At 45.0% G+C, this 72,089-nt stretch overlaps 1 protein-coding gene and 2 long non-coding RNA genes across 4 annotated transcripts; all 3 read left to right on the forward strand.

Moving 5' to 3' along the window:
• Nucleotides 1-10,342: 10,342 nt before the first annotated feature.
• On the forward strand, nucleotides 10,343-13,650 carry LOC141414889 (uncharacterized). 2 transcript variants are annotated; one of them, XR_012439852.1, is made up of 4 exons: nucleotides 10,343-10,526; nucleotides 11,244-11,717; nucleotides 11,813-11,852; nucleotides 12,354-13,650. It is a non-coding gene; the product is annotated as an uncharacterized lncRNA (long non-coding RNA). The 2 variants fall into 2 exon arrangements; XR_012439851.1 differs by lacking the exon at nucleotides 10,343-10,526 and having other exon boundaries at nucleotides 11,578-11,717; nucleotides 12,354-12,983; nucleotides 13,189-13,650.
• Nucleotides 13,651-21,383: 7,733 nt separating this feature from the next.
• On the forward strand, nucleotides 21,384-22,225 carry LOC141415068 (uncharacterized). Its single transcript, XR_012440092.1, has 2 exons — nucleotides 21,384-21,994; nucleotides 22,136-22,225. It is a non-coding gene; the product is annotated as an uncharacterized lncRNA (long non-coding RNA).
• Nucleotides 22,226-22,954: 729 nt separating this feature from the next.
• Pou3f3 (POU class 3 homeobox 3) lies at nucleotides 22,955-26,004 on the forward strand. The gene has a single exon (XM_020153217.2). The coding sequence runs from the start codon at nucleotides 23,000-23,002 to the stop codon at nucleotides 24,494-24,496; it is 1,497 nt and encodes a 498-aa protein (XP_020008806.2). The 5' UTR covers nucleotides 22,955-22,999; the 3' UTR covers nucleotides 24,497-26,004.
• The last annotated feature ends 46,085 nt before the right edge of the window (nucleotides 26,005-72,089 follow it).

A 72,089-nucleotide genomic window follows, 5' to 3' on the forward strand; every position in this document is an offset into this window, starting at 1 on the left:
AAAGAACCTTTTGGAATTTATCGTACACCTGGCATCTGTGTGTAGCATAGAGCCTCTGAATTCAAAACAGGACTGTTTCCTGGCTCAGAACTCCAGCTCCAAATTCCTTAGGCTCAGAACTGATGGGAAACCAGATCTCCAGCATTCTTCTGATTTAGAAATCATTCAAACTGACAACAGATAAGAAATTGACAAGGAGATACCAAATCCTTAATTTACATAGCTGTCTCCTTTTTCCTTCTACATAGTAGAGAACAGAATGTTCTTAACCTTGATTTTCTCACTTTTCTCAGTTAAAAGCACAGCCCATAACATTAATTAAAGTGTGTGTGAGCTGAAGGAGAGACATTCTATTTCATATGCTGTGCCACATGGCTTTCTAGAATTGCTGTACAATTTTTAGGTGTGCTTTTCTCCCACTGTGCAGCCAAACCTCATGTATGCTCCACCCAGGACCTCTTCAGTAACAAGCTAAAACTGAATACAGTCTCACAGATCAAAAGTGAAGGACATTTGGTGGCTCAAGGATTTAGGTGAATGGAGGTAAATTTCTGACTCAGAACTCCAGCATGTATCTGAGATTATCAGTAGTTCCCTTTTATTTTTTGAATGAGGCCTACACGAGGTCAGTGACTTACCTACTCCAAGGTAAGTTCATGTTTTTCCACTACACCAGGGTCATGAACTTTTCAAGATACTGTTGTGGGTGAGGTCTTTTCCAGAAAAGAATAAATATATATAAATGCACAAATGCTTGCATACCGACTCAGGCTTTCTCAGAACTCCGAACCTCATCTCTGAATGCTTAACAGATCCATGACCCCCAGGTTAAGAAGTTCTAGACCTGAGTAAGCAGCTTTTCTGTGCATTCAGTGCTACTTTTAGTCTCTTTCAAAACTTATCACCTCTAGAATATACACCAGCTTTAATGATGTAATCTATAAAATTCTGGGGGAAAGCAATTCCAACAACTCAAAGAGATGATTTAATCCCTAATCAATATTTCCATATTTTGAACATGTGTCAAGGAAAAGAAAATGTGCAGGAGAAATTTAAACCTCCATGTATTTTACTACCAATTTCACATATGGACATGGAATATCTTTTCTCCTAATATGGAGATGGCTCAGCAGTATTTAAATGATTCCTTATTCCAAGTCATACAAATATGCACCAGATGTATCTTTTGTAAATGTTATGTTTTTCAACTTCTCAGCATTTGCAAGTAGTAGAAAGCTATGTCAAGCACGCTTTAATGGGGCATAAAAGTGTATTGTATTCACAGAGGTGACATAGCTCTGTAATAGGTGAAAATACAAATGTTGTCAATGGATACATTCTCACTTTATTGATTTACACGGCATAACAGAATGCCCTACATTCTTCTTTACATGCAAATTCTCCATCAATTGAAATATAACTATATATTAAAAAATCATGCTAACATTAATGGATTCTTTAGATGACAGAAAACTTAAAACACAGAATTATATAGCTAAAAGGTAACTTAACAATCAACTAAATCCCACATGCTCCCTTAACAGATGAGAAAAAGTGAAACCAAAAGGGTGACCTGAGGCAACCAAGTCACTAAGCCAGTTGTGGTGGAGGATGCATGAATTTATACACCCTTAAATAAAAGGAACTTTACTGCACTCTTTATATTATCTGACTCTTGACTACCTAAACAAACAAAAAAAATAGAAGAAGCAGTAAAACATATATCATTTATTGATTTCCTGGGATTTACTTGCAAGCAGCAGAATGCCATCTATACTTTGCAAACTGTCAAAGTATCTTATGGGAAGTAAGCATAGGAAGTAAAATGCCAATTGCTAGCAGTGAGCTTGTCAAAGATGACCGTAATGCCCTTTCTCTGATATAAAATTCCAGCAGAGCTCAGATTAGCTTTTTATTGTGAATACAAAAGATATCGTAGTAAATTTCCCTCTGAACATTTTTCTTTGAGGTTAAATGTATCAAAGATGTTTAAGAAATATTTTCAAGTCACATGGAATTGATAGTGTACCTTGAAAACAGTATCATTTTCCTTTTTATAAATAACAGTTAACAAGATTGATAGCTTATTGTAAAACCTTTTTTCTTTTCTTTTTTCCTTTTCTTTTTTCCTATGGAAAAAGCAAAGCCTTGTCCCCTGCCATTTTATGTGACTTTCTAATGTCTCTAAGCAGAGTAGAGTCTGTATCATTTATATTTGTGTATGCTAACTTTGACCGGGTTTATTTTTCTCACCTTAGTTTCTTTCCACCCATACATTTTTATAAACTACTTCAAATTCGTTCTTGGAATGAGACAGATTATTAATTAATGAATTAATTAGGTGAAAGAGTCATTTTCTGAAAGCCAGTAATCTTTTCACTTTGACCTTTACAAATCACATTTTGCCCTCTGGGAGCTGGTGGCAGCTATGAAGAGTTCATCTAAAATGAAACCATTACTGAAGTTTTTTCAAACTTTACTACCACGTTGCTGTGAGTGGAGTACTCCTGCTTTCCAAAGATCCATACTTTCTCCTAGGCCCCAGCGAAGGCACAGATTTTTTTTCTCTAACTAGAAACCAGCTTTTGTACACTTTGCTGCCAGGTCAGGGCCTGGAGCCACAGGACCCAGAGTCCTCCAGGAAGGAAGAGAGGAAAAGGCTGGCCTAGAGCCCAGCCTCTCCTGAGGCTGGGTATGCTGAAACAACATCTCTGTTTCAAACAATGCCAAGACTTGGGATGTTTGGATAGTGGTCTAACTGTGTGCAGTAAGGCGCCCTTGGTGTGGGCATGAGCTAAACTCAACAACAAGCAAAGTACCCAAACTAGTACTGTGGGTACATCCATCAGGGTCTGGATATCTGCACAGCAGGGTAACCCAGCCTTGAGTCCACCGTTAATGGCATGGTTAAGGATGTCGCTTGTCATCAATAGGTTATTTTCCTCCCCACAGCACTCTAATATCGAGACACGTCTCCCTCTACATATTAAGCACAGAAAGCTTGCAGATACTTGCATGTGCGCTTGCTGAGACCCTTACTGGAACCTGCCATGCTTCCTTGTTCCTGTAGCATCCAAGTCCAATCGAGAAGTGCCTCAGGTTAATATGGTGAATTCCATCTGTTATCATCATGAAAGACTATGCGTGTGGCAAAAGTGCAGCTAAGGTGCTTAAAGAGGCCCTAGGATCCTTTGCACCATTTTTTTTTAGGCAAATGGGGGTGAGAGGAGGAGGCAAGGGCTACACTCACCAAATGTCACAGAACTCCTTTGCAAGCTAACAACAGAAGTGGCTCCAAAGGGACAATGTCTGGCAGAAAGCAACAGTGCCCCACAGAATGTGGAAAGCTGTAAAGCATTGCTATTAAAAGCATGTCATATTTGACAGACAAAATGCAAGTTCAAAACCTCATGCTGCTATCACGTGACCTTGACTGATGACTTAGCCTCACATCCCTCCACAGATGCATCTATCGAACTTGGATAGAAACTTTCCTTTAGAGAGTTTGTAGAGGCCCAAGTAGGGCAATGCACAGGAGGTGAGTCTTTCCATGTCTAGTACATGGTAAGTCTTTAGTAATGTTTATTATCATTATTATTATTACCACCATCATTGTGATTTTCATTATGTTATGAAAATTCTTTGAGTCATGTGGTTGGGAAGAGAAAGACTTGTTTGGAAGAGCTCAATTTTTTTAACCTCCCCTAACCCAAAGACTGAGCATGCGATACTGAATTCTGAATTCATGTAGAGGAGCTCAAAACTGAAGAGAGAGAAGAGGGCGCACCCAGGGCCAGACTGTGATGCAACTGTTTTCACAATGGCTTTGGCATCCAGGAACCTACAGTCATGAGAATGGCTACCTCATTTCTCTGAAAAAGTCCAGCCTGAGGGTGGCAAGAGGGTTTTCAGAAGGAGCCAAAATGAAAATCTATATGCCCTCTGGCTCCCATCTCTGTTTTACAGACAATAGATTCACTTTGGTTTTAATTCCCTGAAGGCAAGGAGAAATCCCGTCAAACTTCAGTGATGCTGAATAGGCTTCTGTTGGGGGAAAGGAGTCCTGCTCCCTCCAGTGCTTTAAAGCATTCGGCTATAATTGAAGGCCTACACCAGTGGTTGGCAAACATGTTCTTCAAACCATCACCTACACCACCACACCCTCCTTGTCTTCTCTGAGTTATTCCAATGCCAATGCCTTTGGAAAACCAATTCAATGCCTTCTCACCCCCTACTATACAGAACTAGAACACCTTTAAAGCATAAGGCTTGGCACAGGGAATTTAAAAACAGAAAACAAATCTATACTCAACACTTAAATCCCTTAGGATTAAATGCACTGATCCCTTAGGAAAAATGTATACAAAACTCTTATTTTTTTTTTCCTCCCTTTCCACAAAAAGCACTTTGGCTGCTACCTAAGACACTGAACTGCAAGCGAAAAGACCTGGAGCGCAGAGCAAGGGTATGGTCCCTGTGCTGAGTTTTCTAGGAGACTGGGGAACTTTAACTTAAACTGCAAGTGTGCCCACCCCTCCACACAGGTGTTGGAGGTGGCGCTGATGGGCAGGTGGACTTTGACAGAGAAAGGAGCTCTGTGTGGCCTGGGGAAGGAAAAAAGACAGAGTCCTGCTCACTGCCCTGCTCTTCAGAGGGATTTCCAGGTTGTTGCAACTTATTTCTTGTGTCCATTGATTTTACAATGAGGGTGCCTCATCACATGGGGCCTAAGAACCTCACAAATGAGACTTTTGCTTCCAAATAACACAATGAATGCTGATGTCTCCAATCATCAATGTCAGTATTGAAAAACAGCATTATTTTCAAAATGCCTTTATATTTATAATAAAGGGAGTTTCTAAAAATCACAGCATTTTTTAATATTTTACTTTTTGTTTTATTTTGTTTTGTTTTGTTTTTTTTTCTTCTTCTTTTTCTTTAGTTAAGGGCCCTGAGTCTAGGGGTAAGGGTGTTTAATAGTAGCCAGTCTTGACTGGCCAACATCTGTTTCTTTATAGGAACCTTACTTGCCAAGTAGCTGGACAGCAATACCCATTTGGTATTCATGGGAAGTACTTGCTGAACAATAATGACAATAATTGCCTCTGATTCTTGTGTTTACAACACTGCCAAAGTATCATTAGGGCCTTATTTATAGATAATAATGCTTATTAATCACAAGTATTTGAATTTTGGAATGTATTAGATTAATATTCTTTTGTACCTCAGTTCTGTACTAATGCTGTGAAAGACATTTACTGAATGCAACTCATTGGGAATGCTTATTTTGAGCTGTAAAATAATGTGGGTAATTTGCAGGTGAAAGATAAAGAAATTACATGGCTACCTCTCAATAGCCTCCATGGAAATCAGTGGCCTACATGGGGAGTTAGGCTGTACCTCAAAAATGAGAGGGAAAAGAAAGCAAAATAAATATCCCTATAGGTATTATTTTTTAGAAAATCTTGTAAATACTTAGTCTGAGAGAAATTCGTGGTAATAAGTCTATTATTTTGTTTTGCCTTAAATCTTGCATGGCTGGCATCACTCTATTGAAAAGGGTCTGAGGTGAAGAATAAGTAGTGATTCTGTAACAATTTCACAGTGTATAAGTTTTTGAAGGCTCAATGAAAAAAAAAGGCATAGGATGACTTATAGTTGGAGCCAGCAAAAACACAATCTTAGGTCTAAATGCCTAGTTGTTAAACATTCTTTGTGCATTTATTTACCAATCATTATATTTAATTCCTATGCAAGTAGACATTAAATCTGTATAGTATTTATTTTTATGTATACCTAGAAATAGGAATCATTAAAAATTTCAAAAGACTATCACATTTTTTTCAAGTGTGATACAATTTCTGTTAGCATAATAAAACAATTTTCTGAATACATATAAAGTATTACTAGTCCATACTTTCACTTAAGCCTTTTCTCCTGAAATTATAGCAAAAATAATATCAGCAGTATTTTCTTCTTCTGTATTTTTATTTATTCCTAGAGTATCCATACTGTTTTATGTATAAAAACAATACTTCAGCCTATTTAATGAGATGAATGCAAAGTGAAGTGACATAACTTCCAGAAAATTTTGAGAAAATAATCAAAGTTTATTATTACAAAGTCTAGGTGTTCTTTTTCAAAACAATATTTGCCACTAAATATCTTTTTTTTAACTTTCTGTAATTAATTTTTACTAATGTTCTTTAGACTAAACCCAAATTACATTTGCTCGTATCCTGCTCTACCAAACACTACTTTAAAATAGTCCACAGGCCAAATTACCACCTACGAACTCTACTGAAACTCTACTGAAAGTAAAGGGAATGTATGTTTCAATCCATCAAATTACAGTAAGATAACTGTCCTCCCTAAAAGCCCTTGGTTTGTTCAGCAACTGTTTCCAAGTCAGATCATATAAGGAGACTAAGCTCCTAATTCATTAAATGTAAAATGCTAACATTTTAATTCATTGCTAAATGTAAATAACTTTAGTGATCCCATTTGGACTAGTTAATATTAATTCAACATATTTTATCACATGTGCCTGTGTCTTATCTCATGAGGCAAAGAAGGAAGGTGAGCAATTATCTAATAACTTCAATCAAAGTACTTAGTAAAACCTGGCAAATCAGGCCCCTTAACTATCTTTATTTAAATCTTGAGTAAATGCCTTAACCCTTACAATGACCTCAACTGGAGGTTTCTTCAGAGGTGTGTCCATCTCTTTGACAGTGATAGCCAGAAGAGTCAAGCAAAACCTTATAGAATTAGTCCATATCTTATCAATGTAATTATGATAGTCAATCTAGATTTCTTTATTTGTTTTAGTAGCTAGGAGGATGGGAGGGCAGCAATACCCAAACTATTCAAATAATTAATTCAATCCTCCAATTTATTTTGCCTTTGGTAGACATTGCCTGGTTCTCGCTTAAAAAAAAAAAATCCACTGGTACGTGGATGAGGGAGAAAAAAGATACACTTTGAAAAAGCACAGATAAATTTTAATATACCTAATGTGTGTTGTTGAACCAGAGGTCTTACCTCCCTCTAGAATGTCTTTCCTGAGCCTTACTGAATAGTCTCCTTAACTGCCTAGGGGGGCAGGGGGATAGAAAAGAAAGAAAAAAGGAAGGAAAAGAAAAAAATGATAAAAGAAATAAGGAAGGAAGAGTGAGGAGGAGAAGCTGAGTTTAAACTTGAGGATATTGAAAAGATAATTCCCTATGAAAATTACTTGACAGAATAACTTGAACTCCACCAATACTCCAGAAGCATTTTAAAAGCCCAGTTGGATATGAAGCTTGAGATCTGTCAACATTTTATAGTTACCCTGATTTAATAAGCATTTTTCCTTCTTTTCTTTAACTGCCAAATTTTTTAATGAAATCGAGTCTTGGATGCCTACATTCTGGGGAGTTTTATTTGCTATATTATAGTTCTGTCTGCTTATAGGCCACAGAATGCCAAAGTATTTATTCTTACAAATCTTTCTACATATGTAATTTGAGCCTGCTAAACTAGTCCTTTTCCCACTTCATTAATTAAGTCAACAGAAAAGATTATTTTATAATTTTGTAATGAATGACTCTTCAAACGAATTTTTGAATGAACATTGTGCAATTTTAAGCCATGCATTCCTTCAGCTAGAAAACTTTCTAAAATAAGAAAATAACATTTTTATAGTTAATCCTAAACCCCTAATAAGACAAAAATGTTTTTCTAAGCTATAGGGTTTTTTATAAATTTAATTTTGATTTGTAGTATGTCCATCATTTTAAGTTTTTTAAGAGATTATGAAACAAACCTCAAAACCTGTTGGCTTAACTTGATTTTTGTTTTCACTCATCACTAAAATGATGAGTCATGAGTCTTTGAAAGGCTCTCTGAAATAAATAACAATCAATTATACCAGAGAATCAATATCCTCATAAACATATGTTTTTCAGGAAAGAAATATAATTTTTCATAAACATGAAAATTCAAATAAAGTATTTTATTCTATCAGTATAAAGAACTTGTGACATCAGAATTCCTTATGATAGCCTTAAGAAAACTACAAAACATTATAGTTTTTATTCCTAAGACAAGTAGCTTTCAAAGATCAAATTCAGGTTTCTTTACATTTGTTCTACACAAATGAGTGTGTGGACTCTAGCCAATGAATGTCAATAAATTCATTTTAACTATAATCTTTCTTTTAACTAAAAAAAAAAAAAAAAGCTTCTGAAAATCCAAACATTCAAAAAACCATTTAAAAGGAGCAAATAAGAAACGTCATCCCCTATTAATACAAATCATTCAGGTGTTGATTCACGCTTCAAATTTACTCTTATGTTTTGAATTATCACTAAACTAATAAATATCTTTTAATACATAGAGGTCCATAAAAAATAACCAGCTAAAAATGTTTTCTTTACAGTAGAGTGGAAAATAACACTGCTACTCTTTTCATCGTATCCTGAATTTAATTTGTGTCCTGAGACACAGGATTTAATGCATAAAAATGACAAAAGTACCTGACTTTAGAAGGAATGTTTATTTTTTAAATATGCACTTAAAAATATGCTGCCCTTTTATTTTACATAAAACACTTCACATAAATTCATAGTACTTTTAAATGGGATGTGCTTAAAACAGTACTAGGAATCTATTCTTCTGATTTCTACAAAGAGCACAACTCACATTTGAGAAGAACTATTGAATTTTTTTCAATATGAATAAGATTGAACTTATTTTAAGACTGTTATAGAATGTATTGTTAATCGTAGACGTTTGGTATATTGTACATGGTATGTTCTATGCAAATGTATTCAGTTGGGGTATGTATATATTTTGTTATGTTATGTACATAAACATCTACCCTTGTGCATATGTATATTTACATCATGTGTAAATATGTGTAGTATATTACCAAACTGTACTATACTTAAGGAGGAGGAGGAGCTTCCAGAGGAATGCCAGGCAATATTTTAGTTAACTGGTAACTGAGTGCTATTTTCTATGAAAGTAATTAAGTTGCATTTTGATTTTTGCTTTTTCAGTCCCAAAGGTGGGTGTTGACAGACACAATTATCTGCTGTTTTTCCAAAAGGCCAGTTTTATAATATTATGTTAACATATGGTTTAAATCATTAAAAGTAGAACACTTTACCTTAGCCCTCTCTTAGGAAGGCCTATGGACAAACAACCTGATAAATAATTCAGAGAAGAGCTAAAGTTTAATTCTAAAAGCAAAAGCTCATCTATTGAAACACTAACATTTTACCATTAACATGTTTTGTTAAAATGTAGCTGCCTCTAAATTATCTTGAGAAAAGGAGTGATTGAAATTGTGTCAAGATCCTGGCTATTGAGGACCTCTTGGGGTGGCTAGTGAGTGTGCTCTTGTTATTTAGAGCCTTTCTCCAGGACAGGAGATCTTACAAAGAATTATGGCTACTGGTTATATCATCTAATATTAATAGATCCAAGAAACAAATATATACCGAAGGTATTTCCAAATTACTGAAAAGTCTCAGCTGCAAACATTATATAGCAAAGAGAGGACAACTATAATCACTATGAAGTTTCTTTGTAGAACCCCCAGAATCTCGGGTTATCAAAAATACAGTCTGGCAATTGGGTGCACTGCCTCAGTGAAGGAAAGAACCCAAACCGGCTAGCCTTTTCCGAATCTCTCTGTCCTGTTTCCCTTTGAAAGTTGACCAAACTGACTGAGTGGGACCCTGGAAATGGGGAGTCACTGGCTAATGTTTTAAAGGGAATTTATTGTGACCCAAATTTTCTTCTCCTAATCTGCCTTTCTCTTTTCTCATGAAGAGATAATTGACAACCCCTGTTTTGTATGAAATTACGAAGGAAAAGGGGAGTCATTATTTCAGAACTGTAAAAGGTGTGTCTTTTACTTCCCCTACATCTTCCCAACACTGGTAAAGAGCAAGGAAGTTGGAAAAGCACGCAACAGGACCACACTCGATCAGCTAACAACCACTTCCTACCTCCCTATTCTCCAAAACTAAAAACAACCTCCATGCGGCAATTCTTGAGGCCGAAGCAGAGAGAAAGCAGAGCGCAGGTCTCTAAAACGCGGCTTCCTGGTGCGTGAAAAGCAGTCTAAAGAGCAAGATGAAATGCTCTCAACAGTGGCATTTCCAACTAGCATTGTCCCCCTCTGCTATACCCTGACTCGCGTGGGGCTGAACGTCGCCAGCCCACAAGGGACATCTCTTTAGGAACCAGATGGGAAGAATTAGGAAAGAGGGAGAGGCACAAGTAGAGAACAGGGGGCGGGTGAGGGGTGTGAATAATAAGCTCTCTACTGCTGTAGATTTACATCTCAAGGCTGAAGACGATATGCTTGCACAAGAGCTTCCTGTAGCGCCTCCTGCCCTGCCCTGCCCTGCCCTGCGCGCGCACCGCACTCACGCGCACACGCCCTCGCACACGCCCTCGCACACGCACACTGCTCCTCTCGCCAGACCGCAGGGGAACCGGACTCTCTTTTTGAGTGGCAATCGTGGGAGGTGAGGCGATCGGGCCCCGCCTGGCGCCGCCCCAGCGAGATGATAGCGAGGCCTTTCGGGCTACGGAAGAACGAGGTGCGCGGCCACCGTCAGTAGCGGGGAATGCCCCGCGCGGACCGGAGAAGGGGCAACAGTGGAACGGCCGGCAGGGGACAGCAAAGGGACTGAGGAGGGAGTGATGCCTCCCTCCGTGTCTCGGTCCCTCCTTCCACTCCGCCCTGCCAGTGCACTGCCCACAGCCGCGGGGAACTCGCGTTGGACCCGCACTGAGGGCCCGCGGGTGCCGCGAACCAGGCGCCGCAGCGGCGTGTGAGCGCGCCCGGGGGCGGGGGGTTGCTTGGACGCGGGCATCTGCGGGACCCCGCGGGGCCGAAGCACGAGCGCGGGCCCTGCCAGCGCCCGCCTGCAGAGGGCGCGGCGCCTTCCCGCCCCGCGGAGCCTCGCCGCCTGCCTCCCGACTCTGAGTAGGGGTCGGGCGGAGAACCAAAACCCCCACCTCTTCCCTCCGCGCCTCCCAGAAGGGTCGGGGGGAGCCCTGAGGCTGGTGCTCACCGGAAGGGTCGGGATGGTGTTGTCACACTTGTCACCGCCGAGGGCCGCTTGGCGTCGCAGTCCGTTTTCTCATCTCTGCCGCTGGAAGAGGCCCGGGGTGGCAGGGGAGACTGTCTTCTGGTTGAGTGGCTTTGCTTGACTCCACCATTACTGTGGGGTTGGGAGGGGGGAGCTTTTCTTTTTCTCTCCTCGCAGAGCCATGCAAGACGTCGGAAACTTTCCTACCACTTGGGGGACATGGGAGGATGAGGTGTCTCGCCTCCTGGCTGGGATGGCCCCAGAGCACCAGAAGTCTTGCCAGCGAGCTGCGCCCTTGGCTTCTCCGCCTATCATCCCAAACGCTCACTCCTTCAACGCTCAGCCCAGGAGACCCACCCGAAGTCACCAAGGACATGGGGCCCCGAGGACGTAGTGGGCCCTGGGCGGGGGACGGGGAGGGGGTAACCGCCCGCCCTAGCACTCATTGAGAGTTTGCGTCCCCATTCAACAGGGGTGCTGCCCACCTGCAACCTAGACCAAACAGGAAATTGGGGGTCATGTTCCCAGAAGAACAGAGTTCAAGGCCTGGAGGGGGCACGCATGGCGACTTGATTCGGCCCAGGGGTTCTGCGAGTAGAATTCCCCTTTCAGGGGAGTAAGGTCTGAAAGTGCTTTCTGAGTAAACCCGAGACCTGATTTTGTGAAACTCGAACCCCGAGATGGCCATGTCCCTTTCTTTTCCCTTCTTGCTGCAGTTCAAGTGACCCGGACCTAGCACCCAAGCCAAGGCCAGAGGTGTGAAGATTTTTTTAAAGACACATCTTATAAATATGAGATTGTGATCAAGCAGCGCAGATTACTTAAAGCGTTCCATTTCTCCGCGATCCAATTTTATTAGGATTTATTCTCATTTGTGCTCGTCTTCTCTGGGGAAATAATGCTTTGATTAATGTAATCCTGGCCCGGGATCTGCCACATGCCCCTCGACCCTCTCCCAAGAGAAGGGGCCTGTTTGACAAACAATAACAGAGCAGCAACTCTTGCAGGCTGCCCACACCTTTGGGGGGTGGCTGGGGAGAGGGTGACACCCGTTCACACACCATTAGCTAAATGCGATGGTGAGAGGATGGAAAGGGTTCTTCTGTACCACGCGAACTTTCCAGACTCCGAGCCCTATCTCCGATGTGCTGGCTCAAAAGGAGGGGCCCGGGCGGGGTGCGCGCGTGGTACGTGGGTGCACGTGCGCGCTTGTCCTCTGCTTGCTCGGAGTGTCTACCTCTTTGTCCCCCGCTGCAGGCCTCTGCCGTGGAGATCTGTGCGCTACTGGTGGGCAGCCCCTCGACCCAGAGCACGTCCAGAGCACCCACGCGTAACCCCAAAGCACCTGGAGAGCAGGACTTACAGGTTACCGAGCCACATCGACCTGAGACGCCCTGCCAAAACCTGGGCCAGAAGCCTAGATCACGGGACGCAATTTCCCGGTTTCCCTCATCCATCCATTCTTGCATGTGTACATGCGTACAATAAGAATCCGTGGACAGAGGCACGGAGAGTTGTTCCTCGCCCAGGCTACGGGCTGACAACGCCCCCTCCCAACCAGCTCTCCCCCCTCCGGCTCAGCCCGGGCCCCCTCCCGGAGGGGAGAACAACTCAATTACGAAAAGGAGCAGAGGAACGAAATCCCAGGCTCAGAGGCGCCCGCTGATGCTCCTCTGGTCCCCGTCCCCTTCACGCAGTCCCCACCCCCACCCGTCCCTAGCTCGGGGAGGGCGGTGACGCGGCGGTGCGAGGGGTCTTGCCCTGCTCCGCCAGAACAAAGCCCGCCGCAGGAGCCCGCGGCCGCGCACCGAGCTGGTGACAAAGGCAAGCGGGCGGCGCCGAGCTATAAGCCTGCTCCTGTGGCCGGGCGGGAAGGAAGCCCAGAAGGTGGGTGCAATTTGCTCCCGGTTTTTCTGGGCTGCAGCATCTCGCTGCTGTGTACCCAGTGACCTGCTAGAGTGACTCAGCGTTTATCTCTTCTTTCCCTCACCCTCTTTCTTGTTTTTTTTCTGTCCCCGGGGTCTTTTGCCCTTTTTAATCTGTTTCACTTTTTCTTTTCCACAGTAAAGCAATACTAATTCGACTTTTGTAGGCCTCTCCACAGTCAAACAACGTTCTGAAAGACCTACTGGGCGGTGCTCAGGGAGAAAGAGGAGTAAAAGGATCCTTCTAATTTTATCATGCAAACTGTGCCCTAAATAAAATAAAATGCCATTAGAATATGATCTAAGGAAGCCAAGCTCAGCCCTGAGGCCCACACATTGTCGCTGATTCGCGAAGAGTTACCTTTGGTGCCTACAAACATAGAAATGACGGAGTGGGGGGTCAAAGAAAGACCCTGACACTATGCAATGGGAACCTGAAGTACTGGGCAAAGTCCTAGACTGACAGTCTAATCCTAGAATGGAATCATTGGCAAGACCCTTCCGATAAAATCTTAGTATTTTCCTATTTAAGATACTTTAGTAGTGTTATTCCAAATGAAGTTTTATATGGTCATTTTTGTAATGTGAATTAATAATAAAGGAATACAGTCCATGCCGTTTGAACAATATGTCTTGACTTTTGAAGGTTTTTTGCACCAATTTGATATTAAATTAACATTTAACGTCTATCAAGAGTCACCCTAAGCTTGGGATCCTCCCCTTGGGCTTTATTAACCTGGCTCCCTACAGAAAATCTGGGGGGAGCATTCAAAGCAATACTGGACACATAACTTTTAACTTGGGACTAAGAAATCTGAGCTGCAAGAAGCGCCCATGAACAAGGGCACTTAATTCCGCCACCAAAATCTCCACCAGGTATTTTAGTGCTTGAAATTATAGTGCTGCAAACCATGGATATTTGAAACATCAAGTATCAATGAATGCACTTGCTACTACATCTTAAGTGTATAACAATAGCCACACATTCTTTAAATATCCCAGAGACTGATGGTCCAAGGTGGGCACTTGGGTAGGGTAGGGCCCCAGGAAGGAACAGAGTGGTGAAGTGGAAGCTACTGCAATCAGAAGCAAAGATCCCCGCAGAAGCACCATTTGGTAGAAATGTTGAGAACAGCCTTCAGGCTGACAGGCTGCACTCAGCTTTTCAGACAATAGCTAAGTTCAAATGTCAAAAAAAAAAAAAGTCTAATGAAAAAAAGAGAGAGGCACCAAAGTGCAAGAATTGCTTTTCAGTGTGCCACAATGACTCTCTTCTCCACCTCAGGACTTCCTGGTTCTGACCAGAAAGAAGATTTGGTAAAATGTGTAAAATGTATGGTGACATTTGGGGTAGAGAGTATCTTCAAGGGAGAGAGCGGTTCAATTCTGTTAGGACCACCACAAGCTCCAAAACTCCTACTACCCCTCTGATGAAGCTGAGTTAATATATCTGGACTTCGTTTTTAACACACACACACACACACACACAGAAAACCACCAAATTGACCTTGAAATATTCTTCTAGCTAGGATATGCCCACATTTTTTTGTTGTTTGTTAATGAATCATCATTATCACCTTCATCTCTGGTCAGTCAGCCAGGCTCTAAGTTACTTATCCCACTGTGAATTTAAATTTGAAGAAGACCATTTTGTTGGATGGGCAGAGTGTGCGGAACAGCAGAAACAGTCCATCAGCTTCTGCTTCCCCAGCGATGGGTAGCATTCATTACCAGACTTGTCAGGTGCATAGACACAGCTAGAGTGGGCAAACAGTTGGAAATGGGTTGTTTCAAAATCTTACATTTGATTACCAACTTGCTTGCTCTCTTGCTCTGCCTTCTTCATTTATTTTCCACAATCTGAAATGCCCTGTAGTTTAAAGCTATCCTGTAAGTATCAGAAAAGAGATTCCTCTTTGAGTGAACAATGATGGTGCCTTTGAATTTATAACTACCCCATCTTAAAAAAAAAAAAAAGTGCTTTCAACTCCATCTTTAAAAACAAAATGCTTTCTCAACTTTCCTCCAAACCAGATAAATCAGTTATCAAAGTGACACACAAAGAACTTGGGGTGGAGGGGAGACCTCTGCCTACATTTCAAAAAACTTAGCAAGTCCAAGAAGCAACTTATTCTCTCACCACACACGACAAATTGTCTTCTACAACCGAAGGCTACCTTTGCTTTGCAGAGCGCTCCCCTTTGTGTGGGATGCACGGGTGAATGGTGAGTACGCTCAACATTTTAGTTTGTGAATGCTAAGTGGAACCTGTGCTTCCACACTGCAGCGGTATTGGAGCACCTTATCGTTCTCAAATGGAAGCAAATGAGTAAATACCCACTTTGTGTTTTGTACCTTTGACCCAGGTAATGTTCTTCTTTTTATCATTTGGCAAAAGCTATTTCACCATCCCCAATAATTAAAAGTCTGTAGCTTTGCCCAGCACTAGTGGATCTTAATTCATACCCAGCTTGATCATTCCCACCCCCAAATCATTACAGAGTGTTCAACCGGTCTCTGTGTTGAGACCGGTTGTCAACTCTTATCAAATGTGTCAGCTCTTATCAAATTAACTTGTTGCTTTACCCAGAATTCTTATTCTCTGGATTGTTTTTCTGCACGTTACCTAAGGATGTAGACGTAAAAGGGCCAGGTATTTTGCCTTCTCTGTTCTTTTCAAGTACATTTGCTCTGCATCTGTCCTGAAGATTACTCCACCAGTTTTTCTGCAAAATGTCTACATGAAAAGAAAAGTTTCTTTCCTCTCTAGTATTTTTTAAAATGCATTAAGCAACCCTGGGCACAAAGTAAGCTAGAGCATTGAGACATTTGTCCAGTCATATGGTTTCCCCCAAAAGGCTTTTGTCTGAATGTTCAGAGAGCTGAGGAAAAAGCAATGTTTGGGCTCAAATTACAGTTTCCTCAACTCTCCACTTTGTTTTATTAGCACAAACCTGACAGTACATTTCCTGACTCCAAATGTGAGAGCTTGAGGGCAAAAATCAGGGAATTAAAGTTTGTTTGAGAGTGTCTCCTTTGCTTAAATTATTCTGATAATCTTTCAGCCCTCAAAGAAGAGCTGCCGCTTCAATCCAAGCCCTCACTTTCTAAAATTAGTTTCAAAGAAAAACTTCTCAAGCTGGAACCTGGCTGGCTTACAGTGACTTCCCCCTCTAGCAGAGGAATAGCAGAGATATCAGTAATGTGCCCTTTCCTAACAGGCTCGGTGACACATTTGCAGGTGCGTCAGCTACCCAACGGATCATGCCAGCTTCACACTTGCATTCAGTCAAGGCTTCTCTTTCTTAGTCACGCTCTCTAAATCTCCTTGGGAAAATGGTTAGAGACAAACTGACTAATTCCTCAGAACCAACCAGGATCTGCCCATCACTATTTTAGGAAGTTTTTCACATATCTTTTTCATCCTTTACCACAATAAACTTCAGTCTTCATTGGCAGCACCTAAAAATCTTTGAGGTGGAAACTTTGTGCTCTATTAAAATGCTTCCTCAACTAATAATAATAAGTAGTGACATTATACTAAAAAGTTTCAAGCCCACACATACCTCTGACCCATGCCTCGTTTGGGTTTTTTCTTTTATGCCAAGTCTTTCAAGAGTAAATCCCAAATCTTTCTTAAACCATCAAGAATGAAAGTAGCTACTCAGTATCAAATGGAGTGAAAGAGATCCAGGGCACTTGCGACATCCTCACGACCCTGAGTTTTATTTAGAAGGCAAAGCATGTATCAGGTTAAAGAAAGTCCATTATTTAACAGATAATACCTTAAATGCACTTTGTTTTCTTGACGGTCCCCCCGCCAAAAAATACAACCCGAAAGATGGCTTATTAAGTAGCCTATTGTGTAACTGTAATAATAATTTTTTCAAGTGTTTTTGCTTTCACAGCCATTTCTATAGAGTCCTCTAGATGCTTTCCCAGAGAGGAATGCAGGAAGAGTTTTTGCACTGTGTGTCCTTCCTGGGCCATTTCACTGACGCGGGCGGGTGGGGGATGGGGAAGTCATTGTCTTCATATTTTGAAACCTTGTGTTATGCAATGAATTCACTCCTCGTCGTGAATATGCATAGAAAGGTAGGGGTGCTTGTTCCTTTGGCAAGTTTGGAAGAGCAGATTTGCTTTTGAACCGGCTACATTTTTCTCAGCTCCAGCTACAACGAGTCAGTGCGCCCCCTGCTGACTAGTCAATAATGCTACTCCTGAGCAAAGTTTATTTTGTTCAGTAAACCGTGTCATATAAAATTAACAACAACCAATAAAATTAGCTTATATGTTTCAACTGTAAAAGTCCAAAACAAAATAAAGCTAGTTTTAGTGGCACTAGAAATCTCTAGTTTGGCTTCTTCTCTTTGGCTGAATCAAGGTCCTTTTATCTAAAGCCCAGTGCACAAACATATAGCTTAATGTGACTAGTGTTCTTCCTTTTATTTCTTTCTCTATGGCAACCAATATGCTCTGCTCAGAAATGTTCCCCATCAAGGAAACAAATGATCTTCAGGGAGCAGCTCTATATGGCATCTGGTCCAATGGAGCACACACAGTTAACCCCAGTCAAATGCAACGCCGCCAAGCACATAAACAAGGAGTGGAAAACTGGAGAAGCTCAGCCCCCTCCCCACCTGAAACTTCTTCCTCTCTTGCTGCGAACCATTTCATTGATTTGGCATCAACTGTTTCTAAAGAAATTACCAATGCTAAATCGCAAGGTGCTCTATGCACAAAAGAGCAATAAAATTTCAACCATTTGATTCTCTCCTCCCTCCTCATCATCCCAGATGCGGTTTCCTTTTAAAAGAACAAAACCAAAAAGCTTTTTAAAATCCTCTCCCGCCTATTTCACTAGGCTAAGACGCTCACACCAGCCTGGACCTGGCCTAGCTAAATCCTTCCGCCATATTTATCTAATTACTGTCCTAAGTAAGTAAGTGCACACTCAATTTTTACAAAACCCGGGGACAATGACAAGGAGGAGGCAAGTTGAGCTGTCAGAAATGGGAAACACAGTAAAATCTGTTTTCATGCTGAAGCTCCAGGCTCCCTTGGGAGTAAAGGGCAGGGATGTCCTGGTTAGTCTTGATTGATCACCTTCTTCCTGATGGGCTTTCACTACCGAGCCGGGAAGCTGCAACTCACCTTCTGCTCCCCAGACACAGCATTAACCAGGGGTGCATTGACTTCCTGCCTTTTCTCCCTCATTGCTTCCTCCTTCTGCAGCTCTGGGCCCTCCCTTTGCCAGGTCCCCCTCCTCCCTCCATCCCCCAGCTCCCAGCATGATCCCCCCCACACTCCAATCCTACAGGCTTGCACAGTTCAACACATCTCCACTGGCTACAGAAGGGGCTTCTTCCCCTCTAGTCCTGACTCTGGGGAAAGAGAAAACAAACCAACAAGAAGTATTTCTATACTACAGGCTTAATAATCATCGTCTCTTCTAGGGCCTTCCCCCCTCCGCCATGGTCAAGAATTAAAATTAATAGCACTCTTCTCCTGCCCTCCCCCCAATGAGTAAAGTCCCTTGTTGTGTGAGTCTTTGGAATATGTCCATCTTTTCATGTAATATTTTAGCAAGGTTTGACTTTTTTACAACCCCCCCCAACACACTCTCCCTTCCTTCTTTCAGACAGTTGCTCTATGAACCCTCTCTTGTCCCATGCAAAGAAAATAAGCTCCTGGACCTACAAGAACATAAATAAATACACCAGAAAGGAAGGGGAGGAAAAGGGAAAGCAGGAGAGAAAAAATGAAAAACACTTACCGAGCAAACTTCCAAGTTAGATTTTTAAACAAAAGAAGATTTTTTTTTATTAAAAAAAAAAAAAAAGAAAGAAAGAAAGGTGCCTGGAGGGGGGTGGTGGGAAAGGCATGTTCTCAACTCTCCAGAACCGATGCATCCTTAGCCTTCCCTTTACACTGACTCCTCTAAGCCCAGCTCTCACTAGTCTATTATTTTCACCAAAATGTATGAAAATGTATGCAAATGAAAATCAGCACTAACTGTTCTCCCCTTGTTATATACTTTGGATTTTTTTTTCCAGACAAAACAATCACACTCCGCAAAGGGAGGGGGCGGATGGGGTGGAGCGGGATGGGGGAGGCTGGGGAGCGATTCGAGAACTAAGTACGTGGAAAGGGGGCTGGAAGAAGGGCCAGACCTCCGAACACAAGTACATTTCTGTTATGGAGGAGCACAGCGTTTTGAGGGGCTTCCCATAAGCACACACACCCTCCTTGCAAAGAAAGAAAGAAAGTGGATCTGTTTGCAGAGGCGCTATCATGTTTCATCAGGCCACCTGAGACTGCTTTTGAAAGCGTGTACTGTGAAATTCATAGCAGTAATTTAGACAAAATCCTCACTGTATATTAATGAAAGGCGGCCCCATGGCTCTGTTCCTATCCTCCCCATTCAGTGTAAACAAAACCACGAGACTCTCGGTTTTTGAGCCGGATCCAAGCAAAATCGGCAGGAAAGGAAAACACGGGGTGCTGGCACCGACTATTCAAACGTCTGCACCTGGAGATCTCAGATTTATTCAATGAAATCTGTGTTCCATCTTTTATATATACATATACGCATACATAAATATAAAAAGGAGCCTTTGGGGGACGCGGAGGGAAGAAATCCATTCTGTTTGGGGATTGGTTGCCGCTGCCTTTTAGATCTATTCCTTGGCAATAATGGCTTTGCTACAACCTACCTACGGTGGTATCTTTCACCCGGCAAGCAGGCGCTGGACGAGATCCTACATAAATTCTATGCTACTAGTGTTAATCTTGAGATCACGCACAGGCTGTAGAGCTGCCGCTGGGCTGGAAAGCTCCGGCTGTGACTGATTTCACCTAACTGCGGTGGGCAGAGGAATTATGCACCGGGAGAGAAAAGCAGGCCCGTTCACGTTATAATCGGAGTACACCGGCCGCTCCACAGCCACGTCCAGAGCCACCGCTCCGGCTCAGGACTGCAGACTGCAGGGCTGGCGCATCCGCAGCTGGGGACGCGGGGTGCATGCACACGCACACTCATTAGGAACCATGTATTTATTGAATGTCCGAATTGGGTTAGTTCATTGGAAATCCCCGAGGAAGGTTCAATTTGCCCTTGTTTTCGTTGCCACTTTCTCTTTTTTCTTGGTTCGCTGAGGTTCCTCTGTGCAGCGTTTCCGCTTGGCCGCGTCCCCCCACTCCACCCCACCCCACCCCCGCTTCTCCGCCTACCCGGCTCACTCCCCCTCCCGGCCCCCTTAACTCTTTCAGCGGGTCTGGGGCTGAGAAAGCATTTGTAGCAGCCAGCGTCAGTCACCACGCAAACCCATCAGAAACAGAAAAGAAAGAAAAAAAATCACACACGCCCGTGCCCAAGAATAGCGATCGAGCAAAGCACCAACACCAATAACAATCCCCCTGAAAACCACACACACACACACACACACACACACACACACACACGGTAAGCGGCGAGCGACGGAGGGCGCGACTACTGGATCCCGGTTCTGTGGGCCAGGTCCTGCTGCCACGGGAATTTTTAAGGCATTGGGATCGAATACACTTACGATGAGTCTATGGGGGAAGGTCGGACTGATTGCTTTTCAAATACATCGCGTCGCTCCGCTGGCCGGCACCCTCCAAACTCACAAGGGCACGCACGCCACTTGCCAGAATCCCAGAGGAGGGTGGGAAGAAGGAAGGGAGGGAGAAGGAGAGAGGAGAGGGGGTGGGGGAGAGCGGGCGGCGGCAGCCAGCGGTCCGTCTCGCACGCGCGGGCACCGCGCTGGTCCAGGACTGCAGGTTTCCCAGATGATGGCATCCGAGAACTTAAACAAAGAGGGCCGCCGCCGGCGCGCAGCGGCTGCAGAAAGTTGCGGTGGCGGATTTCCAAGGAGCGTGGCCACCCGAGTTCTCCACGAGGCGAGCCCCCCTTTCGCCCCCGCCGAGACAGAGATGGGGGCCTGCGCGTGAAGGGAAGAGGAAACTTTGAAACCACTGGGGACACAGCTGTCTATAGGTATTAGCTTGAAGGGTAGATCCGTGACGCGCGCCTTACAAATCTCTGGCGTGGGGGTGGGGGTCCAAAACAACGCAGTCCTTGGATGGGGTGGGCAGACTGCTATTTTTCATGATTTTCCCTCTACGTTTTCCTTCGGACGCACCCTCCCCGCAACACACCCCCGCGTCGTCCTTCCCTCCTTTTCTCTCCCCTTTCTTCCCCCCTCCCAGACCTATCCCGAGCGCCCACAGCCGCCCAGGGAACGACCAGGTTTGGGCCGGACACCAAGAGTTAAGATGTGGCGGAGGGGGCGGAGGGGATAGCGGGGGAAGGGTGGGGAGGGGAAAGTGGCGAGGGGGAGGGAGGTTGGGGGACGACAGATTTCCAGCTTCTACGACGCTCTGCCTAAATTAAAAAGCAACCAATCGGAACGGCCGGAAGGGGGGCCGCGCGTCCTAAGCCAGTCATTCTGGGCCTGCCAATCACCCAGCGGGTAGCCAATCAGCAGGGGCCCTGGAGCTCTACTTCCTTGTATTTGGGAAAGTGTGGTGGTGGGTGCGCGCTCGCGGCGGAGGGTAAACATTCGACAGTCCCTGCTCTGAGAGGGAGGGACAGAGAGCGAACTGTCAGATCCAAGCGAGAGCGGGCGCGCCAGAGAGAGAGAGGGAGAGGGAGAGAGGGAGAAGGACAGGGAGGGAGGGAGAAGGAAAGTGAGAAAGGGAGAGAGAGCGCGAACCAGGGCGCAGAGAGAGCTCCCGCTGCAACTCAGCTCCGGCTCGGCCAGCGCCAGCGCCTGCCGTCGGTGCACTCTTCGAGCAGTGCAACGTGCCCACTGGAGTTGGTTGTGTATCAAGGATCCCCTATATGCACACACACACCTCCACCTCCACCAATGCACTCTTCTTCCTCCTCCTTCTCCAGACAACTGCTGGGAAAAAAATAAAACACCAGCCCCAACCGTCAGCAACAAGGTAACAACAATTCGACAACATTTTTTCCTGTTCAATTTTTTTTTCCTTGTTGTATTTGTTTCCTAATTTCTGCCCAAAAGGAAAGATGTCGCATCAGACTGTGCATGTTGCAAGGAAAATGAAAAAGGACTCTTGTTTCAGAGACAACCAAGAGCTCCGGCACTAGCAACTTCAGAGAAATGCACCATCGCCAAGAAGTTTTCCTAGGACAGAACAAAACTTGAAACCAGAGGACCAGAGGAGGAGAGCAAGAGCCAGCCTCCCCTCTCCGCATCACCACGCCTTCGAGGACGAAAAAAGTTTTACTACTCTAAGGGAAAACCAGTGAAATGTGTTCCTGAGGAGGAGAGGAGAGCGGACAAGGGAAGGAGCGGACCGGTTGCTGGCCATCCGTAATTTGGCTAAGGAAGAAAGGAACAGCTTCTTTCTTTGTTGTCTCCCGTGAAACCTTCACTTAGCAGGTGGACTGAGCCCCGCGCCGGGGCAGAGTCCGCGCTCGCCCGAGGACAGGAGGAGGAGCGGGAGCCCGCGCGCCCCGGGAGAGGGCCCCAAGTGCAAGTCCCCGCCCCGCCCGGCAAGCCCCGCTGGAGGGAGCCGAGCGCGCTGGGGCTGGGGGGCGGCCACGACCCCCCCTGAAAGGGCTGGCCACGGAGCACGCCCCGAGAAGCGAGCCCCCCTCCCCAGAGCGCCGTTCCTGCTGCTGCTGCTGCTGCTGCTGCTGCTGCTGACCAAGGCCGGCCGGCGACCCCCGCGCCCTGCCGAGCGGCCTTGCAGCTGCAGCCGGGGGCCGCGGCGGCGGCGGCGGCGGCGGAGGCGGGGGCGGAGGCGGCGGAGGAGGAGGAGGCGGCGAAGGCGGCGGGGGCCCCGGGCGGGGGAGGAGGAGGGGGGAGAGGAGGCGGAAGGCGGGGGGGCGCGGCGGCAGCGGCGGCGGCGGCGGCCGCGGCTGCGGCTGCTGCGGCGGCGGCGGCGGTGGTGGCGGCGGTGGGGTGGCGGGAGCGGAGCGGCATGGCCACGGCGGCTTCTAACCCCTACCTGCCGGGGAACAGCCTGCTCGCGGCCGGCTCCATTGTGCACTCGGACGCGGCAGGGGCCGGTGGCGGCGGCGGTGGTGGCGGCGGCGGCGGCGGCGGCGGCGCGGGGGGCGGCGGCGGCGGCATGCAGCCCGGTAGCGCCGCCGTCACCTCCGGCGCCTACCGGGGGGACCCTTCCTCCGTCAAGATGGTCCAGAGCGACTTCATGCAGGGGGCCATGGCCGCCAGCAACGGCGGCCATATGCTGAGCCACGCGCACCAGTGGGTCACGGCCCTGCCCCACGCCGCCGCTGCCGCCGCCGCTGCCGCCGCCGCCGCCGTAGAGGCGAGCTCGCCGTGGTCGGGCAGCGCGGTGGGCATGGCCGGCAGCCCCCAGCAGCCGCCGCAGCCGCCGCCGCCGCCGCCGCAGGGCCCCGACGTGAAGGGTGGAGCTGGGCGCGAAGACCTGCATGCCGGTACAGCGCTGCACCACCGCGGGCCGCCGCACCTCGGGCCGCCGCCGCCGCCGCCCCCGCACCAGGGCCACCCTGGGGGTTGGGGGGCCGCCGCTGCCGCTGCCGCCGCCGCAGCAGCCGCCGCCGCCGCCGCGCACCTCCCGTCCATGGCCGGGGGCCAGCAGCCGCCGCCGCAAAGTCTGCTCTACTCGCAGCCCGGGGGCTTCACGGTGAACGGCATGCTGAGTGCGCCCCCGGGGCCGGGTGGCGGTGGCGGCGGCGCGAGCGGAGGAGCCCAGAGCCTGGTGCACCCAGGGCTGGTGCGCGGGGATACACCCGAGCTCGCCGATCACCACCACCATCACCATCACCACGGGCACCCGCATCCGCCACACCCGCACCACGCGCAGGGACCCCCGCACCATGGTGGCGGCGCGGGGCCGGGACTGAACAACCACGACCCTCACTCGGATGAGGACACGCCGACGTCGGACGACCTGGAGCAGTTCGCCAAGCAATTCAAGCAGCGGCGCATCAAGCTAGGCTTCACGCAGGCCGACGTGGGGCTGGCGCTGGGCACGCTGTATGGCAATGTGTTCTCGCAGACCACCATCTGCCGCTTCGAGGCCCTGCAACTGAGCTTCAAGAACATGTGCAAGCTCAAGCCGCTGCTGAACAAGTGGCTGGAGGAGGCGGACTCGAGCACTGGCAGCCCCACCAGCATCGACAAGATTGCGGCGCAGGGCCGCAAGCGCAAGAAGCGGACCTCTATCGAGGTGAGCGTCAAGGGCGCGTTGGAGAGCCACTTCCTCAAGTGCCCCAAGCCCTCCGCGCAGGAGATCACCAACCTGGCCGACAGCCTACAACTCGAGAAAGAGGTTGTGCGGGTCTGGTTCTGCAACCGGCGCCAAAAGGAGAAGCGCATGACGCCGCCCGGAATCCAACAGCAGACGCCCGACGACGTCTACTCGCAGGTGGGCACCGTGAGCGCCGACACGCCGCCTCCACACCACGGGCTGCAGACTAGCGTGCAGTGAAGGCCAGGGGCGCGCGAAGAGGGCCGCCGCCGTCGCCTCCGCAGCCGCCTTCAGCACCGCCGCCGCCCCTGCCGCCGCCGCCGCCGCCGCCGCCGCTGCCGCAGCTCAGACAGCCACCTGGGCCGCGGATTCACCGCCTCCCCTCCGCCCAAAGACAGGCATGCCCGCCCTTGGAGGAAAATACCATCGAGACACGAACCGAGGAGACTTTTTGAAGCATAGGAAGGAGGGACAAAAAAAAAATTGAAAGCATAATAAATACCCAGACTGTTTTATATACGTATATAACAAAACAAAACCGGAAAAGCAAAAGGGGGCAACCGTGAGATCTCGTTTATACTGTGGTGGTGTTTTGTCTTTGTTTTTAAAGAAGGGTGAAGATGCCTAATGCACCAAAACTGCACTCGTCAGGTGGGTCCTACCCTGAGATGTCCTACATGGTAGTGATGGACAGCACCTGCCTTGTCCCCCTCCTCTCCAAAAGAGAGAAAGGAGAGAGAGAGAGACCCCCTTTCTTCCACCTCCTCCAAAAGGGCTGCCTAAGAGATCCAGGGAAACTTTCTTTCCTGGGAGCAACCCGAAGAAAAGCAGAGGCACGGGATTTCATCAGGGTCTGACTGTGTGCTCCGAGACCCTGTTTATCTTGGCCATATTAAAGTCGTTTGGGAACAAATAAATCAACTATGAAATGGGGGAAAGGGGGAAAAAGTCTCCAGGAAAAAAAAAATTCACAGCTTCTGAAATTAACAGACTGAATAGCAAAGCCAAAAGAAAGCATCAAAGTAACTCTGGAAATGAGGTAGCAGAGGAGAGGAGAGGAGGGCGTCCGACCGGGAGTGGCGAGAGGCCCGGCCAGCCGAGTTGGGTGCCGCTAGGCTGCCAGGGAGCAAAAGAGGGCCCAGTCTTCCGAGGCTGCCCAGCGAGGCCATCATCCCCTGCTTTGCTGGCTGCCGTTCCGGGCGGACTATGCCTAAAGATTCCACCGCTAATATTTTTTTTATTAATATTTTTTATTTTTTATTTCTGGACTGACTCTCAGATAAAGGAATTTAGAACGACTGAGCACCAGCCGCTGCACTTCTCTTGACTTCTGTCCTCAATCCGTTGCCAACTCTGATTGAATGGGTGCTGTGGGCGTGATTATATAATACTGCCATTTCCAAGCAGTGTTTTTGGTAGGTTTTAATAAACAGACTTTTCAAAAGACGGCAATATAGAATTGTTAGATCCGTTGTTGATCTAAAAATATTTGCTTTATATTTTCATTAAATGACTTCTTTTAATATTTTATTCAGAATACTTATGAACTGCTGCAAAACGGTAATTTATTTTTCCCCAGATCTTGTATTACGTGTTTTTTTCAGACGAGCACAAATCAAAATGAAATGAAAATATGGACAGTTGTTAGGTAATAAGGGTATCTTTTGATGTGATCATTTGATTGTAATTTAATTTGAGTAGTGATTCCGTAAGAAGCTGATCGAGAAAATAAATTTGTTAGAATGAAATAGCCTGTGTCTGATGCGTAAACACTGTGTGGGAAGAAAAGAGTTTTCTAGAAAGTTTTTTTTTTTCCACTAACGCAAATCTTTAAGTAACAGCGTTAAGGAAGTAGAGCCGCTCCACTTACGGTATATTTGAAAATCTTAACAGGATAGGGATTACTGAAACAGCTGGCGCTGTAATATACTGGTCAATCCTTGTTAATCCATAAATTTCATGATATTTTCCTCTCCCTTAACTTTAGTAGGTGTCTTTTTAGTGGTTTTAGGTGAGGATGTCTATAAATACTAGCCCTTTTCTTGAAGATACCTGTGTTCTTTATTGGATGATTGAACTACATCAGCAGTAAGCATGTGACAACTGGTGCGGAATGGTTAATGTGCCCCCCCCAAGTTCAGCCTCTTTTTTTCTTCTTGTTCTTCAACCCCTGCATATCCCTATGTCGCCTTTCTTTTTTCCTAAAGACTAATCATTGTGAAGAATGCCTTATAAATCTATAAGATATTTTGATATCAACTACTTCCCATTAGTACTTACATGTCATTAAATTTAAATTATTAAGCTTTTGTTGTTTTTTGTTTTGTTTTGTTTTCCTGTATAGTTCAAAAATCCTGCTTTTGGTCCCTACTGCCTGCCACCATTGTGCTTACCAGCTCAAACTTCAGGCTGGCTGCTTTTGTTATTCTGTCTTTTCCCAGTCTAATTCTTTTTATCTTCTTTACTGATGCTGGGAGTTTTACCTTTTTAGGTCACTTTTTAGGTAAGCTCTCCAGAGTGGCTACATTTATCAAGTTAATGTATCAATATTTACAATGTGGGAAATGAAAGTGTAATGGTTCAGGTTGTAAGAATTAAAGACCCAAAGGCTCTCCTTGCTTGAGTCTCTACATATTTATTGTATGGATTAAAAAATAAAAAGTACTTAAGGGTGAGAAAGCAATGATTTTAGAGATGAATTTTCTTCCAGTCTCACTCAGCTGTCACTCACATTTTGCCTACTTCTCTCATCTTCATTCCCACTCCCTGTAATAGGGATGCCCGGTTAAAAAAATCCAGGAAAACTATGAGAGCAACAAGGAACAGTTATTTCTCCTAGACAGGTCCTGTGTCACTTTCATAAATCAAGCCCAGCCAGATGGCTGTGTATTGGGTTGCATTATTTTAAACACCAAATCATACTAAAAATCACAATCATTTTGATTTGTGAAATCTGAAAAAGGCTATATTTATTAAATAAAGAGAAGCAAAAAATGAAGACAAGAAACCACAATTTACTTTTTCCCCACCTTCTTGTTTTCTGTTTCTCTTGCTATTGTAATCTCTCTGCCCAGAGAATTTACAACCTGGAGTGGGGGTGGGGTGAAGGTCATTTTTTGAGGGTCTTTGGGGCAGGCAAAGGAGGTCTCCCTGGGATGCTAAGAATCGGGTAGGTTGTTTGTGTGTGGCATGTAAGATGGAGCCCTGTTTTTTTGTTTTTTTCTGCTGAAATAGTGTGCTTGATTAGACTGGGAGTGGGTCTATTTAAAATTTTAGGAGGTATCTGCTTACTTGATTCAACTGACAACAAAAGAGCTAACATTAGATTTCACACTGTTTTCTATTAAAAAAGCAACCTTTGCTGATTACTTTGGAAGAAGCCCTGATTTGGGGCAGCAGAGTAACTTCTAATTGGAGAAGCTGGGCAAGCAAACCCACTTCATTTCATTATTTTGTAATTCCTAAAGTGAGCTAATGCTTGGACTCCGGTGGTTTTTTTTTTTTTTAATCAACCCTTTGAATGTATTTACAAAATGAAATTCATGGTTGAAACACAAAAGAGAGGAGATATAACTGAGAGGTTTTGTGCTAAGGCTCATATTGTTACACATGTAAATAATGAAAATATTGTTATATATCACCAGATCTTTTTAATGAATTTGGTCATTGTGTTCCTTTGCAGCGCAAGAGTCTTGTGCTTCGTAAAGTACCCATTTGTTTCCTCCATTTCAGTCCACCCCCCTCCTCCCCTTCCAACCCAAAGGAAAGTGACAAAGTTCTGTTCCATCAGTCTGGCTCATCCCAAGCTAGGCCCATTTTTACTTGGTAGTCGCTGTGGCTCTTGATCAGTTGTCCAAGCCTTGGTCACCTCATTCACCCAGCCATCATCCCCTGCAAGTCTGTACAATAAATCACCCGAGGTGTATTTAAAATACTCACTTTGCTGTGCTTGCTCTACTTTTCCATTTTCTTTATACTCAGCCAAGGACTACTTCTTTGTTTCAAAATAGAACTGTCCATAATTGATCTTCCAGACTCCTTCTGCTTCCCTGTAGCCTCCTCTGTTTGCTCACTACCATGCTCATGATCTATTTTGTATGAATGGTTTTCAACAGAGAATAATTGGTTCTAATATTAAATGCAGTATATACTATTGATAGTTTTATCGATACGTGTAATATTTTAAATAATTTTAACAATTAAATTTGTTTTTTAAATTATATATATTTGTAAAGTATTTATCCTGTTGGAAGCAACAATATATTGTTGTATTTATTCGTTTATTTTTGTAATAAATGATCAACCTCTTCAAGCTAAATCAAAAATGACACTTTTATATACCTATAAAAATGCATTTTAAGAGATGGGCATATCTGCACCAATTTGTATGTAAATAGAGTAAGATCCATCAATAACTTGTAGCTTTCAGATCTAAATTGAAGGAAAAAACATTCTCTCCACATGGAGTGTAGTTTGCCCAAGTTCCAGGGTAATTAATCAACTCTAAAATGGATGCAACAAGTATTGGCACTGAATGAAGACCTGAAATTAGTTATTTAGGAGGTGGACCTGGTTTAGTTTTGTTTTAAGGCAGAAAGATAGAAACTAAAGAATTCTCTTCTTTCTTGAAATGCATGTGGCCAGCTGTAAGGATTACAGCGGTTACTATGTTTCCGTGATAAAACCCAATACCTACCTGCGCTCAGGTCTCTATCCTGAGGAAGAGAGTTGAAAAACAGTTGAGAGTTTGAGGCTATCAGTGACCCAGAGCAAGTGATGTAGGGAACAGTGGTGTTAGGTTTAAAAAAAAAAAAAAGATTCTCTTAAAATGGCTTTGAGTGGAGAACCCTTTTCTCCTGGTCCTGCTACTGACAGCACAACGTAAGAAATTGGTACAGGTGTTAGTGTTGTTCCTAGTAGTGATGCACGAAAGAAGTGTGGGGGCCATCTCTCTGGCTCTCCCAGTTCTGCAGGTCGCATGATCATCTCAGTTCCTCAAGGCCGCTGGTCTCAGGGCCTGAAGGTCACTCACGTGACCTCCTGGTGCGAGAGCCCCATGGTAGGCTTGATCTTGATTTCAATAAGGAAATCATAGTGCTCTGTGTTTACCTCCTGAACTTTCCAGCCTAGGAAAGGAAATAACGAGGAGTCTGGAAGAGCTGGGGGTGGGTGGGGGCAGCGGAGATAGCAAGAGGGGTACTTGTGTAATCAGATTCTTTGATTTTGTTAGCCTGGCTCATGGCCTATTAATTAGATTACTCTCTCTTTCATTCTTGATTTCACATCCGTGTTTGTTCCTGTATCCTAAAATGTGGGCGCGAGTTTGGCGAGCAGGAGCCTATGATGTCACTGCCGGCCAGCAGCGGCCGCCTGGCCTTCTGGTGGGCTGTGGGTTGCGTTCTTGATGAGTCCGCTCTTCCTCGAGGAAGAGTCGGCTCTGGAAGTGACCTCAGAGAGGTCTGGGAAGAGGGCAACAGGCATTCTCGCGGCCGCACAATGTGTGCGAGTGTGTGCGCGCCGCGTACTTGTGGGTGCGCGCGAGGCGAGGTGGACGTGGAAATTCGCAGTCTTGACTGAGAAGCCTTGGGGACTCTGGCGACTTGGTCAGGTGTACTGCCTGCCTCCAGTGCAAACCCGAGATCACAGGAGGCGAGCGGGAGGGGCCAGGCAGCCGGGCGTCACCAGCCGGCTGCTCTCAGAGAGGGAGGGCAGCTTTGCGCGCGGAGGTGGGGCAGTGGCGGTCGCCTTGGGGCGGCCGGGTCCCAGCTCGGCCCGGCACGGCCCCGCAGTCCGACGGTGGCAGCTGCTGCGGGTCCCACAAGTTGTTTTCCTCGTGGCGACCATTCAGCAAAACGCAAGATCCTTTCTCAAAGATTTAAATTTCGCGGATGAATTACCATACACTGGTTGCTTAGCAACTAAATTCAAGCAGGGCTAAGAATATGCAAGCTTTTTGTATTCTCATTAATAAAAATGCCACTCTGACACAGCAACCCGACTTTGGATCACTGCAACTTCTGTAAAAGCCGTAGGAGAATACAAACCGATCCTGCCATTTAATTACAGATCAAAATGGCTTGAAACGCGGTGTTTTGTTCATCTATCTTCCTAAAAGCTATGCAAAAAATAATAATAATAACGGCTTTCAAGAACAGTAGTAAATTTCCTTCTTTTTTTTTAAATGAAGTTGTCTATCGGGGTTACTGATACTTCTCGTGTGAAACCTTTGGAACAAGTTAAAATATCCTTTTTCGTCAACATTGTATTCTTCCCCCTAGTTCTCGCATCCTCTGATCGAGTTTCCCTTCGCCAGCCTAATAATAACTTTTATTGTTGTTATTGTTGCTGAAATATTCGAGTCATGTTAGCCCTAGAGACTAAAGGAGAGTTCCTAGAGTAATCGACAAACCTAGTGGCTGGAGAAAGCCCGAGGAAGGGAGGTACGAGCCAGGAAAAGTTCTCAAAGTTTCTTTGGAAGGCTGGGGTCCCTCACTTCCAGAGGTTGTGGCCGTAACTTTTTGAAAGGCGTGTAGGAAGTAAGGATAGATGTGACTGTCCCTTCCAGGACTGCGGATTTTCCGTCCTGGGGTCTTGCCTCTTCTGGGGGAATTTGGTTGCGGCCTCCCGCTCGGCAGGTCCTGCAGTTCCGAGGAGCTGACTCGGGTTTCTAAGAAATTCTCCTCTCTGCTGTTCTGGAGCCCTAGAGTCCTGGGGCCAGGGACAAAGTAAAGACAGAGCTGATCTCCTGACCCCCAGGGTCCTCAAAGAAGGTGGCCCAGCCGGGAGACCAGAGCTAAGATTTACTTGTACGGGGTGCGGAGCGGGGGAGGGGGGAAAACTTTGCGCCTCTTCCCAAAGGATGCCGCTCCTGGAGGGCGATGCTGGCTCAGAAAAGGGTTCCAACCGACTCCCTGTTGCAACAATCCGAATGGGGAGGAGAAAAAGAGGTCAGGGCAGAAGGGCCTAGTGCGCCAGCAGGTCTTAAGGAAGTCTAGGCAGCTGGGACTGCGGAGCGGGGAAGCAGGGGACGATGGCGGCTTTGTAGAACTTTTGGCCGCCGGACCCTGAGCGCCCTGCTCGGCGGTGGAGTTCTTGGATAGTCCCGGGCTCTTGGCCCGGGTCTCGGCTTCATGCGGGTGGGAAACTCAAGCCCCAAGCGGACGCCAAGGTGGGCTGCCTGTTGCCCACTCTGTCACAGGCGCCCCTGAGCCTCATCCAGTCCCAGGGACTGTGGGCCCCAAGCCTGCAGGGCGATATGGAGAAGGCCTTGTGTGGCTGAAGTAGCTTGGCAGTGCAAGGATACCCGCTCTGCTTCCAAGGCTGCCAAATGAGGCCGTGGTTAGCTTTAGAAAGATCCAAGGGCAAACGCGAAACCCCCAGGTTGCTTCCCATAACATTCTTAGGGGCCCTGCCCCAGGTCCCCAGAACTTTTGCAAATGCCGAAACTTTAGAAGTGATATGTCCCCCAGATGATCCTGACACTTCACAACTGACTCAATTTAAATGGACTTTTTTCTAGTGAGGACAAAAATAATAATGATGGAACTCAAAAAAGCTGTAAGTTGAACTATTTGGTATCTTACAACGTGCTCAGAGGCACTGAGAGTCCCCTTTCTCAGTAAAACATACATAATAAACAGGAAGCCATTTATTTACAAACACAATTGCTCTAGACAAGCCACATTCCATGTATGCAATTCATTAATGGAATTCGTTCCCTTTCCTCCCTTTGGAAACAGAATTTTAGCTTTTAAAAAAATAGCTGGAGCTTGTGGGAGGGCAAGGATAATAGTTTACCTGTTCCTTGAAAAAAGAGCAAGAATACCTGTCCAATTCCTGTCTGTGAAGATGTTAAGTTCTATAAAATAGCCTTCTGAAATGTATGGAAAGGTTTTTGTTTTCTTTTTGACTCTTCCCAAGTTTATTGACTGTGGTTGCTGTCACTGGCATTGCCCGGTGGAAATGTGCTGGTGATGTAACCCCAGGTGGTGCGTCCATACATGTGAACAAAACTAAAATTCAAGTAACTGGAGCTGGCCAAAAGTATATGAAAAGTATATGTAAAATGTCTTCAGTTGCCATAGTTTTGAAATGTCTGTGGAATGTGCCCATCGTATGGCCTCTTTCCTGAGACACGCTGTATCCAGGTAGAATGCTAGACATCACTTCCTAGTTACCAGGAGAGGCACGATCACTCACCTAAAGCCCTTTTTTAATCTGGGAAGTTTTCTCTAAATGAATCCCCTTGCCTGTAAGTTGACAGAGGGATGTTGATTGGGGGAGAGCAGTACTACTGAAGGAAGACCAAATGTGACTTCTCCTCCTCCATGTGACCTGGCAAGCAGTGAGTAAATGTGAAAAGTGCAGAACAGACCTGAGCAGTATCTGGAGCTTTGTAAGCTCCCACTACCAGAAATGGATACAAAGGAGGAAAAGAGTGACCACCATTGCTCATGTTTCATTATTGTAGCTACAAAATAATGGAGCATACACTGAGAAGGAAGCAGAAACATTTTTTTAATAAAACATTTTTTTTTAAAGAAGGACAAGAGGTGTTTTGATGAAGAGCTTCCCAGGGCAAACACACCTGAGTTGTGTCCTCCAGGATGGCCTCTCAGCAGAAGGTAAGCCCATTTAGCCGACTGGAACTTTACACACTGAAATAGAATAGATATTCATTTCAAAGGGTTCTCCTATGCAAGCACCTAAATGAAAGGTCCAAACCTGCCACCTCACCCTACCAGATCACATACTGCAATGTGAAGATGTGAGCAGGGCCCAGGCAGTTTGGTTCCAACTTACTCCTATACAGATCACACAGCAAAGGAGTTGATATTGCATTTATATCTCCAAGTTGAAAACTCACCTGCAGAGTTAAAGACAAATTCAGTAGATCCAATCAAAGTATAATATCACCCCCAAAACTAACAAAATGAAAATAGTATTCTTGGTTTGAGAATCTTTGGGTTATAATAATGGAAAAGTCATCAGGAAACAAAATAACATCTCCAAACTATTTTTAATGGGCAGTTTGAAAGATAAATCTTTCAAATTTCAAAATTGCAGGTCTTCCAGGACCTATTGAAGAGTTGCCTTGAATTTTTTTTTTTTTCCTTCAGTGCTAGGGATTGAGCCCAAGGCCTTGCACACATGCTGGGCAAGAGCTCTACCACTGAGCTACATTCCCAGCCCTGTCTTTACTGCTTTTTAACTTGAGAGGTATGTTCTGCAAGTAGCCTTGAGTTCAAAGAAGTCTGGGGGAGTGTGAGTGGTAGTTACTCAAAGGCACCAAGCAACCAGCACCTGAAATGGGCTTTCTGCTTTTTAACAAGGAGGGGCTGACCTGGGTCAGCAGTATTTATATATGTACCTGGTCCCACAGGCTTTCCTTGGTGTATCTCAGAGGAGGGCCTGTGGGACAGGGAGTGGAAGTGAGGGTAGAGAGACCAAAAGAAAGATCAGTTACCTCACCCTCTTTGTTCCTGGGCCTTGAACTGGGGCTTCAAGGCTGGGAACAAAGGCCCCAAGGGAATGAAGCCTCCACTTCCATTTGCATCACCCTGACACCCACTACCTGAACACCAAGTGCTAGCTGATTTGGGGCAAAATGATAAGTTGAGCAATCTCTGTGTGAGTGTTACATAGCGTTCAGAGCACTATGCCAGGAGAGGTGCACACACTTGCTTTTCTCCAAATGCAGGCAGAAAGGCCTGGAAAGAAGCCATGAAGACAAATTAAATAGAAAGACTGTGTAACTACACATAATAACACACACGTAAACTGGCAGGCATGCAAACAGTCATATTTCCACCTTCTGTGTGCCAGAGCATCCTTCAGAGATCCTGCCTAAATTAAAGCTGTACCTTGACTAAGGAGGAGTCACACTTAATATGGAGACTGGAGGGAAGGCAACTGTACGCCAAAATACTGGGACTTAGTTGCGGGTAACCAGTAGGAGCCAGGTTAGTACAGACCTGTTCCATCCTCAACCAGTACTTTCTATCAGAATCCTCAAATCCTTACCGGGGAGGGCAAGCTACTTATTCCTCCTTGAGACCCGCCTTCCCACCCCAGTCCCCCTGCGGTGGCAGAAGAACAACCCATTCATCAGCACCCGGGTTGTGCTGCACTGCAGTAGCTAGAGGTCACATCCAGAAAGCCCGTTTTTGTTGTTGTTGTTTTCAGGCAAAACCTGGCCCCAAAGATGCAGGCCACGCAAAACGTGTTTATGTACCTCAGACCTGCCCCAGATTGCAAGCTAGAAGCAAGTGTCTTGCAGGAGAGGTCCTGGCGCAGGGTAGTTCATCCCAGGCAGGTCTCCGGTGCCCAACCCTCTCTACAGGGGTATAAGGGAGACGAACAGAGGCACCCGAGAGCGGGAGCTGCTGGAGGCGCGCACGCAGACAAAGCTGTAACAAAGGCTTCGAGCAAAACTACTACCAAGGATCTTTAAAGGATCACACACCTTGCAGGCGTGTCCCTAACTCCCAGGACACAGGGTGATGATCCACACACACACACTCCTCCCGGCTCGGTAAATGTGCGGGGAAAGGGGGAGTCAATGGTGCGGGACTGCTGCGGGGCGCTCAACCTCTGCTCCTGCTCTTCCGGCAGGTCTGGGTGTGTGGCTGCGCCTGGACCCTCAGGCCCTGCTTATGGCTGTTCCCCAGGCTGCTTAGTGAGGCAGTGGCCTTGTTGGGCAACATGCCTCGCCCTTGGTTGGCCCCGGGAAGGTCGCGAGCTGCACACTGGCCAAGAGACACAAGCCTCCCTGCTGGGCGAGAGGAACAGAGCTGGAGAGACAGCTGGGAGCTCGTGGGGTTGGAGGGGTTTCTGAGTCAGCCTGGCCTTGACTGGGAAAGGAAGCAGGCGCTAGGGAAAGGATGCCCCCGTGACACACGGTAGGGCGCTCACCAGGCTAGGTGGTCTTTTCACAGCCGTTAAGCCTGTGTACTCTGTCTCCTTCGCCCCCTCCGGAGCTCACCAAGGATCCCGATTTCTCACCCCCATTCCACTCCCGCCATCGCCACAGAACCCTGGGAGTGACCCTGAGCTTGGGAGCAACCATGGTCTCCAGCTGGGGATTAAGAATTGGTGCTTCAGCACTGGGAGAAGGACAGAGTTGAAATCAATGTTGGGGAAAAAAAAAGAAAGAAAAGAGGAAAAAGGCGGGAGGGAGGAAAGGAATAAGGGGAGAAAGGGTAGGAGGAAAGAGAGACCCTAAAGACCCTTCACGCCTACTCTCCCATCCCCGGGTTGCGAAAGCTTCAGAAGCAACGACCTCCAGCTCCCCTGGTCCTGCCGGTATTGGTGGGAGAAGCCCTGCTCCGGGATTTGAGGGCCCAGGAAGGGCTTAGAGCCCAAGAGGAGGGTAAGGAGAAGGTTAGAGTTCAAGTTCAGGTCTGTAGCAAGGACAGGAACCCGTCAGACACAGATGGAACTCACAGTCATAGATGTCCTTCCTCTGGTGAAGAGGTGAGGACACAACCTCCATAGAGGGTTTGATGCGGTTGTAAAATAAGGTCAGTTATGTCCCTCTACTTCAAAGTGTTCCCTTTCTTTAATTCAGGGAATGGATGTCCAGAGGGATGGCTTCAGACCCCGTTTCCACCTGTGGGCATCCCCCAGCTAAGCCTCCTAGCCTCCCCCAGGCCCCCAATCCCAACAGCTGCTGAAAACCAAGGTCTGTCCACTGGCTTCAAACTTTCAGGCCAGACCTCCAGACTTCTCCCCACTTCCCTCCAACCCCAGCTGGCCTGGGCTGGGCTGAGTCTCCCACTCCACAAATGGTCCCACCATGGGGCCTGCTAGAAATTCCATCCAGTCCATCAGTCCTGCTTGGTGGAGATTTTGGGAGGCATGCAGTGACATCAGCTCCTACCCCTAGCTACATACAAGTGCAAATGAGATGCATTTGGACTGAGCAGTCCACTGTATTTTGTGCAGCTTAATGTAGCTATGTATTGTCAATTCTTCTAGTCAAGAAGAATTGCAGAAAAAAAATTTAAAGATTTTGCCTATGTGGTTTCCCACTACAATTCCATACAAGGAGCTGGATAAGGGTGGGGACAGTGAGACTTGCTGACATTAACATTATATACACCCTCCTAAAATGCAACCTTAAGACACAAAGAAGACAGAGAAAAGAGGTAGAGTAGGGTATTGCTGCTGACTAGATACGCTGATGAGATTTGGGGGACCCTGGCTAGGAAAAGTTTAAAGCTGTAAATTTTCTTTTTAGGAAGCAAACTCGTTTACACTTACTTAGGGTTCTGAGGACTTATCAACCTTCTTCTTTCCTCTACCGATATCCTAAACAATGGGTGAGAGACATCTGCAGGGTGTTGAGGGCACCCTAGGAACAGAAAGGTTTTCTAACGTGGGAGACCCTATCTGGGGAAGAGAGTGTTTGCCTTTCCTCTGTATATGACTTTCAAGTGAGTTGCAAACTGAGGAGAATCCAGCTCTCCCATCTTCTCTGTGTACTGACAAAGCAGATCCTCTCAGACCTCAGTGATGTGGCCCTCCTAAGAGGAGGAGATCTTTCTTATAGCACAGAACCCTAGAACACCCAGCAGGACAGCCAGATTGAACCATAGACCCAATAAACCTAGGCCCAGCTCTATGCTCCACCCTCACCCTTCCCGGCTCCTGGGACGTCTTATCTCAGGCTTCCATGCAGCTGACCCAAGGAAAGAGAAGAACTGAATTACTGAATTTTTCCCACTAGCTTCCCCAGCCCAAACCACTGCACCTCCAGGCTTAGTGATTTACAAGCCCAAAACTGGAAGCTCTTGGGGGAACACTGTCCCAGCCTCTTGCCCCCTCTTTCATGGAGTTCTCAGGGCCAACAGATAATTTGTTCTCAGGGTGCTTAGGGACAGAAGGAAATTTGCTGTTGTCATATGACGCTCACCTGTTAAGATCTGCCTCTGGGGTCAGCAGCCCACTTAAAAAGGCAGTATTAGCTTTACTTTCAGGACTCACTGTCCTATGTAGGGCCTACATAAGTTATCAATAGCCCAGGACAGGCAAAAGAAGCTTGTCCCTAGGGACCATAGGATTAAGAGTGAAATACTCCAGGCCCACCTCACTTAGGTGAGGTTTGGGGACCCTTGGGGTGTTGCAGATGGAGGATTCAGTCCTTCCTTGCTGAATGCAGGTAGCTCCTGGCTGGCCTGAGGTAGGTGATGCCCCAGGCAGGGCAATTAGCTCACAACATAGAAATGTGGAGGATATCCATGTGCTTTGCACGGAGAGAAGAGACCATCGAGTGCTCCAAGACTATCAAAACCTTTAGGGCTGCTGAGCACAGCACCCTGCTCATCCCAAGCAGCTCAGGTGTCTGCCATGCAGCCTGGGCATCTCCATGCCAGCCTGGCAAACGCATAGGAACCAGATGTGTGCTACTGCTGTGGGCTTTCACACGCACACACACACGCACACGCACACGCACACACAGGAGACGACGTGCTGGGCAGATGTTCCAAGCAAGACAGGCTTGAAGTTCTTTGCCCCAAAACACTCCAAATGCTACAGAAGGCCAGGATGGAGGGAAGAGCCATGACACTGAGGAGAGGCTACCAGGGTGGAGATGAGCTCCTGGTTCTTCCAACTGCCCCTTCCTTAGTCTGCCTGCTTCCTGGTGGCAGAAGAGCCCCGGAGAGCTGCCCCTTTTCCTTCTTTTTGGGGACTCCAACAGCAAGGTATTCCTTCCTTCCTCCCTCCATGCCTCCTCCTCCCATCCGGGACTGAGCATGGACTTCCATTTGGGATCACAAGAAGTTTATCAATAAAGAGGCAAAGACAGGAAGTGAATCATCTTTAGCAATAAATAAACCGAGCCACAAAGGAGACTTTGAACAATAAACTATTCCTGATAACCTTAACTTTTTCAAACAGTCACTCAGTTTATGATTGCCAAGGCCATTTCAACCCATGAGCAAAAAAAGAAAATTTTAAATGTGGACCAAATTCCTAATTTCTCCTTCGCTTTCTGGTGTCAGCATCTTTCACTTCCTCACCTCCCAGCATCCTGATAGCTATTACTTCATCTGAAGAGTTAAAACACTTCTAGGGTTTTCAGCAACACGAGTAATTGGAGAGAAAACGACCCCCACCCTTCCCCAATTCCACATCCAAACCAAGTATGTTGTAACCACCATCATCAATTACACTTTGCATAACTTGACAGGGTCAGAAATGAAGACTCCATTATTTACAGAAGTAGCAATAAACTTTACTAAAAGAAACAGATTCAACATTGACCGTGGGTATCTACTCCTTGAAAATATAATCTCTTTAGTACCTCATTTTGGGGAGAAGAATAATGTAAAAAGTCTTAGGTAGCAGAATTTTAAAATAGTTTGATTATCTTCACCAGCTTTAGAGTCCTTAACTACAATCATTTGTAATAAAGTCGTTAATAGTCATAATTGGTATTTAATTGCTTGATCTGATTGGTGCTTTATTAGTGACCCGATTTAGTTTCACGTGGAAGTACAGGTGGTCGGCCCACAGTCGCTAAAGGAAGCTAGCCATTTGCAGGCAACTTTTTCCAGCAGAAGGCAAAGTACTTTTGCTATATTTGCAGACATGTGTCTCACACATTTCCACACCCACCCCCCTGCTTTTTTGTAAACTAAGAATAAACATTACAGATCTGGGTTTTAATTTCTCCAGATGAATTCATAAAGTACCTAGGAAATGTGTGTGTTACAGAATTGAGGACACATGGCTGCTGTTCACACTCAAAGCCGAAAAGAAACTCTATGCAAAAGAAGAAAGAACTAATCGCTAGTGGGTTCACGTATATAAGCAAGTTCACTTTATTCCTTCGCAGGAAGAGGGTCAGCGGCGGCGAGCGAAAGTTCCCCGGGTTTTTGAAGAGGGACTAGGCGAGGCCAGTCGGCCCTTCTCACACGCAGATGCCTGGGCTCTGGGGGCTTTGTGACCTCTTTTTCTTCTTCACCCCACCCCCATACACACACATACACACACTTCTTTGCTCCAGGGACTTGGTCCCAACCTGGATTTTCCTTTCAAAAACCTTCCAAGGACTCCCTTGGCCAGGGTGCCCTACTCAGGCTGGCTTCGCCTCGGCTCTGCTCCTCCCCTGCCCGCTCCCCCGCGCTCTGGACTCACCCGGCGCGGTCCGTCCACTGCATACCCAGACAGGAAACCGGCCTCTTTCGGGGCAACATTTGAAACCCCATTTTATCAACACCATCAAAGACCACAGCGCACACTTGGGTCTCTGAGCTCCCGAGCCCGCTTCTTGCAGAAATCTGGCTATGGGGGAAGGGCGCCAGGGGCAAGAAATCCTGCCTCCAGCCGCGATTTCAGCTTTCTTATGGAAATGAACGCGACGGCCCTCTCGCCCCGAGCCCGGCTGTCGGTCCCCAGCCTCCTTCTGCTCACCGTTTCCTCCCGCAAACTCCCACCCTCCCGGTTCCCAGGTTCTCGGCTCTGGATGAGCTCGGGGTGCGTCCCGGCCCTCCAAGCGCGCGGGGACCCGGGGCCGTGGGCTCCCCTCCGCCCGGCCAGCCGGCTGGCGCGCCACATGAAATATTCATAGGAATCGCTACTTCCTTAAAGGAGAACCTCCCGCGCGGGAAAGTTCACAGCCAAGGGGACTCACAAAGGAAGGGCTCCCTGGGTTCCTGCTGGTCTAGAGGTGCCCTGAGGAGACGCATCCCTGCTGTGCTTAGACCAACCCGGGAGGAGAGGATGGGGCGGGGGAGGGAAGGGGACGACTGCGATCACCTATCTCCAAGTCACTTTTCCTGGAGAGTGTGGAAGAAGTGAACACGGTGGTAGAGAGAAAGCTCTCTCATCGTTTATTTTTAAATTACTGGACGCTTCTGGCTCTCCGAAGTCCCCCAAGAGCTTTTTGGTTTTATTTTATTTCAATTTTTAAAGGGAAGTGGTTTGACTTCACTCGAGGCTCCACGGGCATTGGGGGCGAGAAAGTTTGCCTTCAACTGTTGGAAATCCGCCCGCAGTGAGCTTATAATACTTCGCACGGAACAATTTCATTGGAGCAGTAACAAAACCTGCACCTGCCCCGTTCTCTTTAAAAAAAAAAAAAAAGAGAGAGAGAGCCGGGGCAGCTGCGGAGCTGGGGCGACAGTCAGGTGGGGAACGCGGCCCGGATGTGCGCGTCCGCAGGCTGCCGTCTGCGCCCCGCTTCTCCACTCCGCATCCCTGGCTCCTTTCCTCCCGCGCACCGCGTTAACCAGCGGTCAGCGCCGGCTTCTGTCGCCGAGCGTGGCCAGGACCAAGCAGAAGTGGGACAGCTAGAGTTCCCGGTCCGCATATCCGTGGCCCTCTCCGGATCGCGTCCTAGCCCGCCCTGGCTGACCCGTGACCCGGCTAAGCGTGGTGCCAGGCGACGCCCGCGCCCCATGCCTAGCCCCCGCGTGCACAACCCTCTTTCCCACTCCCACCCCCCGGTTCTTTTTGTTCCCGGCCGGGAACACTTTCGCAAGTGGTTAGAAAGTCTTGAGCGCCATCTAACGGAAGCAGCAAAAAGTTGACGCTGGGTGTAGGTTAGGACCTGAGAGGCTCCCAGTACCAGCGAGGAGGGTCCTTTCCCACATTCTCTCCCCCCACCGCCCGCACTACCATTACCAAGCGCGCGCGCACACACACACACACACACGCGCGCGCGCGCGCGCGAGCGTGGGATCTCTGGAACCACTCGAAATTAACCTTCCCAGAACCCGGGAATAGCACCCCGCCTGTCCGCCCAGGGACCCTCCCCTGTGCTCCTGCCTTCCTCCTTTCGGTATTCCCTCAGGTACATGAGGAAAGGATCGTCTTGCATCTGCCTTAATAGGACTCTGGTGTCCTTCACGTTCTATCTCATTTTCATTTTGGCCTGTGATGGGAAAATCTCAAGAAGCTTGAGCAGGTGCACCTGCTTTCCAAAGGAACAGCCACTCAGTGAGGGGGACTGCAGACAGTTTTGAGGAGACAGACAAGTGATAGAAGCTGGGAAGGGAGCCTCCGTCTCTTGAGGGTTCTGGGTCAATGTGAGAGCCAATGGTCATGGGAGGGCCAAGTTGGCGCTCTCCTCAGGCCAGGGGACCTTCATAAGTATAGGGAGGTAGCAGAAGAGCTGGCACCCTTGACCAGCTCAGAAGCCAGTAAGAGAAGAGAGAAGAGGTGCCAGGCTGCCCCAAACCACCCTTTCCTCATATCCCACAGCAGCCAGGGGCTTAGCAGTGTGGTGGACCTGTTTCCATGCCTCAAAGCAAAAGTCCACAGACACGAGGGTGGCTGGCCCTGGTGATCCTGGAAGTCTGTGATGGGGTCTGGATTCCAGGAGAACGCTCTTGCTCTCACCAAGGGAGGGTCAGAGTTGCAGAGGACTTTGAGACCTTCTGTTTGCCTTCCTGTGGGGGTACAAAGGAGATTATAATACCTGCTCCTCCTCTATCATGGATGTTCTAAGATACAAACATTTTTTATTGTGGTAAAATATACACAAAATAAAATTTAACATTTTTACTTTTTTTTTTTTTTTGCAGTACTGGGGTTTGAACTCAGGGCTTGCACCTTATGCCACTTCACCAGCCCTTTCTTTTTTGTGATGTGGTTTTTTGAGATAGGGTCTTGCAAACTACTTGCCCAGGCTGACTTCCAAACCACCATCCTCCTGATCTCTGCCTCCTGAGTAGCTAGGATTCCAGGCATGAGCCACCAGTGCCGGGCCCATTTTTACTCTTTTTAAGTATACAGTATCATGTGCACTTACATTGTTGGCCAAACATAACCACCATCCATCTCCCGAGCTTTTTCACCTTGCAAATCTAACTCTATACACATTAAATAATTCCCATTTCCCTTCACACCCAGTCTCTGGCAACCACCAAATTCTATGAACTTGACATCATATTAGTAGAATCATACGATGTTCATCCTTTTGTGACTGGCAAACTTTACCTGGCATAAAGTCTTCAAATTTCTTTCATGTTGTAGCATGTGTCAGAATTTCCTTCCTTTTTAGTGCTAAGTAATATTTCATTATATGTGTGTACCACATTTTATTTATTCATTCACCTAATAATGCATTCTTGCACTACTTCCACTTTTTTTGGCTATTCTGAATAGTGCTTCTATGAACATTGGGGGATATTGGAACATTGGAGGAGCAGATACCTCCTCATGTTCTTGCTTTGAATTCTTTTGAGTGTATACCCAGAACCAGGATAACTAGATCCTATAATAATTCTATTTTAAAATGTTTGAGGACCCTCCATACTGTTTTCCACAATAGTTGTTCCATTTTACATTCTCACCAACAGTGCATAAGGGTTTCAATTTCTCCATATCCTTCACAACACTTGTAACTTAAAAAAAAAAAAAACAAGTAATATGTTTCAGTTGTTACAAAGTACCTCATTCAGTTTTGTAACTTTTTTTTTTTTTTTTTTGGCTTTCTGAGACAGGGTCTGGCTATGTAGCCAGAACCTGTGATCTCCCTGTTTCCTGTGTGCTTGGGATTATAGGTATGGATCACTAGCCCGAGCTGGAAAATTTTTTAAAGTGTAAGTATACAAACATAAGGAAATGACACTAACAAGGCACATTTTCCACAAACTTTAACAAAGCAGAAATACCCTGATAACTATTTCAAATCATTCACCTTCAATTTTTGATTTCAGATCTAGAAACAAGAAGAGGAGGAATGACTAAGGTAGACCAGCAAACAGAATTAACTTTTATTTATTTATTTATTTATTTATTTATTTATTTATTGCAATACTGTGGTTTGAACTCAGGGCTTACACCTTGAGCCATTCCACCAGCATGTTTTTTTTGTGTGTGTGATGGGTTTTTCAACATAGGGTCTCATGAACTATTTGCCCAGGCTGGCTTCAAACCTCGATCCTCCTAATCTCTGCCTCCTGAGTAGCTAGGATTACAGGTGCCCAGCCAGAATTAATATTTTTTTGATGGTCATATTTTGGTCTCTCATTCTAATCAGAAGCCAGATAATTATGGAAATATATTATCAGTGAGCCCAGTTCCTTTCTTTGTTTCTAAAAGGAGACCAGAGAGTAATCCTCTTTTAGGTAGAGAGGAGAGAAAGAGAAAAAAAAGTTACTTGTCTTCTTCCTGGATTCTTTGATGTATTCAAATTGAAATTGAAAGAGACTGCTCCTGTCCCTGACATTGGCTGTGTGGGTACTGTGGAAATCTTTGAAGTCCTTTTTCCTGGAAAAGAACTGGGAAACTGCAATGCTAGGGACTGTGCATGCAGAGGGTGCCCTTCTGCACTTGAGTCCCTGGGCACAATGTCCTCTCCCTTCCTGCATGGCAGCATTTATCACAACCTCATGCCAGCCTTATTTAGTATTTATATGTAGTGTGTCTACAAAGTGCCCAATTATCCTTTCATTTTTCCTTTTTAATATTAGTTATTCCCTTGTACACCCGGGGAGAGAGGTGAGTGTTTTTATTTCCCACATGTTAAGGGAAAGCATCAAGAGTGGGCACAAAATAAGCAATGGAAACAGCTGTGGTGACGGGGTCATGGCCGAGGCTCCCAGCCTGGGCTGTGACTTGGCCCATTGAACTACACTGTTCTTTCATCTGACAGGATGGTTGGCACAGGATGGTGATGAGAGAAACCAGAGCAGCAAGCCTTGGCAGGGACATGGACCTCCCTTCTGCCACTAGGCCAACTTTGCTACTTGCTGAACTGCAAAAGTTCTGTGGGGTTTTTGCTCTTCAGGGTTTCAGGGAGTGTGGAGGAAGGGCCGGGAGCCCCCTTTGAGCATGTGGTCATGGAGGCAGCTCCCGGCACCTCAGCTCCAAGCATTTGTCTGACCCTCCCCTTTAATTGCTGTGTCTGCTCCCCAGAGAGAAGAATGTGCTGCATGTCAGAAGCTCTGTAACTTAAGACAAAAGAAAAAAACCCGTGGCTGTGGCACACACACGCACACACGCACACGCACGCACATGCACACACACGCACGCACACACATGCACACTCACACACACACACACACACACACACACACACACAGTCAGTCATTTCCTCTTCCCTTGTTAAAGCTACTTCCAAGAGAAAGAAAGCCTTCTGGGGGCCCTGGGACCCGGGGACCTGTCAGCATTCTGAAAGTGCTTTGGAGTACTTGGATCCAAGCCATTTGTTTCTAGAGAGAATCATGTTGGGTAGGAGCTTGCCTTTTCCATTTGCAATGGCTTATTAAATATAAGCATCTCTCTTCTCTCTGTTTACTGAGTGATTAGGTCTCCTTCCAACTGACCCTGCCAGGGGAGATAGCCAAAGTGGATCCTTAACACACAGTTACCCTGCAAAATGTCTTTCCCAGAAACCCCAAGACCACAGGCAGGACCCTGCGGTTCTTTTCTGGGTCTTGTTTTTATAGTCATAGGGAGGCTGTCCACTGACAATGAGTGGAAGTGCTCTAATGCCGCCCAGCTCCATCAGAGTCACAGAGCAGACAGATGTAGAATCTGTCTGAGACAGAGGCAAGCGAGTGGCATGTCCTGTGCATGTGGCCTGGCTGGGAGGCTGCAGCCTCTAGAACCATTCACTGTCATTGAACCTTTTCTAAGTTGCACAATTACCCTTTCTTCAAAGGACTGTCCTGTCCCACAAGGACAGGACAAAGGTGAGGGATGTTAGGGCTCCTTCACCCACCTGGATACAGGCAGTAAGCAATAAATATTAACCAGTACTGGCTGACTAGTAGTTGCCTAGCTGAATTGGCTGGTTTCTAGCAGGTCTGTTTGGTAGAAAGATGGGCCGGCTGTACCACCAGACCCAGCCTTCATCAGCCAGATTCTAAAGGTCAGAGTAGTAACAAAATCATGCAATTTACCCAAATTTCAGAGGCTGAATTCAATTGTAGTGTTTGGTCTGGAAATGAGGATAAATTATTTCCAACTAAGTAGATTCTTTTTCCTCATTGCCAATTTCTTTACTCTGATATAGAGAAAGCCTAAGATATATCACTGATATTGTTATATAAATAGTGCCTATCTGCACATCCCATAGTATAGGCTATAATGAAGAAATTAAATCAACCTTTCTCCACCTCCTGCACACTGTCAGTGGAAGCTCCGGGCTCTGCTCTGCATCCTGCTTTTGTGATAGACCTGCGCTCTTGCCAACCGACAGATTCCTGTGTGACTTATGTTTATTGTACGAATCTAATATTATTTCATATTTGGTAGAATATGGGGCTGAGGCAGATCCTGTACATAGGAGTTGGCATCCTGCCTAAGGGTCAGGATTATTTAATCTGCCAGTCACCCTATCTCCGGGTGAAAAATGAAGCCCTCAGATAGAGTTACTGAGTGGGAGGTGCTCGGTTGGTGGGGGGCGGCGGAGATATACTGGAACTGAATGTCAAGATTCACTGTACTAGGGCTGCCGAAGTGACTCAAGTGGTAGAGGCCTGCTTCGCAAGTGCAAGACCCTGAGTTCAAACCCCAGTACTGCCAAAAAAAGAAAAATTCACTGCCCTGTGTCCTGATATTTGTGTGTTTGTGTCACACACAACACATACAGCACACACAAGACACTCATACTGTCCATATAACACACACAACATGAAACAGACTCACACAACACATACAGTACACAGCACACATATACAACACACCCAAAAATACTGCACAATCATGCACATCCCAAATAGTACATAAGACACACAGTATACAAAAACACTCACAGCACAAAATCCACTCACACAACATACAACACATACATGTCATATACACAACACATAGAACACATAATATACACAGCACAGACACACACAACACACGTCAATAAATATAATACATAACATATATAAGTACCTAAGTATAGATGCAAAAATACCACAAACATGGCATGCAACACACATAACACATGACACAACATACACACGACATGCACAACACATCAGCAAAACATACAATGTTCGCATGCACACATACACACACACAGATGTGTCTGTAGACAGGAAAGAGTCAGGAACAAGGAGAAGAGGCTGTGTCTTAGTCACATTGAGCTCTGACTACAGTCCCTTCCCCTCTGGGGTGAGATGACTGACTGCCGAGCTCTGCCACTCCTCTGAGGAAATGCCATTGCCTTAGATGAACACATGCAGAAAAGACCAGAAAACTGGCCTTTCATGTTTCTAAGCTAAGAGAATTCACCAGAAGGAAGTTTTTCTACATTTGAACCTTGGAAGGCAGCTGGCATCTTTGTCCTCTGGCAAATAGAGTAGGCAGCAGTCATGTGAAGGGCTCCTAGGGGCAGAGGACACAAGTGGCCGAGGGCTGGCTAGGAAGGTCTCCTTCCTTGCCGATAGCCTGTCCCTGAACTGTAAGGTGCAGCATTGTATCCAGTCACAGACAGTGACCAGAGTAAGCGTGGTGTGTCAGAACAAGAGAATAACTTAATCGAGAATTTCATACTCTGCATTTACATGAAAGCAACACGGATCTATTATACACTCCAATACAAAATCACCATACAACTGAAAAACAAAAAACAAGTCTTCCAGTGCACTGTGCGATCATTCATGGTGGCTTTGGGCCAATACCTGCTCCTTCTCATCCAAGCACATTCGGTTTTGCTTCTGACATTAGTGATATTTTGGCAGAAAAATTTGGGAATGCTACCTTTTAGTTTATTCCTCCTCCTTCCTGTGGTTCAGATTTACGTTTCAGGACATTATATTTTCAGATTCACCCTCTCCCCACCCACCTCCGTCCCCCACCACATAGACAGATTTGGGGACCACCTGTTCTCTCCAGAGCCAGGAGGATGGAAAAGATGCCTCATGCCAGACTCTCCTTCATTCACTCAGTCATCATGCCCTCTCCAGCAATGCAGGAGGGGAAACCCCTCCCTGGGCTCCTCTTCCACGCTATGTGCTTGGCTAGAATGCAGTTATACAAAGAGCAACTTGGCTTGGCCATGTGACACTTGGTATTCTAAGTGAAGTCAACAATCCACAGATCCTACCTGGTCCTAGATAGGCAGTGACATTTGTCATTATTTGCTGGGGTCTGCTTCCCTGGAAGTGTTATATGAGTCTACTCTTACCTTTTCAGGCTGTGCCATCAAATCCATTTTGGTTTATTTGCCTTTCCACATCAGGAAAAAGGGCACAGAAAAGGGGGAAGCTTTTCTTTGTTCTACTTTCCTCATTGCTCTTTAAAGAAACTGTTTGTTTTGCTGGTCCAGTTCTCCGTGATTCCTTGTCCATGTTCTCACAGCAATGCCTGTGAGCAGCATCAGCTCTAGTCTGGACCAAGGACTGGGGTCAGGATGTGTTTCCTCCTCAGGGCTGGGCTGGCTGGAATACCACTAGGTATAAACCAACGCACAGCTGCCCTTTCCCTTCAGGCAAAGATGGCTGAATTAGACTTGGTTTATCACTGCAATGCTGTAAAGAGTCAGTGAGGCAAAGACACATATCAAAACCAACTTTTTACATATTACACTAATAGAGTGGAAATATCATTTCTTATACACTTCAGATTCCCTGAGAATCTAAAGGGGCATGTAGTTTACCTCACCTACAACCTTCTTTTAATCATATAGACTCTTTTTCATGGAAAATGGAAAATGGTTCCACTTTGTTTTCAAACTTTTTTTCAACTGGTTGCCTTAACTTTGTTCAGACATAACCTTAGATGTGTCTGCAAAATCCAGGAAGTTTGCCTGCATAAGTAAAATAATCTTGCTATCTTTTTTGGGAGTACTGAGGTTTGAACTCAGAGCTTTGCACTTGCAAAACAGGCTCAAAAAAACAATTGAGCCATGACTCTAGCCCTTCTCACTGTGGTAGATAGGCTCTTGATTTTTTGCCCAGGACAGCCTGGACCACGATCCTCTCATCTTAAGCTTCCCACTATAGCTGGAAAAACAGGTGCATGCCACCAACACCCAATATTTTTTTCTCATTAAGATGGGGTCTCACAAACTTTTTTCCTTGGACTTGCCTGGAACAAGGAACCTCCTGATCTCAGTCTCCCAAGTAGCACCATGCTTGGCTCAATAAAATAATCTTGAGTGACACTTTACACTATGGCGATTTGTTGGGACAGTTCTAAGTAGAGGGTCCCAAAGGTTCACAAGAGTCCATGTGCTTTTCTGTCACTTGAGTTAGTGCCCCATGAACACATCCTAAGGAAGGAAGTGTGGTCTCTTGGCCTGGCCTGACCCTCAGTGGCTTCAACTTGCACAGGACAACTATCATACACAGGGTATCTGCCATCAAATGATTATCATTGTTCCCTCCACACCACTGCATCTTCTTTTCTTCCTTCTTTAGAAATGGGGGGAAAAGAACTAAAATCCACACTTCTAAGAAAAACAGTGAGCAAACTGATATTTTGCTGATTGTCTTGTTGGCAGAGTTAGTGCCTCACTTAAAGATTATCAGAGCAGGTAAAACCTACTGTGAAGGAATGGGTTTCTAAGAAATACAGAGTGTCAAAGAGACAGTTTGTATATTTGGATGTTTTTGAAGTCTTACCTGAGTTTAAGATTCCAGGTGTTGGGGGTATGGATGGCTCAAGTAGTAGAGCAACTGCCTAACAAGCATGAGGCCCTGAGTTTAAACCCCATTACTGCCAAAAAAAAAAAAAGAAAAGAAAAAGAAAATTGAAAACAAGATTCCAGGTATTGGCCTGACTTAATCCACACAGTTTCTTAGGTTGGAATACAGCCTTGGGTGTTTCCCCTGTCCTTTCCTTCCTTCAACCTCACCTGACTCTCTGTAGAGTACCCATTGGAAAGAAATGGGAGTTGTCCTTTTAAGATCCTGAACATGAACAGTCAGAGTGATCCTGTGAATTCTGACCCCTCCATCTGATATTGTGTGCCCCAAGTCCTTGAAATCTGAATTTAGAAACACATGCATATCTCAAATACTTTGAGAGTCAGGGATACCTTCCCACAGGATTCTTCTCTCCTTAGATTTTAATGTAACTTTCTTCCTCTGGAAAAGAACCAAAAAGAAATATCACAGAATAAGGTGAAAGTTTGGCAGAGGGTATTAGGATATGACCTGAAATACCCAAACAACAAGTAAAAAGGACAAGGAGTAGTTAAGAAGAATGCTGAATATCAGAAAATAATAGCCATTCACAGGTTATTCCGTACCTACATAGGACCTAGAGGCTAGGTCACCCCTACATGAGTTTGCAAGGCAAAATCCTAGCAGAAAAGAGGAGTGACAGCCTGGCTTCCTTGTGGAAAACAGGTCTTTCCTGTGGAGAAATGCAGGGGTTAGAGAAATGCAAGAGTTAGCCCTAAATAGATTAAGGAGAAGCCCTGGGGAAAGGAGCTTGCATTTTCCGATCTGTGTTCATAAGAGGGTTCCTAAGTGCCCAGCAGCAGCAGAGGGACAAATGAGACACCAGCAACACAGCATTGCAGGTGCTGCTCTTCTTCCCCAGGCCAGTCACTCCTTTGGCCTTGGCCTTGGCCTTGAAGCCTTGTGAAACAGTTAAGACCTTGTGTTAACTTTGCACAAAAGAAGCTACACACTGATAGGTTCTTCACTTCCTCCCTCTCCTACTCCACTCCTCCTTCTTCATGAATACCCCTGGTCTATCATTAGGCAGGTTGAACACAGCATGTCTTCCCCTTGTGCGAGCCTTCTGCCCAGTGTGCTATCCCACAGGCAGAATCTGGCAAAAGAGTCAGAAAGATTACACAGCAGCTTTGGACTCTGTTCAGCTCGCCATTCTCACTCAGCTCATTTCTCTTCTTTAAGCATCTGGGAGACACTAACACAGTTCTCTATTCTCAAATCAGAGGAGGTAAGCTTATTTCCAAGACCCTCCCCCAGCCAATGGTGCTTTTGAAGTAGGAGATCAGCATGTTGTGTTTTCAAGTTGAAAACATTCGAGAATGAATATCATTTTGGTTCTGACAGTTGAGAGAAAATGGAAACAGGAATGGAGGGGATGTTTGCAAAAGGTCTTTCCATGGTAAGAAGTCAGCTTGTGCAATTGGACCTCCATATCTCTGATTTGGGGATTTAATCAACTGAAAATTAAAAATATTTTTAAAAATTGTGTCCATATAGATTTTTTCTCCTGTCATTATTCCTGAAACAATACAATCCAACAACTTAAAAAAATCTATTAGGATATATTTATATATAGTTATTAGGATATACATATATTCATTGTACATGGGGACTTGTACATTGGTTAAATCACCCCCACCATCTCTCACACTCCACCTCTTCCCCACCCCACTTCAAGCAATTGCAAGAGGTTTTATTCTTCTCTTTTGTACAGGTATATGAAATCCATCAACCATGTTCCCTCACCTTAATCTCCTGCATTCACCCTTCCCCCTCTAATGACTAGCATTTACATTGCATTAGATATTATACATAATCTAGAAATGGTTTTAAATATGCAGGAGGATGTGTATAGGTGATATGTTATATTAGGAGCTTGAATTTCTAAGGATTTTTGTATCTCTGAGGAGTACTGGAGCCAGTCCTCTGTGGATACTGAGGGATGACTATAGTTGGTAAGTAGAGAGCCTAGCTCCTAAACAGACCCTTCCCAGGATGGCTAAGCTTGTGGACAGAACTGAACAAGGGCAGGAAATGGGAGGAAGTAGAAAGAGAACATTTTCTGCAAAATGCTCCAGTGGTCCCTTTCAAATAGCCACAGATGACGTGGAATTACTCTTACCTATAGGGACCGACTAGGATAGACAGCACACTCATTAAGGTACAGATGACACCAGTCAGGCCTTATCTGTAGAGAGAGGACTGAGGAAGGGTGACGGGAAGAGTGTGACACCAAATGGGATACAGTTAGAATGCAGAAATATGTTGGAATAGTGGTGAAAATCAACACACTTAAATTGGAGTTGATATAGAAAGCGGTCCATTGGGAACTTCTGAATAGTGCCAAAAGTTGGAAATACCCAACTATAGAGGTGTCTAGTCAGGAGTGGGATGATAACCTATAGAATTTAGTCTCCTAAATTTTGAACATGCCTGCAGAGGAGGACCTCTCTCTCCCTGCTCTCTAAGGTGGTAGGACTGACACAGCCACCCCGGGGAAACACCTTGCTGCTCTCCAAGCATCCCATTAAAGACAGTGTGTCAACTCTAGAGGAGCCACTCTGAGCCTCAAACCCACGCAGAGGGTATGTTAGAAGCTGGTTTTTTGAGGAAGCCAAACACACCACTAGTTTCCAAATATCCAACACCACAGTGTTTGGGGATAAACTCGGGGCACACACACATCTCAGCTGAATTAGGCAAAGGTCCCAATCCATATAAAAATCTACAGTGAGTTTAGTGTCATAAAGCTTACGAGTACTCTTCTTTGATTCAGTGCTAACAAGAGAGGGCCATTCAATCTTGCGTTGTGGCAGAAGGACCAAGCCTGGGTCTGGGGCCAGTTAAAAATTGTTGCAGGAAATAGGAAAAGGAGACCAGGAACTAGAGAAAAGGTGAGATCAAAAAGAATTAACCTAGAAAGTAACACACACGCACAGGAAATTAATGTGAGTCAGCTCCCTGTATAGCTATCCTTATCTCAACCAGCAAAAACCCTTGTTCCTTCCTATTATGGCTTATACTCTCTCTACAACAAAATTAGAAATAAGGGCAAAATAGTTTCTGCTGGGTATTGAGGGGGTGGGGGGAGAGGGAAGGGGCGGAGTGGGTGGTAAGGGAGGGGGTGGGGGCAGGGGGGAGAAATGACCCAAGCCTTGTATGCACATACGAATAATAAAATAAAATAAATTGTTGCAGGAAGGAAGTCTTGCTCATTTCCTCTCTGTGAAGGGACTTCCACCTGGGAGCCCCAACCCCGGAAGAACAAGAACAAAATAGAAGATATTCCGCAGAACAATTTTAACAAAGGAGTAAAGGAGATTGTTTAGTGGGGAACAAGAAAATTAGGTAGGGACCATTGGAAAATGAACCTCTCAAGATTGTTATTGCTAATGCTGGTTACATGCTTGGTGTGCACTGGGACAGTCAGGGCTGGGTGAGGGGAAAGAGGTGGCATTGCTGTATACAGTGTAGAAGGCACATCCTAGTCTGGTACAAGAAAAAGCATGATTTTTCAATCCTTAATTAGAACAGGAAATGGGGAAGTTGAATTAAACATAAAGCCTAAAGGATTTGGTTAAATTCTATGTTACTCAAATATGTTGTCTAGTGACCTGAATGGTAAAATAGTCTCAGCTGTGCAATCCATCCAAACTTTTTTTTTTTAAGTAAATGACACCATTGATCATCTTTTAAAAAGTCCCCATGGCTTCTTTCCTGCTGCTGTAGTTGCACAGACAAGGCTACCAGGAGGAAGAATCATGTAGAATCAGGAGCCCCTGAAAAATTTCTTCCAAGAAGATGCTAAACTTAGGCTGAATTGTACCAGTGTTGGGTCCTTCTGGATGTGGAAATGCTCAGTATCTCTGGACCAGACTAGGGGATAATTGGATGGAATGGTTCCACCTGCCAATGAAACTAAATTTCTGAAATTTGAGTGGGAAAATCTCATTCATTTGCAGCCCGTAAAGTGCCTCAAAGCTTGCAAGCCAGCGCATACTGGGTGCCAGTAAAGTGCACAGAGGGTTACAGTGCCTGACCTACCAACATCTTACCCAGTGTCACATGCTTTTAAAGAGCACCAGCCCAAGTGCAATGCCACCAACCCACCTTCAAATTTACAGCAATCCATTCACATGCAAACATATTTTATTTTCAGGTTTCAAATGAAGGTAATGAAAAACAGTGTTAAAAGGAGAGTAAGGGGAACACTTAAGTACAGGTTATTCTGAATAACAATTAGGAATAGTTAGGTAGTTAAATCATCTAAAATTTTTCCTTTGTAGGATCCCTGCAAAGGCAGAACAACATGTCTTTTCAAAAGAGTGGAGAGAGGATAGCAACAATGCCGAGTGCTATCACTCATTATCTTTTCACAGTGCATCCATTTCAGATATAATATGCCCTCCGTAACAATGCTGCACTTTAAAAAGACACTTTCATCTGAAAAATTGCACGCCTCGCTCCTTCTGTAAGCAACCTTGCTACTTGTGGGGAAATGGGGATCTAACCTGGTCTCACACATTCCAGGCAAGCGCTCTACCTCTGAGCTACATCCCCAAGCATAAAAAACTTTTAGAAGGGCTAAGATTGATTAGGAAGGCCTAACAGATTAGCTTCTGTTGTAGGAGAAATCTAAAAACTAATGTGGGTTTTGAACAGTATGCACGTGAAACATTGTACTATGAGATAAAAAAAAAAAAATCCTGATAAGAAGGGCAGCTGGGATGCCTGGTTGGCAGTGGGGTTTGTCAACTTTTTCTTTCTTCAATATTTTGGAAGGCTTTCTGATTGAGGCGGGGGCTTTTTGTTGTTGTTGAGCAAGGATTTGGAAGGTACTGGCCTTGATTGTGGGCAGGAAAAGTGAAATATCTTTCAAGACCTGGTTTTGTTATCTGGACTCAAGAAAATGCTTATGTAAATTTCACTCACATGAGAAGGAAGAGATTTGAGGGAGTATCTGTTAAGATGTACGATAAGGAGTCCTTGGTTTCTGGCCTGGTTTCCACTCCTTACCCACCCATCCACCCACCCACCCACTTTCTTCCCCAATCTCAGGAAAGTCACAGTCACCAATTTGGGGTTTATATTTAACACCTGCAAATCTTGGCTAAGAGATCTCCCTCTTTTCTCCTTCACGCCACCCTCCCTCTCCTGATCCAAACACTTTGAGTCAGTGCTTCCCAAATCATTCTACAGAAAAGAGGAGGTAAAACTGTTTACATCAATAATGCAAAGGCCTAAAATGGGCCTTTTAAAAAGGCCTAAAAGTGGGTCTCTTTTAATCAAAGTTTGATCAGGCATTTTAAAATAAGCTGAGCCTAGCTTTCACAAATGGGCTGAGGCCTTGCACTGTTTGACATGTGTGGAAATTGCATAAAAGGTTCTCTTCTTTTTCGGCTGTACTAACGACGAGACAGTGGGCCCAGAGATGTGACTGGACATGAGGAATGCCTTCTAATGTCCTACAGCACAGTAGGATAACTTTGGTTGACAACAATTAAATGTATGTTTCAAAATAGCTAGTAGAGAAAATTTTGAATGTTTCCCAACACCAAGAAATGGTAAGTATCTGAGGTGACAAATATGCCAGGTACCCTAATCTGATCATTACACATTCATTGTATACATGTATTAAAATGTCACATATAAATATGTACAATTACTATGTGTTGATTAAAAATAAAAACATGTAGCCAGGCGCCAATGGCTCACACCTGAAATCCTAGCTACTCAGGTGACAGAGATCAGGAGGATCACTGTTCAAAGCCAGGCTGGGGCAAATAGTTCAGGAGATTCTATCTCAAAAATACCTATCACAAAAAAGGACTGGTGGAGTGGGTCAAGGTGTAGGCCCAGAGTTGAAACCCCAATACAGAAAAAAAAGTTAGAAATAATACTGAGAGCACATACTCTTAGCATAGGCAGCTAGATAGATGTGGGTAGGACGAGGAAATACCTCAGGCTACAACAGTCCACTCCTTTGCATGGAAGCAGAGTCATAAAATCCTAAATGGCCCACCCACCTGCTCCAATCATTAAGACAATGGCCCTGTAGTATCCTCATGGGGCACACTCCCCATCGCAAGATCTGCACACGCACCACCTCGAGGGCAGTGGGTATAACACCCGCTGAGGGCCTCCCACTGATAGTACTTAACTGGGAAGGCCAAAGGGGATCAAATGCGCATGCGCCTGACCTTCTGGTCACGGAAGCACAGGTGTATGACTTTCCACATGCAGGGCAGCCTTTGTGCTGTTGCCAAAGCATTTGGGGAGGGGCTGTGGGAGAAGGTCTTAGTTTTATGCCACTTAGTAAGGCCACTCTTCTGAATAATAAAACTCCAGGCCTCAACAAGACAACTTTGGGGCAGTCAGGACTCATGCATGGAGGTGAGGCTTTGCTAATAAATCATTCCTTTCTGTCTTCCTACTCTTTGTGGTTCTTTTGCTGTACCTGGGACAGCATCCCAATATTAGACATTGTGCCCAAAAAACTGAGGAACATCAGGAACACCCTATCCACTGGTAACAATACAGAAAGCCAGAGGCTGTGCTACTGAATGTTTTCCATGATCTGATTTAATGCTCAAGTGCATGCGTCAAAAAGGAGATAGTATTTATATACATTGCAAATGAGAATTCTGAAGGGCAGAGAAATTAAGTCACATCCATAGCCAGTCCTAGGGACCTTTCCCCCCGATTTGGGCTACTCCCCTTTGATAAGGGCCTCATTTGTAAGATGACACAGAAATCCCATCCCTGAAATCCATAGTGAAAAGGGCACCATTGTAATCCAGTTGTCTAGCAGGTAACTGGTCTTCACCTTCCTATTTCTACCTGGCACTGTGCAGAAGGGCTCGTGGTGTCAGGTAAATGCTTGTGAAATTGAACAAGCTCACAGCTTTTACAAACATGACCAAATCAGGCATAAGGAAGAAGTCTGACATGTTGAACACGTAGTAACCATGTTATCAAGTAATCTTTCCCTGTAAGTTTTTATTTCTATTCACTGCCATATCCAAATCAAAAAACAAAGCTGCTCATGAAGCCTGAATCCTTTGATGAGAGGGAAAGAGCTCAGCCGTTCCTCCTGCTACCTGTGGTGGACGACTGCCCTGTTGTACCAGGCTCTCCCTTGCATGTGTTACACTGATGGCTGACCATGGTGGGGTTCTCAAGTCCCAACTTTTATTGTCTTTCCCTTCTTTCCTGTCCACAGCCACAATAAAAGATCAGAGGGGAGAGACCTCATTAGCCTTTCTCCCTGCCCAACATTCCTTAGCCCAGGTCTGACAAGAGAGGGAAGAGACATGAAGCATTCCTGTGAAACAAAACGTAATATGCCCTGAATAGTGCTACATGCAAGAGTGTTTGGTATCAAATGCTGGTAATGCTTCCTTCTCACTAGCTATGTCAGTGCTTTTCCAATTATGCTAGAAGGTTCTAGTCCCTCATGTAAAACCTGCTGGCCTTGGCAAACATGCAGGGGTTTTAACCTCCAGACAGGTACTTTTAGAGGCAATCACCTGATCACCTGTGCTTGCAAGGGGGAAAGCTGTTGCTTCTTTAAGTAACTGTTAAACCCCTCCCTCCAAGTTGTTTGCTTCAGATAAAGGCTCTTCAGAGAAACTTTCAAGGCACCAGCAGTTAGCCAAAAATCTCAGAGTTGCTCTGACTCTCTTTTTATGAGACCAAGAGTGAACTTTGCTTATGATAATACTAAATTCTCACCCAGCATTGTCTGGCCCACCATTTTTTTTTTTTTTTTTTTACTGAACTGAGCATACTCAAGAATGTGCCTTGTCTGCATGTGACAAGTCTTTCCTATGTGACACTGTATGAATTTCCCCAGTAAAGGCCCCTTGCTTTCTTTGGGGAGGCACTGCTTGGAGAATCATCTCCAGGGCACTCCTTCCTTGCTGCAAGTGATGAACCTCTCTCCACTCTTTCAACTCCTGCTTGTTGTTTTCAGATACAAGGGGACAAGCATCCATCTGATGTGTTCCAGGGTCAGAGATGTTCCCAACCCACCCCTTCCACCTCACCTGTTCACCTGTGAATCACGTGGGTGCAACTTTGTCCTAAGTATGTGGAGTTCTGCTTTCTAATCCAGCCATGTAAACATAGTGGTAGCATTGTCAGAGCAAGGTAAAGAGCATTCTGGAGAGCCACTAAAGAGCCAGCTCCAGGAGCATAAAGGGGGTAAGGGCATGGCTTTTGGGGATAAACTGCCCCAGGTTAACTTTCAGGCTGCTCTGGCTACTAGCTGTGCACTCATGAGTGAGTTCCTTCACCTCTCTGAATCTTGAATTTCTCTGTCTGCAAGCTATAAAATGAAGGCTGTACCCACTGGGTTGCCATGAAGATTAAATGAAATCACGTATAGAGCTTCTAGTTGCAACTCCTAACATCTACTATATAGTCAATAAATATTAGTTTCTTTCCATTCAGGATCTTACAGGCCTTTGAATCAGTTTACTTACCCATGTATATGTATTTATTTGTTATCCCTGAGAGATATTATTTAATTCAATTTAATATATTTTATATTTACAATTATACATTAATTCATGTCAATGTTTTATTCTATATCATACAGTGATTTTGTTAATATTTTAGTATATTAAAATGAATGACTATATAATATTGATTAGAAATATGCATAATGAATATTTATATTGGTATCTACTATCTGCAAAGCATGAAGATCATGGTTTAATTTTTGCAACTGAGGAGATATAAACATTTTGATCAAATATTCAGGATTGTTTATTTAAAATTACAGTAAACATATCACAGGTTAATTGGGAGGCCATTTCCAAAATGTACTTGTGTGGGTTTTTTTTTGTTGTTGTTGTTGTTTTTTTAAGAAAGGCAGACTGCCAAGTGCAGTGCCTCATTTGGATGTGTCTGGAGTCTTGGAAGCTTGACTACCCTACGTTCTCCTACAAATGGACCTTGAGAGCTTGTTTGTTTGGAGGTTCTAGCAGGGGAGTGCAGCTACTCGTATACCCTTGAAGAACGGTCCTCCTCTATCGGGGATGGTTGTCCTCTTCGACCGAGCGCACAGCTTCGGGATGGATGCACATGGAGTGGTGAGGGAGGAAGGGGACACCCACCTAGCCAGCCAGATCAGCTGAATCAACCCTGGCGATCAATGGGGTGACAGATGTCACAGCCAGATCGCCCTCACATCCTGTACTTGTGTTTGAAGACAACTGAATTTCAAAGAAGGGCATATTCCCAAATTGAAGTAGGTGGCTGTGAGTTTGGAAAACGGGCTTTAGTTGGTGTATAGGCAACTAAAGAGCATCTCTCCACTCTCTGAATTTCTGTTCACATTCAGTGAAATAAAATATTTGTGGGAAAAATTTATATAAATCTTTTCTGTCCTCAGAGGAATTCAACAGTGCAGTCTCCCCAACATCAAACATTCCTGTGAAAAATTAAAAATCCAGTCAATCAACCAGCTGTTTCTAAATATACAAAAATATGGTACAAACCATCTGAGCTTTCACTCTTTGGGTGGAGAAATACATCATTTAGACACAGCCTGAAGCACATAATTCTCACAGTTCACTAAAAAAAAAAAAAGCATTCCTGTTATAAGGGGAGAAGTATTAGCAGCAAGATTTTCACATTATACAGCTCAAGTGCACACCTGTGCTTAAATCAAACCTTCCCAGGATGTGAGCCTGGATGCAGAGTCCAAGATGGAGAACAGGCTTCAAGCCCCGCTGGGTGAGGCGTTTTCCCTAGGCTTCTGGGCCATGGACTGTCATGTGACAAGACAGAGTGAGGCATACTTCCTAATTCTGCCATTTTATCATCTTGTTCTATGGTGACAATGGCCCATAGCTGTGAGAACAAGAACTTAGGCCTGATACCTTAGGCTCATCCTCTTAAGTAGTGGATGAATTAGTGAGGAAGTATGGCTTTTGAGCAATTCAAGTCATGTTAGTGTTTGATAATCTTAGTCATGAAGACTTATCATTTAAGAGACTCATGGTTTAGGTTGCGTAGTCAGCTTCCCGACACTGTGAAAAAGTACCTGAGATATTCAACTGAAAGAAGGAAAGGTTTACTTTGCATCCTGATTTCAGTCTATGGTCCCTTGGCCCCATCACTTTGGGCCTGTTCTGAGGCAGAATATCATTGCAGGAATGTGTGGTGGAGCAAAGCAGTCACAGAGGCTTGAAAGGTGAGAGAGAGAGAGAGAGAGACAGAGAGAGGCTGGGCTCCCAGTAGGTCTCCATCTCTTAAAGATTCTGCCACCTCCCAGTAACACCACAGGTTGGCAACAAGCCTTTAACACATGAGCCTTTGGGGAATATTTAAGATCCAAACCACAGCAGGTTGAGATGGTGGAAGATGAGTGATGAACACTGGCAAAGGCAGCATTTTGAGAGGCTTCCCCGCACAGAAGACCATAGAGTGAGACTCAGGAACTTGTCAATGGTGTTAACATTATCGCATTACGTTCAAATGGCATGCTTACTCACAGAAAACCCCAAACACCGCAGGCTCTTGCTACCTATGGGTACATAGTTCCAAGGAGGTCACCACTGAGGAAAAACTGCATGTTCAGGGTTCATAGAATTCAGTACTGTGCTCAATTCATTTCCTTTATAACACCATCCAACTTCTGCAAAATACATGCCTCCATTCAACAAACCTCAAATTTTTTTTTGTCACTTTAAGCACATTAACTTTTACCTTGCTTTTGGGGCATCATTGTTTTTTTAAGGCAGATTTTCAAAAAATCAAGGACTGGTAAACACTCAGCAGACCACATAGTGGACAGCCACGTGAGGCTGATTGACAGCTTCTCTGCATCCAGTGAACTGCATGATATGAATGGTAATTTTTGTTATCATGCTTGGCAAAAACCACATGTAATAAATCAATGAATAAGAAAGACTTTCTATAGGTGAGAAGGTATTTTCCAAGAATTAAGTTTTATAGAACAATGGACAATATATACATGATTCCAGTGTACAAACATAAAGTTTGAGTTTCAGAACTCTTTGAGTCACTCAATGCCTGCACTCAAGGAACAATTGGCAGTAGTGAGACAGAGGCATTACTACAATGAAGGTCACCAGTGATGGTGCCATTATTGGGGGAATGGCTTCTTCTTTTGCTCACTCTGCATCTAGATTTTATCTTGAAAAAGCCTGAGCCACTGTCCTGAGGTGTAAATAATTTCCACCAGCTCTTTGGACTGTAGAGAAAACAAGACCTACACCTTAGGGTCATAATCCTGCAAGGAAAAGATAGCAGCCTCTGGATCTTCTGCAGAGGGCAATCGAGATCCAGAACTGTGTGGTTTTCAGAGATGGCAGAAATTTGCTCTGATGTCACTGGGTTGGATGAGGACCAAAGACACAGTGCATGCAAAGGGATTTATGGATACAAGTTAGCTGCTGAGGCACAGCTATTCAAACCCTATACTATATGAAATTTTGTATAGCTAGGTATTAGCATACTAATCATTCAGAACGTTTGCTAGAGTTGATGGCAGGCCTCTCAGTAGGCTCCCGAATCTGACCAACCCAGTAGAGATCTCGGCTCTGCATGGCATTTGCCCATACCTCAACCTCTCTGTGGCTCAGTGTCCTTGTGTGTCCAGTGGGGTTTTGTGAAAGTGTCTGTAAGGATTAAACAAGACCAGACATGGACAGCACATGAGCTATACCTGGTACATAGAAAGTGCCCACTAAATGTCAGATGTGATTAGTATTGCATCAATAATTCCACCTTGCATTTGTCAAGCCAACACATTGCTTTAATCAAATGATCTAACTTTTAACACTGCTTTTATATCTTTATATGAAAGGATTCACTACCTCCCCCCAACCCCTGCCACACACACACACTAGCAGCATCCACGCTCCCTGTGAGATTCATGAACTAAAATTTCTCTACACAGGAGAAAAAAATTAAGAGGGTGAGTTACAGTGAGTTTGCTGATCAGATAGTCAGTGGACGGCAGGTTGGCATACTGTTCAGTCCTGAGCCAGCCAGCTTGTGTCCCCGCCCTGCCCCTGCACGCTGGCTGCCTTGGCCACAGCTGGGTCTGCATCCACCACAAGGGAGGCAAGGAAGTTAGTTCACCTCAGTGATTCTACCACCTCCTCACACAGTCATCCCCAAGAGCTCACTGGGTGGCTGGGCTGTGCCCCTCAGCACAGTCTGAACAAAGCACGGCACAACTATTAGTCTTTTCAACAGCTGACCATTTCAGTAAAAACAGACTGCACAAAGAGTCTGCAGACCTCACCCTAAATGACCCCAGGTTGGTAGATAGGCCAGGGGACCATGCCCTTTTCTTGGTTGTTCTAGACACCTAGTCTCAGCCCTGCTCCCCAGGGCTGCTTAGTCTTTTTGTGGGGCCTGGAGTTCTCTCTTTTCTTTCTCTCTCTCTCTCTCATTTTTTTTTCTATGCATGTGTTCATTGTTTTCCCCTTAACTGGGTTGTTTTCCTAAGTGAGTTTATCTAGAGTATTGCTTTTAAAGTCCTAATAAATTAGACCTAAAAACTTAGTCTGGGGTATATTCAGCTGTGTGTGAGAGTGTGTGTGTGTGTGTGTGTGTGTGTGTGTGTGTGTGTGTGTGTGTGTGTGTGTGTGTTTCCAAACATCGCATGCAACTGTACCTTTATAACTGAGCCCTTCTTAGAGCCCCTGTTTTGTTTATTTCTCTAGAGGATCTGACAGTTTCAAAGCCAATCAGACTAGGTAGAAACTTGAGGGATACTTTTTGAAATAAAAAAAAACCAATTCTTTACTAGCAATTGCCCGTATATTTTAGGCAAACAACCAAATTCATCCAGGTTACTGTGAATCTCTTTACTTGTATCAGCTCTGGGGGATTCTGGGATTTAAGGAATTTTGTGTTACACCTTATGGCTGTTAATAGCCTTTTTGGAGGACCTTATCAGAAGCTTTCTGAAAAGTACAGTAAAGTATGTCAGCTGGGTCAATTTTGTCTCCAGTTTTATTAATGAAGAAATTATAACTAATATTTCCTGAAAATGTCTGATACTATGAAAAGCACATGAATGATAATTAATGTACGATCTGGAGAATTCATTACCAGGTATACAAACACAGAGAAAAAAATGGAAGACAAATGGTTTGACAAAAGACAAACCAGCCCACATGAGAAATTCTGCCACCACACTCCTACCACAGTTCACAGTACTCTCTGCTCCCATGCCCTAGTATTTCTCTTTAACCTGGGGAAGTAATGGTTGGCTCCATTGGACAAAAATGCTGGGGAGAATGCTGGCACATTTGTAGGCTTGAGCATTTTTGTAACTACACAAGGTTTGTTATGTCAAAACGGACATCATCGGGCAATGATGTGTCTGACCTAAGGTCACAGGGCTGATGGCAAGGTCATCAAGGGAAGAATACATACCTCTCCAGGAAGCTTCAGAGCAGCCTCCAGGGAAGGCTAGCTACCTGCAGGTGGGTGACTCACAGCATTGTGGCAGGTAGCTGGGCATGTTTTCAGGGAGGATAGAAAGGCGTGGCTGGTGGCACTCAGCATTTGGAAGCCGTGCAGCACACAGCAGGAACTTGGCAGTGGGGACAAGAGGTGAGTATCTAAGAGTCAGTCACAAAGGAACAATAGAATGCAGTACCCAAGACTTCCTCCCATACCTAGGCAGCATGAGGACTCAGAATTTTCAAGCTCTGTGTATCTCATCCTCATGCTAGTTTGACTCAAATGTGGCTGAGAAAGGAGTCCTTGCGTTCACTCTGTCGTCATCATTCCTGGATCGGTAGGGGTGTTAGTTGGTCATCTGCACACCTGGGCAGCCTGGCACAGTCCAAAGGAAGTGACCTTGAGACCAGGCCAAGGTCAGATGCCAACTGGACTAAGAGCCCTGTAGAATTCTAAGCAGAGCCCAGCAGCTTGAGATGGAGATCATAAGTAGTTCCAAGCTCAGTTCATGACAAAACACCCTGTGCCTTAATATTCATTCTATTTTACTTAGGTTTTAAAAATTACTTCATCCGTGCAGTTTTTAAAAATTACTGCATCCAAGGTATACATGGAGCATACCTTGAGACTGTGTGGCTGGCTGAATCCCACCCATCTAAGCCTGACTTACAGTCTACACTACTGCTCTGTTTAATTCCTCGTGGTGCTCTGCGCCTCTGCCCCTCCCCACCTCACCCCTCCCTGAACCTGGGTGAAGGCCCTGCTGATATCTCTGCCTAGGGTCTCCTGCAGAGGCCGCTTCTGAGTAAGATGGGCTTCTGTGTGGAACACAGTGGTCTCACATCTGATTGCAGGCATTGCCTTCACCAGTGGGATCCTGATGCTTTATCTGGGTCAGGACCCCTGATGTGGACATGGCACAAATTGGTCTTCAGAGCATCAATGACCTTGGCCCACCCTTCTGCAGAACCAACTTTAGACGCCTACGTGCGCTTTTGAGTTTCTGCCCTAAACATCCCTGTATCTTCCTCTGTCCGTATGAACTTCTTGTTAAAATTCCAGAGTTTCTGCCCTAAACATCCCTGTATCTTCCTCTGTCCGTATGAACTTCTTGTTAAAATTCCAGAGCACCTGCCAGGAATCCTGCAGTGGAAGCACAACATGGAGTGGAGGGGGCAAGCTAACTACCAGATCAGGAATGAGACCAGACTGTCATGGCATTTGGGAAGCATAGCCGAAGAAAATGAAGCCAGAAGGCAAATTGAACTGCCCAAGGTCATATGCTTGTCAAGGTCAGAACGAATATCCAAAATCCAGCTCCTTGATGGTGCTAACTCTTTTTTCCTATGAAAGCAGCTAGGAGTTCCTCCACCCAGAACTGGGGACTCAGACCTCTGCTTCCCAAATCTGGCAGGTACATAGGAATTATTCAACTGTTAAAACCACACCTGGGTGAGAGGAGAAGGGAGCTCCCTTTGCTCACTTGGTTTTATCTTCCCACTTAGAACAGGGGTAGGAGAGGAGGGAAGAGGATGGGGAGCAAGTTGCACATAGCCTACCAAGCCATCCCCTGGAGAACCACCTGTCAGCTGACAAACACTCTTGGTGTTTGAACTGTGCACATGCCCTAGAAAGGCACAGGACTGGATCTGTGGATGCAGTAATACAGGCTATGCTTCCGGGGCCCTTGGTTTCAGGCAAAGGAATCACTGGGCTGGAAAGAAATGAAGAATCAGGCGGTGATGACTCAGAAGTTGTTCTTTTTGTCTACACACTGTTGAAACATTTAGATAAAAAAATAAAAAGTGAGACATCACTTAAAACCAGATGTTTTCTATGCATTTCCACCAAGTTGAGCTATTTGGAAATGTATACTGACATTTCAGTATCTTTTCAAAGACCAAAACAATGAAGACTTCCTTTCTGAGGCTTTGTGAAGATAGATAAAGAGACAAAGTTGGCTAGGTTTAAGACCACAGCTTGTATTGAAATAGCCAAGAAAAATGTTGTCCTAAATGTTATAGATGAACTCTTCGTGTCCTTGAAAATTCCTGTGTTGGATTCTAATCCCCAGCATGATGGTTTGTGGATGTCTTTGGGAAGTGATTAGTGTCAAGATACAGCCTCCATGAATGGGATTAGTGTCTCCCTAAGATGAGGCCAGAGATCTCGCTTGAACTCATTCCATCCTGTGAGGACCAGGAGAAGTCTACAGCCCAGAAGGGGGCGCTCACCAGTACTCAGCCATGCTGGCATCATGATCTTGGACTTTTGGCCTCCAGAACTGTGAGAAATAATTTCTTGTTGTGCATTACCCACTTAGCTCATGTCACTTTGCTGACACTATGTAGAGGTATCTTTTCCTGAGGATGTTATTTAGATTACAGACATACAATTATGGTTATAGAACAAAATAAGATAATCTTTAAATCAGTGATGGATTATGACATTTCTGTTTGTTTGTTTGTTTGTTGAGACAGGGTCTCACTATGTAGCCCAGGTTGACCTCAAACTCATGGTCCTCAGTTTCCCAAGAGCTGGGATTACAGACATGTACCACCACACGTGGCTCTTATGTCATCAGTTTTAAAGGCAATAATTATTAAGTAAAATTTTAATAAATAATAGAAATTCTAGTATCAAACGGTAAAATATTTGGTGTTATTATTTCTAACATAAGGCTGGCGGAGTGGTTCAAGTGGTAGAGCTCCTGCCTAGCAAGTTTGAGGTCCTGAGTTCAAATCCTGGTACCACACAAAAAATTTCTAATATATAGCTTTGGCAAGTTTTATGATTATGAAGGAAAATGTACCATAATAGTTCTTTGGTAGACCCTAGGAATAAGACATGTGGAGAAAAAATATTTAAAAAAAATAAAAAACTGGGCTGAGTGGCTCAAGTGGCATAGCACCTGCCTAGCAAGCATGAGGCCCTGAGTTCAAATCCTACAGCCACCAACAAAATAAACTAAACATAGGAAACTTGATTTTGTTTGCTTGAACTTTTGAATGTTTTCCTTGAGTTCTAAGATTTGGAATGAGACCATTCCGTCTCTTTCTGTACCTTTTTCTGCCCAATTCAAAATGCTTACAAATGCTTACAAAAAAGTAAGCATTTTGAAGGCTGAGAAGCACAGGGAAGGACAAGGGAGTGTTCTAGCAGTCTACTTGGGGGATCAACATTTTTTTTCCTGCTAATTTTTTCATGGAATTCCTACTAATAATATGACGGGTCTCCGACAGCAGAACCAGAGGCTAAAATAGATAAAGAAAACTGTTTGATTAGTGATTGGAAGGGAGGAGGCAAGAGTGTATTTAGTGAGTCCTGAAATTCTCACGGAAGGGCAGCTGAAAGCATTAAACCAAATGAAGAGATCTGGGTTCCACTTTGTGAAGCTCTGTGAGCATGTGATGTTTCTGAGCCCCTTCCTGAGGGAGGAGAATCCATTATCAACACACAACCAATGGATGAACAGTGTTGATTGTGTGTATCTGTGTGCTTGTATTTGTGTCACACGCACAGGAAACTCCACAGCTGCAGCTCAGATGAATTAGCCCAGAGCAGGGCCTCTGGGCAGCACCCCAATTCTTTCCTTTCCCTTTTCCACCAGTAAGGAGAGCAGCTGGAAAGAGACCATTTCCCCCATCTGCACCTGGGGATATGGTATTTCTGGCACAAGGGAGAGAACCAGATCCTTAGGGCTGAAGCACAGCTCTCCGCAGCATATAGCTCTATGTGTTGTGTCATAGTCTATTATGGGTTTGTGTGGGGCTGGATAAGATCAAATATCCCAAATCAAGTCATCTTTCCACATATGAAAATATTGGCTTGGAAAATGATTTCTCAGTAATGAATATAATGCAGAACAATGAAGAGAGGCCAAAAGGAGAGAAACCCTAAAGCCAGTCAAAGGAAGGGTACATGTTTAAAAATGTCTTTTGCTGTTTGAGATTGTAATTCAACAAAAGCAATGATATTTGGACTTTCTCAGTTTTCTTGCAGGAGAGGGGCACTCTTGAGTCTTTCTAGTGCTCTTGTCCTATCTGGGCCTTGGGCACTAAACAGGGGGACCAGGGTGCCACACAAAGCCAAAGGCTTTGCCAAGCAAGACTCATAACCTGGGAAAGACAGTGATGCCAAGGCACTTCTGGCCATGCAGGTGAGCTATAAGAAGGCAAAGACTGGCCTTACATGTGTCTGTGTAGATACACACATTGCCGGTGGCTCAATTAATCCCTGCTTGGCATCGACCAAAGAATCACAGACACAAAACCATCATTCCAAATACAAATGAGATTAGACAGTGTGCCCAGGAACAGAGGCTCTGTTGGGAGTGGACACCCACCACTGCAGTAAATAAAAATGCTGTGGATTGAGCATTTCTCAGATGAGGGCCACAAAATATGCACATGGAATCCAGGTAGGTCACTCATTAGCAACTGACAACTGCACTTCAGATAAGGGTATCCTCAACTCAGCACAACTAGAAAGAAAAATAAGGAGTCGTACAGAAGAAAGAACTGTGCACAGAACCATTTCATTTTATTCCTTATATGTACAAACATGAATAATTTGACATGATGTTTAGACAGTTTCCCTGTAACTTAAATGTTTTAATTAAAGTGAAAGGAAGGAACTATGCTTTAAATATGAATGCAAGAGGTGTGAGTTGGCAATCCCCAGCCTTCCTCCTCCTCTTTTTCTGTTGTTATCGAGCACAATAAAATCTCATTTTTCCTGCTGTCTTTTCATAATGTTTATGGTTGTTTTAGGTAACACATAAACCATGCTGAATGTGATATTCCCCTTATTACATGTCGGGGGCACATATTAAACTAGAGCCTGCCCCTTTTCCTGCTATTTACTTTTGTGGCAAATCAGTCAATGTATTTTCCTAGACTCACCAGGCAATATTGCAGGGCTGCCTGCCTTCGGCAAGGTAAATGCTAACATCTCAGCCTGTGCCACGTGGCACGTCCCGGACTCACCACCAAGTGAATGAGATCAGTTTATTCTGGGCTGAAAAATGGGCTCGGATGTTGGCCCTAATAAATTACGTGATTATTAAAATGCTGTGCAGTTCCAACCCATATTATTTTATTTTACCTTTCGCTGGCTCCCCCGTCGCCTGCTCCACTTTGCCTGTTTTCTGTGTGCTTAACTTGTAAAATGCTAAACAAGTTTTGATATTTACCTGTTTATGATTAAATTGCAAAATGATCTGCTTAGTTCTGTTCTAAATTAAGGTCTGCATTAAATGTCATAGCATTTATCTTTCATAAAATGAGACAGCAAGGACACTAATTTCCTAGGTATTCAATCACTGCCCTGTGCCACTGGAGAGACAGCCAGAAGCGAGCTGCCCACAGTTCACAGCTCACTGACAGCCCCGAGATGGAATCATAAAAGTCAATTAATCATTAAAAGCTGTTACAAGCACATATCGAACCAGTCTGGCACAAAATGTTAATCAGTCCAATATCAATATAATAAATTCCTGCAAATTGGAGCGATCGATACGTTTAGGGCCTAATGAATCAATTTGAGGGCACTGGGCTGCTCCTTGGAGTCCCCATGACATGGCAGCTGGGTGAGTGCTACATCTCTAGGCGCACTGCCAACAGAGGTCACCTATCCTAACAGGCTGTTCACTTCAGCCGCAGTTACCACGGTGACAGCATGTCACCGTTGCCCTAGTGTCCTTCTAGGTAAGGTGGAAGCCAACGCATCACTGCGCTTGATGGATTTGTCAATAATACTTAGCAGGGGAGGGGACTGCTCACATAGCACTTGCAGGCCTCCCGTCCCTGAGCAGTTTGGTGGGATTTAATTGTGTGAAGAGGTGTGTGTGTCTGCATATATGCAGGAACTAAGCAGTGGTCACAGGCAGAGGGATGTGGCAATCGGAAGACTGCTTGCTTTGGAAGCCTTGGGAAAATAGCCTAGAAAATAACAGGCAGTCAAAGTGATAGCCAGGTTGGTGTTCCATTAACCAAGTGGCTGTGTAAGTAAGAAATAACCTGGAGCTTCTCAGATTAACAATTTATTAGCTACAACATTTTAATACATTACTCATGAGTGGAAATGGAGTTGTGTATTAATACGCCCAAGGCTTAGACTCACTGAAGAATTTCCAGACACCTGCTCACACACTGTTTGTGTTCACCCAGAAAAGTCCATCAGGGTAAATTTAGGACTCTCTCTTCTCTCTGTCTGTCTCTGTCTCTGTCTCTCTCTCTTCCTCTCCCACCCCTATTACCTTCAACCTCCCCCTTGCCCAAACAACCATGACTCTGAAAGCTTAAAACAGACAAGACTCACGGAAATGAAATTTTTAAATCAGCCTGTTCATCACCTGTTTTTTAAAAACACAACACTCATATTTCAACACATTTTATCTTTCGTTATGCCTATTAAGACTGACCAGTGAAGAGCACCAAGAACAGTTTCAGCATTGTGGAGTAGAATGGAATCTCTTTAGAGATAAAAGAAATCTCAGCTACCAAGACTCTGGGGAATCACCATGCACCAGAACCTTCACTGTCATTTAACATAAAACATAAAGGTTAACACTGAATAAAATAATACCCTGGGTGATTATTTTAATAGTCTCAAAGTACAACTTTTTCCCCTGGATTGCTCTTATGTGATGTTCCTGGGTTGTTTTATACTTTTCTACTATACAAATAGGACAGTTCTGTTCAGTTTAAGCCCCAACAGTTAGTGTGTACACCTTTCTAGTAGGCACTTATTCCCTTCTAGGAAAAAAATGGAAGCTATGCCAATCCAAAGAAATGTTAATTTCTACTAGCTAGTTATCTTAAAAGATTTTTTTCTTACCTAAAAAGGAGAGAGAGAAAGTCATTTTTTATAACAGTGGTCTGAATTATAGGAAACATCAAAATAAATTACAAATTTTCTGCTAAAGAAATAACTATTCAACACATTGAGACAGGGTGATGGTGAGGGTGTGCAGACAAAGGTAATACAGCGCCTCCGCTTAATTGCCCTGACATCCTGCTCGTTCCTCCAGCTACACTCTGAGAGCTAAAAATCTCTCATTGTTATTAATTGTATTCCTTTTAGAATGTAATGTCATATTGCTGCAGGCTGAGCTAATGAAACATACCCATATTACCAAAATAGGCATATTTCTTTTTGTTCAACACGTTCTATCAAAACTGTCTACTAAAGACATTGTGTTAAAGATCTTTTCATAGAGTAATATAAAGAACATCTCAACTATTTCAACATTTCTATTACCTGATTACTAGAATGCCCAAGAGGACTAAACAATATAGTGTGAGTTCAGTTATCCTATAAGACTTCAGAAATAGTGCTAATTCCTGCCTCTGATTTATGTTAATATTAATGCTAGATTACAAGCTATAGCTCCTAAACGCCTGCTGCATACCGATTTTCACAAAGGCAGAGCGTGCCCATGCAGTGGAGCTATACGCCTCTATGATAATGAGGACCTGAATTATTTATCTCTATTTATCCTACAGGAGTTCACTCGACCCCAGTCCCATTTTCTTTGCCTACTGCACATCAATGCATGTAAACATGACTTCAGAGCTATGGCACACTTTGTATGTTCTCTTCTTTTTCAGCACTGCAATAAGCATTAGACAAAAATGTTACACCACTAAGAGAATTCATCTGAGTGTGTATTTGAGCTAAACTCTCCTAATTGAGTCAACCTTAACACAGACACATAAATGGCACCAATGCATGTGTATCTGGCGCCTAATATTGTCTGCTAGCCCAAAGCCAGGCAGCAGGAGGCCAGAGAGACAGTTAATACATTCAGTCTCTCCTTCCTCTAACCTATCTGCTGGAGAAATGTTTGTCTTTCGGGAGCTGGGGCGGGTGGGGGGTGGGGGCAGTGTCCCATTCTTTGGCTTGTGCCTAGATCACCTATGTGAAGAAGATGTGGATATTCTGATATTGTCCTGATGCTCCATGTTTCTGGGTCCATCTTGCCCAGAGAAAGGCTGTGATGAGTTGGAGTGATTGAAAGTCAAAGGGAGGATTTGACCTCAAAGCTATGGAAGGGCCTTAACTTTCTGTGATGGGGACGATTTCAGAGGGCATCAGTATATATAAAACAGGACTTGGTGGAATGAAGCTTTTGCAAAGTGCTACCAACTTGTATTTTCATCAGAAGAGTAAGTTGTTAGTGATATGAATTGTCAAAATTTTAGACAGTCCAAAGTTACATATGAAAGGAGCATCCTTTTCTCTCTTGCTATTGAGAGAATATGGAATGAACTGTTAAAACTCTGCTGGGTGATCAAAACCATATACCTTTAGTTTATTTAGACGCATTAGAGCATAGTATCAGAGGCCACTGACAAGATCATTTTAAACTATGCATAAAGCAGGACTGCAAAAGGTAAAGTAAAAAGTCCCAGAAACATGAGTTAAGATTTATGTAGACTAACCCTCCCTTATCCACAGGGGGTACTTTCCAAAGCTCTCAGTGGATACCTGAAACCACAAATAGTACTAAACCCCTAAATATACTATTTTTTCTATATGTACATGCTTGTGATTGATGTTTAACTTATAAATTAGGCACAGGAAGAGATTAACAACAGCAAAAGAAAAGTACAACAAGCTGTAGTAAAAGTTATGTGAATGTGCTGTTTCTTCTTTCTCTGAAAATATCTAACTGTACTGTACTCAGTCTTCTTGTGATGATGTGAGATGATACAGTATCTACGTGGTGAAGTGAGGTGAATGACACGGGCATTCTACTGTGTAGGCTACCACAAGCACTTCCATAACTCAACTGTTGATCTGATAACCAAGATGGGTACCAAGTGACAAATGGGTGGGTAGTATATACAGTATGGAAACCCTGGACAAAGGGATTATTCATGGCCCAGAGGGAATGATGTGGACTGGCATGAGATTTCATCTCACTACCCAGAGAAGTGCACAATGAAACACTTGAGATATTTTTAGGTGGTAGAGTGACTCAAGTGATAGAAGGTCTGCCTAGCAAACATTAAACCCTGAGTTCAAACGCCTTTACTACGAAAAAAAGAAAAAAAGAATTTTTCAGTTCTGGAAATTACCATTTGATATTTCCAGACCATACTAAATCAAAACCATAGATAAGTGGGGACTCTTGTGCAAAAATCAACCAGAGCAATCAAGTGGTAACTTATTCATGAGTATATAGGGCAAATGATAATACAGTCAAGCTACCCCAGTAAAAACCAATAACCTATGACAAGGGAGTCTAAAACAAGAATGTAAATCATGGGGGATATAATAACATTTATTATTCTTTTCTAGTGTTCTTTATCCAAGTTGTGTGTGATAATAACATGGCACACACACTTCCTTAATGCACCTTATAGGTAGGTAACCTCACAAGCATACTGTGAGTGGCTACTGGCAACTGTCTGTCATGTATTCCAAGTTCTCAAAGGGAATAGGACTGGAGTTCTTAAAACTTTGGTGCTATGGGTTCAAGAGAGAGGTGTGAAGGGACTGACAGCCAGGCTGGTGGCCAATGCAGTTTTGGGAGGAGGGAGGTTGTGGCCTTGCTTCTGATGAAAGCAAGGCCAGTCTCCCTAGTTGAGCTCATGACACAGGTGCTAACTAACTGGAAAATGCCAGGAGTGCAACCTGTCTCTGGAATCCTGGCCAGTTCCAAGACCTAGAATCAACCCTGTGGATATTTAACCAGTACAGATAACCATGATCATGGCGACAAGGTCCACCTGGGACCAAGATGGATTTGGAAATGAGCATCTAGACTTGGAATTCTAAGC

This window comes from Castor canadensis, chromosome 12 (assembly GCF_047511655.1).
Source record: "Castor canadensis chromosome 12, mCasCan1.hap1v2, whole genome shotgun sequence".
Lineage (NCBI taxonomy): Eukaryota > Metazoa > Chordata > Mammalia > Rodentia > Castoridae > Castor > Castor canadensis.

Bases quoted from the DNA above. Each gene is read 5' to 3' on its own strand.
- Pou3f3 (XM_020153217.2), top strand. From the start codon at position 23,000: ATGGCCACGGCGGCTTCTAACCCCTACCTGCCGGGGAACAGCCTGCTC.